Source organism: Salminus brasiliensis, chromosome 8 (genome assembly GCF_030463535.1).
Source record: "Salminus brasiliensis chromosome 8, fSalBra1.hap2, whole genome shotgun sequence".
In the NCBI taxonomy this organism is placed as follows: domain Eukaryota; kingdom Metazoa; phylum Chordata; class Actinopteri; order Characiformes; family Bryconidae; genus Salminus; species Salminus brasiliensis.
In genome coordinates, this window is record NC_132885.1 from 35,374,185 (window position 1) to 35,436,377 (window position 62,193).

Genomic DNA, 62,193 nt, shown 5'->3' on the forward strand with positions numbered 1-62,193 from the left:
CTGTTTACCCAAGAAAGACCTCAGCTAGAATAGACTAATAGTTCAAAGATACCTCTAAGCTTTAGACATTACTAAGCACAAGTAAATAAGGTGACCATAGTACTCTGCTATTCGCCCAAGTATTCTCGGAAGAGGTGGGTCTTCAGTCTGCGTCTGAAGACAGCGAGCGACTCTGCCGTTCGGACACCCAGGGGAAGCTCGTTCCACCACTTCGGTGCCAGGACAGAAAAAAGTCTGGACGCTTGTCTTCCGCGGATTTTGAGGGATGCCGGGTCGAGCCGAGCCGTACTTGAAGCTCGAAGGGCTCATTCCAATTCAAAAGCAGTATTTTCGGTCCCACTGATGAGCTTACATCAGTGCATCCCTATTCTAATTCACTCAGCGCTTGTTAACCATATTAACATCACTGGTTACAAACCTACTGGTTTGCTGCAGCAACTCTGCTTTGAGCAAGGGAGGATTCATTTTTCTGCTAAGTAGCAAATTTGGTCTCTCTCTTTTGATAACATGATCAACACTGTTAAAGTGACCTTATCTTTTACAGAAAATGCAGATGAGCTCTTTCTATCTGGTAGGAAAAAGGCTGATGTGAAATTCAGCTTCATAAGATTTGATGTCTTTGAAGCTGCTGGAGAGCTGCTGAGTTCTATGAAAAGCTGTGCCCTTGGAGTCGGATTAATAGTCAGTATTACATTCAAATTAGCTTAGCTCATGCTAAATATTTTGGACATTCAAAGGTTGGGTTTCAGAACTGAACAGGCCCAACAATTGTTATCCACAAGAGGCATAACATTTTTGGTAGTGGGGGTGGGGGGATTTCCAAATACTCATTGTTTGAGGCATAGAGGTTCAGTGTTTCTCAGTGTGATCTCGCTATTATTGTAAAAAAAAAAAAAAAGTGCTGCCACATATGCCTTGTTATGATTACAATTTAAAATAAGCACCATAGCATACAGTTTCTTCAAATTAAATTACATTCACATTTACTGTTTACAGACATTTGTGAACTAGAAGTCTTTAAGCGATCATGCTTTATAGATCTGGCATTTATTAATCTGCTTTTCATTTCAAACAACTAAAACTATTTCACTATTGACATAAAAACAAGACCTGTTTAATGTGCATGGGTTTTAATGGACCCTTAAATTTAACTTTAGGTGTCACTGAAGCTGTATTTACCTTGGCACAGTTGAATAAAGAGAGTTTAGCACATAGAATTGAGATTCAAATATAGATTTTGCATAAGAGGCCTGTAAAAATAAGTTTTTGTGACAGTTTTGACTTATTACTAATTATGCTTCCAATTTTTTGAGAATATATGATTGTTTAGACAATCTTTTATAGGATCTGCTTCAGTTATGCTGTTGAGAATGCATATCATCGACAGACTGTACTGGATATAAACAATAACATGTCCTCGAGATGCTTTGTGACTGCGGCTTTGTGTGATGGCACTAAATGGTCAGAAAGAGACATTGAAAGCAGTGCGCAAGGAAGTACAGAACAGGAAAATGTATTTAATGTGTGTATTATTAATTTTATTATTTATGTAATTATAGAACTACAAAGAGCTCCTGCATAGTATAATGATCTGATAAATGAAGTGAGTGTAGAGACAAGAAGTTGGTATTAATGTTATGGCTCATCGGTGTATGACTAGACATGTTGTTTCTGTGTGCAATCATGGAACTTCACTGTAAGCCAGCCAATCAGAGCAGAGCAGCATAGATGCATATCTTGTTTCATCCTAGGACCAAATGATTGGTTTCTAAATGGCCATGTACAATCACAGGATTTAATACAGCACCACACATTCAGCTGTTGGTCACTGATTGTGCTATTTTCATTTCACAGTTCATACTGTAAGTCGAAATATGCAAAACTCACAGATAACTGATCAATATAACAATTCATCTTGTTGCACAGGTGGCATCCTATCATGGTACCATGCTGCAATTCACTGAGCTCCTTAGTGTGAAACATTCTTTCACAAATGTTTGTAGTAGCAGTCTGCATGCCTAGGTGCTTGGTTTTATACACGATGGCCATGGAATTGATTGGAACACCTGAATTCAATTATTTGGATGGGTGAGTGAATATGTTTGGCAATATAGTGTATAATGGTTATTTTCAATATTGCTGTTACTTGCTTTAGCAAGCCATTGTTCTTAAATAGTGAGCATCAGGATATACACATTTTTAAATATTAATACAAGCTCACCGTGATCTCTACTGGATCTCTGTTTTAATAATGTAATACTATGGTAAAAATAATCAGATGAATATAGTCACTTTCTCAAAACCACTTCAGAGTTTAAATAGTTTCAAATGGAGACATTTACTTCAGATATAACTGAATGAATATCAGCACATTTCCTAGCCCGCTTATTATGTTATAATGGAAACAGAACATATTTGTTTACAGAGTTAAAACTAAATGAAATGGCAGAAATGCCATAATATAGAGTTGTACAACAAAACAAACACAATGATAAACATACAGCTGTAGAAAACACAAATGAACTTGAAGCCTTTAGGTTAAGACTTGAGGTTATTTCTCATTGTGGGTTCACAAACATTTTATTATGGAGCAATTCACATTTCCATCAAATTACAGAACCAGATCTCAGGTTTGTTGTCACGGAGACGAACCTTTGAGCTGCTGCTGTGAGTGAGTTGGCATTCACCAATTGTGGCAATTAAAAGAAGAAAAAGAATGTTTTAAACGGTATTTGGACTCTGCCAAGGTCAGAAAATAAATTTGGTAAGAGTGCTGGCTGAGAGTTGTGGGTTCAATACCCGGGCTCGGCAAGTTGCTGGGCCCTTGAGCAAGGCCCTTTACCCTCTCTGCTCCCCAGGAGCTGAAGTTGGCTGCCCACCGCTCTGGGTGTGTGTATGCTCACTGCCCCTAGTTCACTAGTGTGTGTGTGTGTGTGTGTGTGTGTGTGTGTGTGTGTGTGTGTGTTCACTACCACAGATGGGTCAAATGCGGAGGATACATTTGCTGTACATAGTACAGTGACAAATATGTGCACCTTTACCTTTAAGCCACCAACAAAACAACACGGCTCTAAAAAAAAAAAAGTTATAAGTAATCATATATAATAATAAAAATAGTAAAATGTTCTATTTAAAGCTGTCAATCACTTCATTCCTGAGTGTAACCATTCCTGAGTGCTATATCTTATGATATAGCAAAATTACATTGTAAAAACTTTCTGGGCCACAATTAAAATGACCCAATCCCTTTGAGGGGGTTAATTACCTCTGTAACTCAGCAACAAACAATTGCATTTAAAATAAAAGAAATTGATCAATAGAAAAGCCTGAAAAAAGCAGATCACATATTTGCTGTTAGTCACAATACAGCGTATAGCTGAGTGGGATACCGATATTTAATAACATATTAGAATAGAAATAGAGTAGGATGTAGGTTGAGGCCATGTTGTTTCTATTGAGTTTTAAAGTTTTTGAATAACATTCTGTTGAATAAAATGTTGGGGAAAACCCCACCCCTGCTCACATTCTCTGACACACCATGGAGGGGAATGACACACAACTCATAATTGAAGATAAGATGCATGTACAGAAGAATGAGGCTTTTATTGTCATTTCAACTCTGTACCAGTACACAGTGAAATTAAATTATGTTGTTGTTTTTTTCAGAACAAGGGTGCAACATGTAACAAAATGAGAACAAAAAGAATACAGTACAGGACAGGGCTGCAGAAAGTGCAATGTTTATTGTATATACAATACAATACAATAAATATGACTCAGTTCTGAGTAGAGGTATTGAGTGTTAGGTACATAGATATTTGTGATTGATTAAAATTCTTTACTCACTATATGAATTGACCCTTTGTATTATTTTGCATGAAAAGCACTGCCTAACATGTCCGCTCAGGTTAGACATACCCTTAACAACTGGCTCACTAAAGTATAACACTATGTTTACTGTAAGCCATATTTTAGTGCGACTGTTCAATTTAATTGAAGATTGGGAAGTGCGTGTCTGAAAACTCTCTACATTATATGTATTTGTGGACACCCCTTCCAATAAATGCATTCAGCTACTTTACATTGCACCCATTGCACACACTGATAGCTTGTCCTGTCCCTGTTGAGAAGTACTGGGATTACAATAGGACTCTCTGGAGCTAATAAACATTAACCTATTGGATGATGATGCTCCATCCAGTAGTTTTGTAAGGAAACTTGTAAAGTTGGGAATCCTGACCTCAGCAACAATCTTCACTCAACAACACACTCAACAATGCTCACAACAATGCTCCAATATCTAACAGAAAATCTTCTCTGAACAGTAGAGACTCTCCTAATTTCTCAAAATTGATCAAATGGAAATTAAATGTCCACGTTTTTAAATATGTTTTAAAAAGACAAAGGTTCTTGTTCCAACCATTCAGCCAAAATATAAACTGATATGATTTTTAGACAATATTGTCCAGCCCTAATACAGTGTAGATTAGACAGCTTATAATGCACATGAAACATGAAACACAGCATGACATGACTTGACTTACTACTGCAAAGCATCAGAAACAATCAAATGGAAAATGCTTTCATTGTCTTTTATGTTTCTTTAGATTCAGTTGAATTTAAAGAAATCAAAATGGTATGGAAATTATTCTAATTATTATAAGTTTTTGTGAGAAGACAGAAGCAAACATTTAAAAGCACACACCGGATTGATCTGCATTTCAGATCAATCACATTTCAGATCAATCACAGAGAACAGTGCTTACATTGATGCTACAACGGTTAGGTCCTACAGAAGACATGCTGTGCACAACACATACAGAGGAAATCTAGACTAAACTGTCTCCAGAACCAGAGAAACACAACAGAGACATAACAGTTTCACGGTATATCACAGCATTGTTTTCTGATCAGGTCCATCTGTGATCATACAAAAAAACAACTACAGTTGTGGCTTCAATTTGCTTGACTGTGGCTTTAATTTGCTTGACTGGAAAATATTTTTATGCCTGTTCCTCTGACTGTCCTATTTTAGAATGTAGAATGCAAAATAGAGTAAGAACCCCCAGGTCCCACTGATGCAATACACTGCATCTTTATCTGAAAACAGAATAGCCATGCCTGTGATGGAGGCTCCACAGATGAGTCATCAGAGATGAAAAATTGTATCAGTGGCGGAATTAAACACTAGCAGCCAATATTGTACAAGATCAGAAAAGATTTTAATGAAAATCCAGACCAGTTTCTTTATTATTTAGCAGAAACAGCAGAAACAGGAAATAACCACTTATGCCAAGACCACTATTTTTTAATATTTCCAAACCCACAGTGCTTCTGACTGCATTGGGTGCTTAGACCCAGTGCAGGTGGTGGGAGGCAGGAGGATGACAGCCAAGCTGTCCATGTTTCCAATGTACAGTTTATGATAATTGATGAAATCTCTATTGTGTCACCTTTATCTGCATATGTGAACTGGAGACTACAGCAGATGAAAGAGAATGATAAACCCTTTGGTAACATTTGTATGGCTGTTTGTGACCTAAACACATCTGTCCAACAGAAGTGGTGGAGGAGTTGCCACTTATGTGAGAAGTTATATTCAAGTATATCCTTTGCGGTCCACACAATGTAAATGATCTAGAGTTATTGGTGTTAAAAGTAGAGACCCCAAAACAAGCTCTAACTGCAGTTGAACTGAACTACATACTGACAGATTTTCTGCCAAATCTTGATGCACTTTTGACTTTACTGAAGGCCAGCTGACTGCCACAAATAAGCTGCCTGCCTTTTATATACTGTATATACTTCATAACTTTTTACCCAATTTTTCTCCCTAATGAGTGCACTCATTAGTACACTTACATGTAATGCTCCACACACTGGGAGGGTGTGGACTGACACATGTGCGACCAGATGAACTTTTTTTAACTGCCACTGATTGAGCATCACCGGGCAACAAATGCCCTCTTTGTCTGTTGTTTCTCTAATGTATTTTCTACACTCTCCTCCTTTTTTTTTTTTGATTAAAATCACAATACCACCCCATAAGACTAATAATCATACTCTAGTATAACATAATATAATAATAATAGTAGTAATGATAAGAATAATGAAAGTAATGATGGTTAATGGTGGTAATAATAATAATAATAATAATAATAATAATAATAATAATGGCAAATTAGAAGAGTCCACATTAGTCCACAGTCACAGGAGGATGGGCAGCTGGTCTGAGAAGTGGCAGGGAAGCCTGATGGTCAGTCTGGTGGGTAACAGCTGGTCTGACGTAGGTAATGGGGACCCCAGAGGTCAGTCTTCTAACAGGTCGGGCCGGATGAGTGGGCAGCCATTTGCTCTGAGAAGGTAAAGAGATTATAGCAAAATTAGTTCTGAATGGATTAATGGAGAACAGAGAATGTTTAGCAGTATTTGTTGAACTGAATACTGAAATTAGCATAAGGAGGATGTTGAGCAGGAGAGACAGTCACAAAGGCTACATTACACTCTTTTGTTATTTAATGAAAGAGTTTATGTTGAAATATATGGATATTACCGTTTGTACTTTATTGCCCTGGTAATGAAAGTAATATCAAGCATCAAAGAATTTCAGTAGTATTGGTACCGACTACTATGTTTCTGGTTTTGTGACGTCCCTAGTAAAAATCTATACATTTTGTTATTTGGTGAAGTTATCACACAACAAATCTGCCTGCTCATCATTAAGATTATGCCAGACCAGCAACACACCCTCCTACCACTGCTACCTACCTAATGACCATGTTAAAACCTAAATGGACTCTTAACTATCTGCCACTCTTAATATTACCACTATTACCCATCATTACTCTCATTACTCCTACTATCACTGCCATATATTAAGTTATACTACACCATGATTATTATATCATGATTATGAATATGTTGAACACCTAAGCAGTACAACAGTATAGATGGTTTGGTAACTTTTATCAATAATTTATAAATAGTTCTGACAAGAAGAGGATGGGTCTCCCTTGTGAGTCTTGGTTTCTCCCAAGGTTTCTTTTTCCAGCTCTGAGGGAGTTTTTCTTTGCCACTGTCGCCGTTGGCTTGATCACTGGGGGTCTTAGAATTTGTATGTCTTTTTATGTTATAGATTTTTTTTTCTGTCTTTTACTAATTACTGATTGTGGAAAGCTGCTTTGTAACAACAACAGTTTACATGACAGTTTACAAAGTTTACATTTACATTTAAATTTAAAGGAGACTTAAACGCTCTCTCCTACACAGGCTGCATACAGACGTATTTTCATGAACAGACTACACTGATAAGACATGCTCCTTCAACCCTGTCAGTGTCCTTCAGCTTCTTTTCTCGTCTGTAATTAGTAGCACATTATTGTTTATTTTTAAGGCTTACATGTGTCTCAGTACACCCATTTTAAATGCTAAATCTGTCTCGTGAAGCAGATCCGCAGTTAATTTCCAGTACATTCACTTTCTGCAAAAGACTTCAGGTTTAATGTCGAAACCATTCATGTTTTAGTAATAAAAAAATAACTCAATATTTCGCTGAAATGTTGGAAAATGCTCTGATTAGTAAATAAACATAACAAACTTTAAATGTTCATAATGTTAGTAATAGTTCATTTAAGCAGTTCCGAGTACTGGAGAAGGAGTACTATAACGCTAAGCAATCAGAGCGGAGTCAGGCTAATACAGACGGTTACCCTTACCATGTTTTAATTGGTCCTGAAGTCTGTCAGTCAGTAGTTTTCTTACCTCTTCTTGGTACATGTTTTATTTATTCAGTGGTTCTACAAATAGGATCTTAAAAGAAAAGTGTTCAAATATGACAACAATTATGTGTCCTCTACAACAACAACAGCAACAACAACAACAATAATAATAATAATAATTAATCTAAATAGGTATATTTTATTATTAATAGTGATTAAAACACTGATTTTGATTCAAGTTTTAGTAATGTATTTTTTATTATTATTTCAGGTTTTCCCTACTAATATCCTATGTCTCAAAGTAGAAAACAACGAATTGTCTCCATTTCTCTGTTATACTGACGTTTCGCCTACATATGTGTGCTGTCTGAGTAGACACGTCTTCTGACTATTATGCTATTTTGATGATGGTGAAATAGTGGCAAATCCCCCAAAAAAAAAAGAAATTCATGTCATTTTAGATCTATTACGCATTTTGCAACATCTAAATAGAAACTACATTGAGTTTAGTCAAGTTTACTTAACTGTACATTAATTGTCTTGCTAAATTACTTTTTCTCTAAATAGCGCACAAGTTTAAAACAAAAGTGTAAAACAAAAGTTTTTGAGCAGGACATTTATTAAAACAACAATTTAACTGTAATAGGCTGTTTATCAGTTGATTAAAAGTTTAAGCCCCCCTCAAAGAAATCAAAGTGTCAAAAAAGGACTCAGTAATATGTAGTTTTACCATTCATGTTCAAACAATCGTTTAGGCATGCTTGATGCAAATGTTTACAGAAGGCTAGAGGGAAAGTGTTGAAGATGGCTTGACATTTTCTGTCAAGTATTCACACTGTCCTGATGGCAAAAGCAAAAACGTTCACTGACTTTGAACGTGATTGGATTGTTGAGCTGCATAAGCAAGGCTTCTCACAGCATGCTATTGCTGCTGAGTTTGGACGCAGTAAGACAGCCATTTTGCATTTACTGAAAGATCCTTAGGGTTTTGGAACAAAAAAGTCAAGTGGTAGACCTAAAACAATTTCACCAGCGCTGAGCCGCAGGATCCGTTTGGCTGTTCATCAAGACACGGGACAATCCTCGACCCAAATTAAGGCCATTACTGGTGCTGACTGCAGCTCACTAACCATCAGACGGCATCTTCAGGGAAAGGGCTTCAGAAATAAAAAGTACCTTCAAAGGCCATGTCTCCTTCAACGCCACAAAACAGCCCATTTGAACTTTGCAAGGGAGCACCATTGCCAGAAGCATTGGACACTGAAAAGGTGGAAGAAAGTTTTAATCTCTGATTACCTTGACAGTGCTGATTTAACAACCATATTGACCATTTGTGACAGACACAGATGGAATTTGGCTTCCGCTTTCATCCCATCCGTGCAGTGAACACATACATACACACCAGCAAAACACATACAGTGGACAGTGAGCACACGTGCCCGGGGTGGTGGGCAGCCATTGCTGCGGCACCCGGGGAGCAGAGAGGGTGAAGGGCCTTGCTCAAGGGCCCAACTGTGGCAGCTTGCCGAGCCTCGAGTATCGAACCCACAACCCTGTCTTTAATAGCCCTGAGATGTTTTCTAGGTGTCACAGTGATGGGGTACCATCATGATTTGGGGTGCTTTTCCCTTCATTGGATCAATGGAGCTTCAGGTTGTGCAGGGGCGTCAAACAGCAGTTGGCTATGCAGAGATGTTGCAGTGGGCATCCCTCATGACCTAGGGCCCTGGTCTGTGTGGTATTGACTGGGTTTTTCAACAGAACATTGCTGCAGTTCACAATGTCCGCCTGACAAAGGACTTCTTCCTGGAGAATAACGTCCCTCTTTTGGACCATCCTTCTGATCCCCTGATCCAAATCTGACTGAACATTTGTGGGTGGATGGCAAAGGAAGTTTACAAAAATGGACATCAGTTTCAGACAGTGGATTCCCTTCGTGAAGCCATCTTCAAGTTCCCACTAGCCTTCTGGAAATGTTTAAAACAGTTGTTTGAAGTGATCATCATGAATTACTGAGTCCTTTTTTGACACTTAGATTTTTTTGGGGTTTTAGGGTTATTTTGAGATGTGGTCTTTAACTTTAGATCAGCTGATGAACAGCCACAATTTACAGGTAAATTGTTGTTTTCAATAAACTGCCTGCTCAAAATCTTTTGTCTCTTGCTCACATTTCTTTATTTGGCATTGTAAGGGTCTGCTTAGAACCTCCTTAAGATCCAATAGAGCAATTTTTAAGTAATAAAAAAAGGTTTTTTGATCTTAATATTTTGATCAGGAGTGTATGTACTACATATCAACTTTTAACTATTTGATAAACATCGTTCCTGTGTTGCGTTTACAGCCTCTTTACAGCCTCCTTTAACCAAATGCTCCATTAACGACTGACAGCCGCTCTTCTGTGTGAACGCTCCCCTGTTTCAGTGCCCGGAAATCATATAGCTATGTAAATTAAGTGCAGAGCTGCACAAACTCTAACTCCTCCTCGGATTGTGAGTCGACTGAAGCGTGTTCTCAAAGGTGAGCAAGGGATTCGCATGCTTTATGCCCTGACAGTTCTAATTTTTCAAACCTAAAATTTCCCTCTTGTCCAGTTCAATACATCATTTGCCTAGCTAGCTAGCTAAGACTCTTCTGGACTAACGTTACATTAGCTATAGCTAGCTAGCAAGCTAATCAGCCTCTGTCTGTCACTTTCGGTTTGACTGCAGTAATGTGTAAACCTGCTGTAGAGCTGTAGTGTTTCACTATATTCATCAGAAAGGCCAGAGTTTCCTGGCGTGTTCTGATTTCATTCTCAACTTCAGTAAGCTAGTATCAAGTTCAGCACTGGCATTTAACCCTAAGTGCAATCGAGTGATTGATTAGGTCAGTAGCAGCTTCCTTGTATAAAGACTGTGTTTTGACCGCTGTACCAGGTTACAAGTAGGAAAAACCAACATGGCACTTTTAGAAGGTAGTCACAGCACTAAAATTGCAATAAAAAATTTCTTCTCTCCTCACAAGTGCTGTCTGCTTTTTGACATTGCGATATTAATTCTGTGTAGATTCTTTAATTGGTCACTTTTGGGCTAAAATACCTTCTAGACAGGACGCCGTATCTCATGTATCTCTCAACGACTGAATACGGATGTAAATCCATGGCAATAAAAGTTAGTTTCTTTTTAGAGTAAGAGTGTAAAAAATTTTTTTGACATTTGTGCATCGATTCAGAATTATCAACAACAGCATCGAGGTGTATCTAAGATTCTAAATTTCCCCTTACCCCTCATCTTTCAGATTCAAAATATTTGAATCGTTCAGATAATGTATGACTTTCTATGAGACAACAAAAAGTACGTTTGGGCCAATATGGCCAGTACTTTAGTCTTCATAGTACACATAGTCATACCTGGTACAGTTAAATCTGAAATGCCTTGACAGCTGTGCGGTCATGTGATATAAAATATGTATATAAATATCGTTGCTGTCACACAAAAAGATTCCAATTCCAAGTTCGGAGCAATAGTCCATGCGTAATGGTTTCTGAAAAAATCATGTCCAAAAACAGTATAGAATCACTGCAATGGCTGTTTTCACATTTAGGGGATAGTGAGTAGGGCACAGCTTATGTGATTATAAGCACCTAAAAACACATTATATACATACATATTTACATTACTTTGTTTAAAGTGATTAAGCTAAAAGAGTTGTTGGATGTTTTCTCAAAGTGGAAGAGTGGACAGAAGCGCCTGTGGATTTAAACTATTTTAGATCTCGAGTGAGTGTAGTTTTTGTGTTCCCCCATCTCCCCAAAAGCCAATTTTTTATCACTTATTTTCATTTCCTTTCTCCCTACTTTTGAAATCTCTTCAGAAATGGCTCCTGAAAAATGAAGAATGTAAACATACACACGCACATACATATATACAGTCAGGTACATAAGTATCCTGATGGTGACAATTTTTGTAGTCATTTTTGTGCACAAGTTTTTAGTGCATGTGGAAAAAATGGATATTGAAATAACATTGAAATGTTACGATTGTCCTCTTGCTTAGTATTTAAAACAGATGGTATTTAAAACAGACGACACTGTGTCATGAAACTCTCTCAACTCGTTCAAGTTATGGCACAGTATGTCAACAGTGGCACACAGCCTGGGCATTAAAACAAACAGGTAAGCTAGTATCAAGTTCCAAGTCCTGCACTGGAATTTAACCTTGAAATGCAAACGAGTGATTGATTAGGTCAGTAGCAGCTTCCTTGTATAAAGACTGTGTTTTGACCGCTAAACCAGGTTACAAGTAGGAAAAACCAACATGGCACTTTTAGTAGGTACAGCACTAAAATGAAGGTTTGATGCTTCTAGGTATAAGTAGCTCAGACCAGCAGAATACTTGTAGTGTTAAGAAAACTACAGAGGTTGCTGTCTTTGAGGTGCTTAGATGTTTCAGATATGTTTATCATTCTGAATGCTCTGTGACACCACATGCATACTGATCATCCAACTCCCTGGTGTCCCTTCCTGCCTACAAATATACTTCCCCCCCCCCCTGCACATTCATGATTAGAATCTGCAGGTGTTCTGTTGGATTAGTAGTTGGTGACTGTGGAAGGCCCTTGAAGAACACTGAACTCATCGTATGTAATAAATGTTAATGTTAATAAAACCAGGCAACATTTGTATTGTGACATGATGTATTATATGGTGGAAGTGGCCATTAGAAGATACAAAAAGGAAAATAGCAGTGAAAGGAGTGCACAATCCTTAAATAGTCTGTGGCATTTCAGTGATGATTTATTGGTGTTAACAGGCCCAGTGTGTTAGTAAAACCAGTCCAGTCATATAAGGCAGGTTGGGTCCATTGATTTATGTTGCTGACACCCAAATTCTGACCCTACCATTGTGTGTCTCAGCAGAAATTTAAATTCATTAGACCAAGCCATGTTTTTCCAGTCATAAGCTGATACAGCTTTTTGCTTTTGTAGACCATCAAGCTTTGAAGTGTGAATTCTGAAATGCTTTTCTGCTCACCACAATTGTTATGCAGTTATCTGGTCTAGTCATTTTCTGTTAACCTCTCTCATCGAGGCATTTATGTCCACATGTGAATAGTTATATGCACACACTTTTATTGTAGTACTGTGTATTGTTGCAGACTCCAAAGTTTAATTTTATTTAATTTTATTAATATTCTGCTGTCATTGGTTACATTTATATTTAAGGCATTTAGCAGACGCTCTTATCCAGAGCGACTTACAAAAGTGCTTTGCTATTTATCCAAGAAAGACCTTAGCTAGTTAGAATAGACTAATAGTTCAAAGATACCTTTAAGCTTTAGACATTACTAAGCACAAGTCAATAAGGTGAGTATAGTACTCTGCTATTCGTCATTACAAATTCAGGCTTTGGGAAATGTATTGCATTTTATTTAGAGATGTAGTGCTCCATCTTTTTCTGTTCTGATTCCAATACATAAACCTTGTGTATTGGCTGATACTGATCCAATACAGTTGTTGAATTAATATGCCATAATAACCTCACCCTGGGAGAAACTTAAAGCCTCAGGATTGACTTAAACATTACTTCAGTGACTGTAAAACAAAATATGACAAATTAACAGAGATATAAATGAACCAAAATTTACTTTTCACTAAAATTAATAATTGTGCTGGACCTTGTCACAGTGGCACAGTTCATTTTGAAATTAAAATAAAATGTACATACGATGTATGTATCATGTCTGTATGTTACTCTGATCCTTATTTATGAAGCTTATGAAGCTTAGAATACCAGCGGTGGTGGTTAAATGGATCCTTTGGATCGGCCTAATTATCTGATACCCAATCCAGCTAATGTTGTTAGTATAAAGACCAATATCCGATCCTAGTATTGAATCGGTGTGTCCCTAATTTTATACTGCCTTGGCTGGACTAAACAGGTATTTATCAAACTTTTAATTATTGGACTTTTTCATTTCCAGTTGAACAGAACAATTTCCGCTTTAGAGACAATTGAGACTGCGAGACAGCAACTAACATTAGCTCTTTTGTTACAGATTGATTTGGAGCACATAGCTGCTGATTGATCTCTTCACTCAGAAAAGTCCTGCATCCAGTCCAGCATCTGCTAATGAGTTAAACACACAGAGAACCACATCAATGGCTGGGTTTTTGGATAACTTCCGCTGGCCAGAGTGCGAGTGTATTGACTGGGGAGAGAGGAGAAATGCAGTGGCCTCCATTGTGTCTGGCATACTGGTATGTGTATGTGAGTGTCTGTATATTTGATTTCAGCTACAGTACATTCTTAAAAATGATCTGGTTGCTGTTAAATCTATTCTCAGTAAAGATTGTAAACTTTAGCCTTTAATGTTCATTGCAGTTATTGAAACCTGACAAATAAAAGGTGTCCATTTGTATTAAAAACATTTTAAGAAGGTTGAAGACCCCAGACTAGCATACCACACTAGCCTTGGGCGAACATACCACACTAGTCTTGGGCTTGCATAACACATAGTCCTGGGATAGCACACCCTCTAGTCTTGGGCTAGAGCATCAAGTGAATTCTGGGCTAATACACCATGCTAGTTCCTGGATAACCCACCACACAAGTTATTGGCTAGCCCACCACTACCATAATGCTGTGAAAATGTGTTGTTATCTATCATAATAGATTTATTTATTTATTAACATTAATATATTTTTGCTTTCTTTGACTCTCTCAGTTCTTTACAGGCTGGTGGATTATAATAGATGCTGCTGTGTGCTATCCAGATCAGAAAGAGCTGAACCATGCATTTCATACATGTGGTGTCTTCTCTACACTGGCTTTTTTCATGTATGTATTCTCTAAGCATGCTGTTTTCATATTTAGGCCAAAAATATGCACATGCTAAACCCTTTTACACAGATGGGATACAACCATGAATTCTGTTGTGTAATCACTTTTTCATATCCTCCTCAGGCCTTGAGCAAAGGTTGGCCAAAGTTCTGAAAGGGAGTGTGTTCTAAATAATTGAAGGATCTGCAAAACATTATTAACAGATATCCAGTTAGCCTTAGATGAAGAAAAAAAGCAAAAAGTAAAGTATGCCTGAAAACTTACTTTAGAAGTTAAACATCTAGAAGCACATTTGAAAATGGGAAATTGGTTGTTTTCATGTTGGGTGAGTGATTAAGACTACCTCTTTAGATGTGACGTAAAATTTGCTTGCTGGTTCAACAAGGGTTGCTAAGACGTAAGATGTAGGAGCATTGAAAAGTATAATTTCATTTGTATTTCATATACATTGCCATATGTCTCTGTGGACCATGTCAACATCAGAGTATTTGGAAATTCCTAATTCCGTATTGTGAATAGTTTTACCTCCTTAACCTGTTTTGTAACTTACTTGCCCACTCGCATTTTAGTAGAATGATAATTCTCTACAAATAGACGTTATTAGTACTTTTGGTGCTTTAAATCAATGACCTGGTCCAATAAATCCCTTACCAACTTATGAAATACTTATTGTCCCTATTGTCCCTGAATCATTAAAGACTGTGCAATTTGAAGTTTGTTGAACAGCCAACAAAAACAATAGCACAATAGCAAGTTTGTTATTCCTTGGTAAATTTGAAGAAAACCCTTTATCACAAAATAAATCCAAGGAAAGGTTTTTCACCCTCAGTAGATCTTCAGCATAGTATAAACTTGGCTAGGTTTGGGTACTGTCACATATTTCTAAATTTAGTTTGGCACTTAGACTTGCCTCTGCTCTTTTAATTAGTGTTCATGTGGAGAGAGGTTACTTCTCTTGATTATGAAGCATTGCACAAGTCATTGGTTTCACATATGCTATGCTCAATTAAATATCTACAGAAATAGCCCTGATATTATTATTTTTCATTTTTTTTTATCTTTGAACACAATAGCTGTGGGGTTTTTTTCTATCATCTTACAACATGCCTAAGTTTGACACAGGTTTATGTATTCTTATTCATTCATACATTTCCAACTCTTATGTATAAATCACAGAAGATTTACAGAAATGTTCTGCTTTTTGATATACACTTAATTCATGCTTTAGCAGCTTAATTTTCAATTTCAATTCAATTCAGTATGAGATCCAGATTTTTATACATGCATTAAACCGTTGATGCCCCTGATGATGCACCCAATGATGCTCCCACTTCTAAAGGTGGCTTGTTTTTGTGTGCTTGTTTCAGGATTAATGCAGTGTCAAATGCTCACATCCATGGAGATACCTATGGTGAAGGCTGCCTTGGCAGGACAGGTATGAAAACAATACAAGCAGTTATTCATGGAAAGCTTATAAGCGGTACTGTGATACTTGAAAAAAGGTGCCTTAAAACATTTTGCTATGTTTTTATAAAGAATATGAGAAATTGCAAAGGTTTATGAGACTTGCATTTATAAATGCTTAAGAGTTGTAATGTTTAGTCTTTAAAAACACCTTTTTTGGTAACATTTCAGTATAGGTTACAAAGCTAGTAGTTTGGTAAAACCCTGGCTATTACTATTTTATTAATCAAGAACTTTAGAAGCATTTTTCATTTGAGTATTAGTCATTGTATCCATTTTATTCATTTTATTGAAATGAAGGCTATACAGCTAATACTATACCTGACTGATTGGATACAGTGCTTATTGAGCAGCCAGTTAATTAGGCGTTTAATGGTGCTTGATGGTAAACCATCTTGATATAAACATTTAAGATTACTTGTAAGAACAAATTTAAAAAATCTTCAGCTACCCACCAGTGAGGATTATTTTGCTATTAACAAGGTAACTTAAATCATAATAATAAAATGAATAATACATAACATACATAACACTTCAAGAACCCAAAGACACTGACTGATATAATGTAACAGAAAACGAGATAATAGAACATGCAACAACAAAGACAGAAACACAGGGACAGGCAACAGCGGAGGAGACAGAGAAAATATGGGTTTTAAGGTTAGTTTTAAATGCAAAGAGAGAATTAGACTGGTGTACGTATGGGGGGGGGGGTTCCATAGACGAGGAGGAAGTCTAGAAAAGGCTTGATCACCAATGCTTGGACAGAGGATTAACAGATCAGCAGAAAAGAAGAGAATGGGTGGTTTTGTCAGGAAGGTGCATAACCAAAAGATAGGGAGGACAGAAGTTGAGAGGTTTGTAAGTGAGAAGCAATTTGTGATCATGAAGCATGAAGACTACTAGACAGGATTTTAGTGGAGATGATGAACAGGAATAATGTGGTTGTGGCAGCGAGTGTGAATGAGAAGGTAGGCGGTAGAGTTCTGGGCCATGTGAAGCTTGTAAGGAGCTGAGACCAGCAAGCAGAGAATTACAGTAGTCCAAGCAAAAAAGATTTGAGCATGAATGGGAGATTTTGCTGCAGGCGAAGAGCAAATGGTTAAATTTTGGCTGTGTTGCAGAGATGAAAAACGTTTTGACCATGGAACTGGCATTGGGCATTACTACTACATCATAGAGTAAGAAAGACAGAGGCAGTTTTATTGAATGGTGATTTAGAGCTGATAAGCAGGAGTTCAGTCTTGCCACTATTTAATATGAGACAGTTGTGGTTCATCTAGAGTCTAATAGATAAAAATATTCTAATTGTGTGCAGGATACAGTGACAAGCATTGTGAGATAGGGACAAATAATCGGAAGACACCCTTTAATTAAGGGTGGTTGGCAGGGGGTCGAGTGAGCAAGTGGAAGCTGCAGAGACTGCAATTAAATTGGCAAAGAGAATCAATGGGGCTTAAAGCAGAAAGACAGGCAGTGTACAAGGTGAAAGAGAAAGAGAGAAGTACATTAGTTGGGCAGGCCTTTAAAGGGCTATTGATTCTAGCAATTTTTGTTTCAAAGAATGATTGCATAGATCATGGGAGGCAGCTTAATTATTATTTGTGGGTCTGAACAGCTTGGTGACTGTTTTAAAGAGAAGGGTTGAAAGATTGAATCTTTCAGAAGATAACAGGTCTACTATATGTATGAGGTACAGACAGCGGGGCTGAAAACAAAATGAGCCCACAATGCCTATAAAATAAAACTATATATAAAGTGCCATTTACAAATAAAATTTTATATATGTCAACACAATGCTGTTTGTTTTACAAGAATTTACAAAAGAACCCTTTATGTTAAAGAAAAACAAAGTAATGTCAATGAAATAAAAATATATAGTGTAAAATATATGATTTCATACATTTTACCCCCTTTTAAGCGATTTATCTAAATGTGGTATCATGAAACCTGCCTGGAAGGCTCAGTCACTGGTTAATCAGTATTCCTGGCTACAAATACATCATAAAAAAAGGAATAAGGCATATATATATATATATATATATATATCAAAATTACCCAATACCCTCAGGTCTTGTGTAAGAATGCCATTGCTCCATTAGTTACTTTTTAACCAAATGTCAGTCTGAAGAGTGTGTTTGTGTAACAGTGTCCCTTATTCTTCTATATAGGAGCCCGTTTATGGCTCTTTATTGGCTTCATGGTGATGTTTGGGTCTCTCATTGCTGCTATCTGGATCCTTTTTGGGGCATATGTTGTACCAGGTGAGTGTTCTTTTCTGCTTTCTGTTTCCAAAAAGCAACAATAAAGATACAAGTGCTCTCGGGCACTGTTTATTCTAACAGACTGGTGTTAGCTTTGTGTAATGACTAGAGGTGTAGCGGTGCTCAAACCTTGGACCTCATGGCTCGGTATAAGAACTGTACAACGGGGGGGTTAAATTAAAATGTAAATATTAGCATGTTTGATTTGTTTCCACGCGTACCTTCTAACTATACAACAGCGCTGAATCATTTTCACATCGAAAGCTACAAATGTTGCAAACTTGCTGCTTGCGAGTGCGGAACATGCTAGCTGAGGCAAGAAGAAATTTGGGCTGGAGTTCTGGGGGGCTTCGAGCGGATGGAACTCGAAGCCAGACCCCCCTTTGCCAGGTAGTGGTTGAGTAAAATTGAATCATCAGGAGGAGCAGGGGTGATGGTGGGATGCAAGTTTTCGTCACGAGAAGGGAGAGGAGCGGTTTTATAGCGCGTAGTAATGGAGGGGAGGAGTTTGGGCGTGGTCCTTCTCCCAAACTTTCAGTTATTACATAACACCATTTTGCGAGTGCGGACCACGCTAGCTGAGGCAAGGAGGGAGAACTTGAGAAATTTGGGCTGGAGTTCTGGGGGGCTTTGAGCGGATGGAACTCGAAGCCAGACTCCAGAGCGGAGTGTCAGGGTATTGTTGAGGTGGAAGACGTTCTGACTTTGAATTCTTTGAGAAGCAAACCTGGTGGTTGGAGGGAGAATGAAGTAAGCTGGTCATGGATTTTTGAAACTGATGGCATAAGTACTCTTTCAAGGTGGGAATGGGATGAAATGCTATGGGCTGGATGATGTGATATAGGCTGTTTGTTATGGAGAGGTTTGTTTGAGGGGACAGCAGTGTTGCTGTCCTCTCATTTGGAGGTTCCATCTGTGGATTAGGTGGAGTATGGTGCTGGAAAATGGAGACACTGGCATGGGTCAATGTTCTGCGTGAGGCCCTAAGGATCTGGATCTCTGATTATTAAAATGAAAGTGAATCAGTAATAGCATCATTAGCCTGAGACATAAACGGCTCTAAGAACATATGGTGTAGTACTGAATGACCATTGAGAACAGATGAGGGGTGTGAGCAATAGTGTTCTAGATTGGCCTTTATTGATTATATGAATGGCAGCAGAGTTATCTAGGGGGATTAGCATTGCTTTCGGGTCTACTCATGCCCCCAAGAAAGAGTGGTGACGACAGGATAGGGCTCCCAGAGGGCTAAATAAGTGTCAGGAGAGGTGAACAACTGTGCAGGCCGGGGATAGGCGAACCAGCAGCCACCATAGTAACCGTCAAAGCCGTAGAAGGGGCAGCGTGAGCCAAGAGCTGATGACAGTCATAGGAAAAGGCTATCCTAGTTCGGTGGCGAAGCAAGGCAAGCCAAATTGAGCACAAGAGGCAGGGAGCCAGGGCGAAGGAGAGCAAAACACTTTTCGCGTAGTAATGGAGGGGAGGAGTTTGGGCGTGGTCCTTCTCCCAAACTTTCAGTTATTACATAACTCCATTTATCACAGCATGCCATTCAGTATCCAATTTTAGTACTAGGAATGGATCTTGGTACCTGGGCACCCCTCAACTTGTTAGAATTTCAAGCCAACTCAGAAGCCTACAGCATAAGAAGACAGTTTCACCCTCATGGTGTTGGGCACTTCTACTATAACTGAAGTGTTTGTTTGATTTGTTTTGTTTGTTTGATTAGTCTTGAAAAGTGTGGATAAACGGCAGCATTTTCATTTCCGCACTCTTTCTGAGAAAACTGTTTCTAATAGTTTCTATTACTAGTTCTAAGCCTCAGTGAAACGCAGATGACAGCTGACCAGATATTAGTTTTAGAAATGTCTACCAAAGTAATTTTCCTCCATTTGCATTAATTTATGTTTTTGTTTTCAATAAATGTGTTTAAAAATATTTTAATGTCCAGCATATTAGAAATCTATGCTGAGGTGCCTCATTTCCCATTTTTCTTTCTGTCTGTCAGGGAATCCAGTGTATCCTGGATTGTCTGTATTCTTCCAGAATGTTCTTATATTTTTCAGGTAAAAAAAAAAACCATCTCCCCTTCTCTCTCTTACACACACACACACACACACACACACACACACACACACACACACACACTCACACACACATACACAGACTGTGTGTCAGATAATTTGGTTATGTATTGAATTTGGTGAGATCATAAAACATTCTGTAACCTGATTTACTACATTCTTGGAATATTATCACAGTTTTCATTGTATTTTTCTTTTCAGCTTTTTAAGGTACTTTGCCTTTAAGACTGATTTAAATGACCAAGCTGATGATTGTCTGACCTCTATTGTGTCTGGTTCAAAAACCAGTCTGGATTAAACAGAATTTGTTTGCTGTAGTCCGAATAGGCGAGTGTATATAAATGTATTGGTTTTTGTGACCTCAGAAATTTAAAATGGGCTACCTTTGCACCTTTTTTTTTCTATATATGAACTGTATAGACTGGAGTCAACAGCATGTTATGAAATGTTTAGTCTTTTAAAATTGCTTTCCACAACATGTAAACAGTTTTCCCTCAGTTGCTATAACAACAACACCAAATTCCCATTATGTTTTGATCTGTAATTAAACCAGTGGATTACATGTGAATGCAGTGCTATTGTAGGCACTAATGCTTCCTCTCTTTCTCTATGCTACAGCACGCTGATATACAAGTTTGGACGAACTGAAGAATTATGGGGCTAAGCGGGGTTCTCCTGACACTTCCTATAGAAATCTGCACCCCAAATCTTGCACTCTGGATCGGCGGCCATGCCCCCTGTACATCTTCCTTCTTAGAGAACTTCAGACAAACTCATTCCAGACAAAGTGTAAATGCCTTCAAAGGGTTTAAAGTAGGGTTGGAGCACAACTCCTCAGGAAGATAAGTTTCAATGGACAAGGTTAGTAAACACTGCTTTGCACCCTAAGAACACTTGCAGAACACATGCATTTTTGTCCTTATTTTTGACCTCAGGTATCAGTAAACATTGAGCTGGTTTGCCACCCAGTAGAAACTAGGGCCTGACTGATATTGTTTAATCAGTGTTGATTTCAGATGCAGTAATCAGTATTAGAAAAAATATTTATAAAACTACTGTAAAAATATTTTTACAATAGTTTAATTTAATTCTTCTTTTATATATTTTGATGATCCAATTAGTGTAACCATTTGTTGGTGCTATATAGAACTATATTTTTCAGAAACATTCTTCAAAGAAAGATGTAAAGAGAGAGCAGGTAAAAAGTATTTAAATCGAGTAATATATTTGACTGCAAATTTCACATCACTACGAATAAAGACATGAATTTTAGTTTCAGCACCAACCATTTATGAATAGTTTACAAAGGTATGTGCAAATATTACAACCTACCCCAGTGGCTACTTGTAACAGTTGCTATAAATCTGGTAGTGTTGCAAATGCAATTAATTCCAACTTAAATACATAAAAATATCTGATTCAAAATAAATTATATTTATATTTTTTTAATAATGTTAAATATCATATACAAAATGTTGAGAGGATATAAACTCTCAAATTTAGTTTTAACACTTTATTAAATGCTAGCCCCACAGTGAGGCTTTATTGTTAGCCTGACTGGCTCTCACTGATTGTCATTTACAGCTACAAAATAATACTGTTACACACACTAATGGTATATTAGGCTAATATAGATGTAAATTTTTATACTCACAATTAAAAATACATATTTTTCAGGAATATCTGTCCACTTACTGTCAGAATTCTCAGATCACCCTGCCCTAGGAATAGGAGAAAGGAGTTAAAAGCATGTTAAACTTAAAGCGGTTTAACTACATAATGTCTGTTACGTTTTATCCTGTGCTAGTTTGTGCCCCACACTCCCCATTTGATCAGGCAGCTGTGTGTGTTTACGGTTATGGTTTACCATTGCCTTTAAAAACCATTAGTGTGAGGGCAAAATTATATAACAAAAAAACAATGAGAAAGACCAAACAAAATTAGGAACTACTTTAGAAACCAACAAAATTCCTGATAATTCAGGGAAGCTCCGCCTGCAGTGCTAGAATATTATTGTTTAATACTTTGTTCTGCTCATTAAGATTGGTTGGACAGTTTGGTACTAACATTTATTGCTAACACAATTTACTGATAATAGGTGCCCTGTTTTACCCAAAATTTTTAAATGTGTTTATCATAAAGGCTGCCGTTTTGTTATTTTGTGTTTATGTTTGTCATATCGGTCAGACCCTAGTGAAATCAATGCTGAAGTTTTAAGCTCTCAGAATCAAAGGTTAAATTGTTTATTATAGTGTGTCAATAATGTACACATGTGGACAAAATTGTTGGTACTCCTTAGTTAATGAAAGAAAAACCCACAGTGGTCACAGAAATAACTTTTGAGTTTGACAAAAATAATAAAGAAAAATTCTATGAAAATGAACAAATGAAAATCTGACATTGATTTTGAATCATGCTTCAACAGAATTATTTTAAAAAGTAAACTCATTTAACAGGCATGGACAAAAATTATGGTACCCCTGAAAATAATGCGACCAAAGGGACATGTTAAATCAAGGTTTGTCCACTAATTAGCATCACAAGTGTCTACAATCTTGTAATCGGTCAGTGGGCCTATATATAAGGCTACAGGTAGTCACTGTGCTGTTTGGTGACATGGTGTGTTCCACACTCAACATGGACCAGAGGAAGCGAAGGAAAGAGTTGTCTAAGGAGAAAATTATAGACAAGCATGTTAAAGGTAAAGGTTATAAGACCATCTCCAAGCAGCTTGATGTTCCTGTGACTACAGTTGCACATATTATTCAGAAAGTTAAGATTCATGGGACTGTAGCCAACCTCCCTGGATGTGGCCGCAGGAGGAAAATTTATGACAAATCAAAGAGAAGGATAATACGAATGGTAACAAAAGAGCCCAGAAAAACTTCTAAAGAGATTAAAGGTGAACTTCTCAAGCTCGAGGAACATCAGTGTCAGATCCGTCGTTGTTTGAGCCAAAGTGGACTTCATGGGAGACGACCAAGGAGGACACCACTGTTGAAAACAAATCATAAAAAAGCCAGACTGGAATTTGCCAAACTACATGTTGACAAGTCCCCAAGGCTTCTTGGAGAATGTCCTATAGACAGATGAAACAAAAATTGAACTTTTTGCCAAGGCACATCAGCTCTATGTTCACAGATGGAAAAATTAAGCACATCAAGAAAAGAACACTGTCCCTACTGTGCAACACGGAGGAGGCTCTGTTATGTTCTGGGGCTGCTTTGCTGCATCTGGCACAGGGTGTCTTGAATGTGCAGGGTACAATGAAATCTCAAGACTATCAAGGGATTCTAGAGAGAAATGTGCTGCCCAGTGTCAGAAAGCTTGGTCTCAGTCGCAGGTCATGGGTCTTGCAACAGGATAATGACCCAAAACACACAGCTAAAAACACCCAAGAATGGCTAAGAGGGAAACATTGGACTATTCTGAAGTGGCCTTCTATGAGCCCTGACCTAAATCCTATTGAGCATCTTTGGAAGGAGCTGAAGCATGGTTGAAAAGCAATGTCTGCCTTTCATTGGTTAATTTTCATAGCATTTTTATTTATTATTACTTTTGTCAGATTCAAGTTATTTCTGTGACCCTTGTGGGTTTTTTTTTCATTAACTGAGGGGTACCAACAATTTTGTCCATGTGTGTATAGAGATATGTTGACAGAAATGTGAACATATTCTGTTGTGCTATTGCGTATGTAAGCCATTGCAACAAATCTTGTTCTGCTGTAATAGAAGTGTATGAAAGCCATAGTCTCAATAGGGATTCTGCTGTCTAGAATGTTAGTTTGTTTAAGCTGTTTTGCTCAACTATAGTGAATTGTTGAAAATGATTTAAAATTATTTATATATTAGAAATCTTTTAGTCTTAATGAGTATTACTTAACACATAATGGACACGCAGTACAAGCACCTAAGCAAATCTCAGTAGTGTTTTATTTCTGCCTGTAAAAATGGCAAATATATTAGAATAAACACAAATGCAGTATTAAATGTCTTGTTTTTAAAAAGAATTGATCTATTGAGCTTTTTAGAAGCACCAGCATCGCAACTTTAATGAAGCACTGATTAGGTCGATCATATACTGAAGAACAACAAATAATACTGCACTTCCTAAAGAGAGGTTTAAAACAAAAATCACTACCTAAAGGTCCTACTTTTTTTTTTAAACTGTGTTTTAGCAGAGTGCCTCCTGGCCTCCTTGCAATAAATCAATCAAACAAGAACAATTTAAACAGCTCAACTAAAATGTACTCTAATAAGTAGTATAGATGCTTGTCTTGAGGGGGTTGAATAATTCTTTGCAGTGGTCATTTAAAGTGGCATTTTGTGTTGAGTGTTGAGAAAGCGCCCATGTTGAGCTATTTAAATGGTTCTTGTTTGATTGGTTTATTAAAAACAGCTACACATTTGTCAATTTTGCTAATAAACCTAATTTGCAATGGGTGGGAACCCTTTTGATTTCTTTTCATTTTCTTCTGATCAGTTGTTGGAAATTAATCATACTAAGCAGTCACTATAGTTTAAATTCAAGATAGCACCTGTGTCAGTTGATATTATGCAAATAGGGATTTCGGGAGGTTTTTCAAGGAGAAAACCTTTTTCTTTGTGCTTCCAAAGATGAGATATAGATGGGACATATGGGACTGACTTGAAGTATCTTCTAATGTTTTAATTTATAATTGTTTTATTCATCTGTGTGTTCATTTCTCACTGTCAATCTGGCTGTGAGTTCTTCTGTGAATCAGCTGTAGTCCCATTTTATAGAGAATTTTGTTACACATCTGAATTTATTTGTTCTCTTTAACCTTTGGGTTATTTTTTATTGTGTATGAAATAAGGAAGAGTGATAGAATGAGAGAAATGCAGATGGCTGACTAACTGACTGATTGTTCATGTGTTTTAAACATGGTCCAGATTTTTGCTCAAATTCAATACATCAATAGAGCAAAACTGTGAACCATGTAGGGACCAGTTTAAAAACCACTGATCTAAGCAAAGAGTCAGTATGTATTTTACTGAGTCCAGCCTAAAGCCTGTTTTTTCTGGTATAACATTTTTTTGTTTGTTTTAAACTACGATAAAATGTTATAGTCACATAGTTTGTGTTTGTATGAATTGTGAAACAATTTGTTACATGCTTCCATGCTGTATTTGATCTGCCTAAATAAAACTTGAATTTGTCAAATTTCTAGATTAATCTTTTACACCATTCTAGTCTTTTTAGGTGAAAGAAATGCATTTTGTAGTGCTGTTTTATTTATTACAGAAACATGTTCATAAGCGTTTAAATTCATGAAATTATACAATATAATTCACAATCTTATTTAGTTGATAATTCGCCTGTTTTGAGACTGGGAGAACATAAAATGTGTTTAGACGTTTAGGGATCCTGTTAACCATTTCACACCATTTCATTCATAAAAAGATAATTACCAAAGGTTTTGCCACTTTAATGAAATTTGGTATGTTCTGTTATCAATTCATAAACCATAGAAAAAACAGCATCCAAAAAAAAAAACATCTGGATGAGCATACTGCAAATGACATGGCAATTAGCTGAAATTGGTTTAAATGTGTTTTTTTTGTTGTTGTTGTTGTTGTTTTTTGCTGTCACTGGACACAGTTACACACTACACACACTGATTAACCCATATATTTAGAAGCTCATTCTGATCTGTTTGGATGAAGCATCATGACCAACATCACACCTGCAGTTTAGACAAACTTGACAAAATGACCTGTTTAACAGCTGTTTTCATCTTGAAACTGTCCATACTTCTATAAAAGATGTACATCACCCCAAATCCTTACCAGCATACATAGATTGTCCCTTAGGACAATGGGAGTATACAGTGTGTTAAGACTACAGATGGGTTAAACATGCCTTATAATGGAAAACATAGAATAATGAGAATAATGTGAGTTCAGTATGTCATAGACTGTGAACCTCAAACACGTTTTCTTCTCATCATTCAAATGCAAATCCTGCATAATCGAAAGAACACTGTAAAATGGGCCAATTCATAAACCCCAAAACTGTTTTGTACCAGTCTTGACTCTTGTTTTGACAGATATTTTGTTATGCCCCCAGAATTTAAGTAGACCAGTGTTCTTGCCTAGTCCATGACCAGGGTACAGTAATCCATAGCAACCACTGGAAATTCCTGCAAATAAGTTTTTATTACTTGTGTAGTTTTCTGACAAATTTATTCTCATAATTGTGCACCAGCAACACAAGACTCGCTAGATATTGGAAAATATGTGACCTACAAGAAAAAAGGCCTTGTGACTCAGCTTTGCAGGATGCTAGTAAGCTGAAAAAGGCAGTTCATAGTGATGCATGATGAAGTAAAAGCACAGTGGGTGTAAGGGTGCCTGTGCTAGGCTTAAAGCTAACCCTAGAATAGCAGCATTCCAGATTAAGATAGCCCTGCTAACTACACACGACAGCAAACAGGACAGCAGCACTATCTAGTGCGACTCATATTGGCAAGTATAAAACAAAAATGTTTTTGTTATAATGCTTATCCTAATGATTCTGGGTTTGTTACTATTTACTCTTTATATGGTGTCATTGGGCAATATAATCCGTAAGCATGGTATTGACTTTCATTGCTATGCTGATGACACACATTTAGGTTTACTTATCAGCTAACCAGACTGTCTTAAACAGGATCTCAAATTTCTTTTGCTCAGTCAGATAAAACAGCGGTCTTACTTTTTGTTTCCAATGTTCATAAATGCAAAAATGCTAATATTGCTATAAATCTAGATGGTTTCTCAGTCATACCCAGCACCACTGTTAAAAACCTAGTGGTTGTTTGTGTCCTCTCGTTTGATGCACACATCTGCTACATAGTTAAAAATGCGTAATGAATGATGCTGAGAAGTTGCATGCATTTATAGCATCAATATTTGATTACTGCAATGCCCTTCTGGTTGGAAGTCCATGCAAATCATTTAAAAAGCTCCAACTATGTGCAATATACAGCTCCTAGAGTGCTCGATAGAGCTTAGAAATGTTACCATATAGTCCTATTCTCCCATCCCTGCACTGGTTACCAGTTATTGATTATAACATTAATTATAAAATACTCCTTCTGACTTATAACTCACTCAATAGTTTGGCCCCACAATATCTTGGGAAACTTCTTAAACCTTACAACCCATCCTGTACACTTTGCTCAAGCTTTTGGATAATCTATCAGTGTACTGTATCGTTTTCTGTGATGATTTAGCCTTTTTTCATACTAACACTGTTCGGTACTGCTTTGATTGCAGGCTCCTGATCAGTACTGCAGTCTCTCCAATCTACTTCCTTTACAGGCCGTACATCAGTCTATTCAAACTACAAAACACTTCATTTTCTTCTTTCTTTTCTCTCCCCCATGTGCTGAGCTGCCACCTGCTGTCTGTTTGCTGCTCAAGTACACAAATGGACATGGTTGGGTGTTGGTGCCTACCCTTTTTTTTGCTGCTTTCTGCCTAACCCCTTGTGTTTTTCCCTCTTTTCTATTTTCCATCTCTTTCCCATGTATTGAGATGTCCAGTTCCAACTGTTATATCCCGGTACTGCCAGATCTGTCTCTCCACTACCCTGCTGCCCGCTGTCCAGCTCTGGGTCCTCACACTGATTCATTCTCACCTCACTGCATGACTGTCACTGTTTACTGTTTCAGACTTTCACATTTCCCTCACGTTTTCATCTTTTATGGCTTGATGACACATTTGACATTTTTCTCTTGATTCAGTTTTGTTTTATTGCCACTGTTGCCACTGGCTTGCACAAAAGAGGCTTGGACCCGGATCTCTGTAAAGCTGCTCTGTGACAACATTTGTTGTGAAAAATGCTATAGAAATACATTTGAATTGAATTCTGTTTTGTCTGTGCGGTTGCAGCCTCTCCTCTTAAATCAGAGCAGAGCTTATCAAATTATTTATGAGTCCACCAATAAAGGAAAAAAAACAGTTCCATTCTAGGAAATGAGAGTATAGCATTAGAGTTGGGTTTTTTTTGTTTGTTTTTTTTATTAGTTGGTTGTTTTTGAAATCATTCAACTGCAAAACCACCACCAATGAATGGCAGAAGACTAAAACAAAGAATTTTACATTATTCATATTCACAGTTTCCATTTCATTTACAGCAATCTTTATTTAGTGTCTTCATAAAAACTTCTTAAAAAACCATGTACAAGATAATCATATTAAAACCAATCACAATAAATTAATAATAAAATAATTACAAATGAGTAGTTAATGAAAACATCAGTGAACAAAAACAAACTAGTACTGCACGAGAAGAAATAAAAAATGACCTCCATTATCACCCATACCTACCCTCGAGTATGTTGTATGTACCAAATATGTCTTATGGACAACAGTTTTGGAGTTTGAGTTTCATTAAATGCTCAAACAGAGTGTAGCATGTCTCATGGCTCCTGAAAATGCTGTGATTGAATGTTTTGTTCTGTTGGACACTATTTTTTGCTGCATTGATAAGCGCTTAACCATAACAGTATACATGATTTCTACACCTTATTGATTGCCGGTGTTTGTAAAAGAAAGTGTTTTTGAATAAATGTGATAATCATACCATGAAATAAAATCAGAATGAAATAACAGACCTGCTGATGCTGTAATTGCTAAATGTCACGAGACTATCCTATCTGGCCAGTGCAGTTTACCAGCTAGCTAATAAATTGCAAATGCAGCCAAACGTAAATGTTTTAGGCTAAAAACTCTCATATAGCAATGTCTCAGGTAATGTTTGTCGTCATTAAGTGTAGTAATTTGTAGTCATTAAGGGCAGTGGTGGCTCAGCGGTTAGAGCGCAGGGATATCGATAACAGGTTGTGGGTTCGATTCCCCGGCTCGGCAAGCTGCCACTGTTGGGCCATTGAGCAAGGCCCTTTACCCTCTCTGCTCCCCGGGCGCTGGAGTTGGCTGCCCACCGCTCTGGGTGTGTGTGTGTACTCAATGCCCCTAACACATGTGCGTGTGTGAGTGTGTGTTCACTACCAGATGGGTTAAATGCGGAGGACACATTTCGCTGTACAGTGTACACTGTACAGTGACAAATATGTGCACCTTTACCTTAATAGATTTCTATGATTTTACTTTTAAATGCATTAAACTCTATAGACATCTGGATTATCACAATGTTTTACACACAACCACTCTGAAAGCCTATTACATTTTAACTGTTGAATAACAGCACACGTTTTTCCTCTTTGTACTGTAGGTGAAGGCAGTAGTCATTATTATTATTAGTGGAATGTATTTTCCTTCTAATCACATATGTAGTTGGTCAGCCAATGCCCAGGAAAATTTGACTAGTGTAATTACTCAGATAAAGTGAACAGGTACAGTGAACTTCTCAAGCAGGCTTGGGCATGAAATTCAAACATTATGTCAGTGATTCTGCCAGTGATGACTGGATAATTAACGCCTAGTTACCCTATTCCCTTCTTCTCAATACACCATTACTGCACCCCACCTGCAGCTATTGATGCTAATGAGCTAACAGAGGTAGTGACTGAAACTCATGGGGATTCAGCACTATCATTCTCTTCCAACACAGGATTTTGATGCCCACTCTAACCACACATCTTTTCTCTACCAAGAAGTATGTGTAGACTCTTTGTTTATGTGTGTTTTGGCATTTGCACTTGACATCAAACTTTGTACTGTTAGCATCTGTTGATGGACTGGCATGATCATGCAAAAGCATTTTAGGGCAGTTTCTGTGTGGACAGTATGATTTTCAACAACCCACCTTTTTAATCTTGAACTGTGCAGTGCAGTGTAATGCATGTTTTGGCAGATCGATTGCATTTGGAGTAAAGAGAAAATCAGCTCAATGAGTCTTTTTGGTGACTATCATTTTAACTGGTCAGTTGGTTTCAAATGCACTGAATGAGAACAGAGATGGGTATGTTAGTACAGTTTTGCTGTCAAGGCCTTGATGCCTTGTAATATAATATAAACAGTCCAGGAAAAAAAAGTGTGTCTTAACTAGCCATTTTAGCTTGACTAGTACAGTAATGTGACTATGGAATCATTGCTGTGAGGGAATTAACATCCCTCCATCTTCTTCAGCAGCAGTGCTTAAAGAATCATCTAGTTATGGTATCCTGAAAAACAAAACAGTGGCACAGATTTAAATAACCCACTTCTGCTTGAAGGAATTACCTATTTAAATATTGGGAATAGGTGCAATTTATGGAGGTAAAGAAACACTTTTTTGGGTTAATATAATGTTATAACAGAAGAACCACTTGCCTGGACACACAGTAACATTTCTGTAGATATTTACTACTTAGTTACATTTTTCCTGTGATTTATTTGCTACTCTGCTACTATCTGCTACTCATTCAAGTTAAGGTGCTGGTCGTGTTATATTCAGTTAAATCAGATACAAATAGTTTCTATTAACTAACATTTTTGATCAGTACTAATAATGATTTTACTAGGTGATATTATAGAAGTTTATCAGTTGGGCTCTACTACCACACTCTAAGTCTACCACACCATTATTTATATGTGTATATGTGTTACCATTCTCATTGGAAACTGGCTCCATTGTCTCCCAGTTCATGGCTTTCTGGACAGCTTTCTTCCATCTTGTGTAGCGGAATTCACTTTCTGTTGAAATCAATTATAGACACCTGTGATCATCTATAGTGCTATAGAGAAGGAATCATCACTTCTGTAGTTCTTAAAGAATTTCCAATTCTATAATTGGAATCCAGTCATAACTGGTTGCCATTTTTCTGCAGTTTAGTAAAACTCAGATTGCACCATACATCATATGATTCACAACTGGTCTAAATATTAAACAGTTGAACTGTTACTATGAGAAAGTGTAAAAAAAAATATACCCAACTACCCTATCAAGGTATCTTAGAATCCTGGAATCCTTTTATAATTTTATTTTATAGTAAAAAGTGTGTTTCTAGTGTCTTATCATTATGATGGTTAACTTTCGTCCTCTGGAGGAATGACAGAGTAAGCAAGGCTATACTGTAAATGTGAAAAGAAGAAAGAAGCCATCATGTTCATGCACAATTAGCCAAGGCTGTTGTATTCTGACTCAACAGCCTTAGGGTGTTCTTAACATGCCAAGAAAATGAGAGGGTGCCCCATTAAAAACTTCACATACTGTCACTTCAAGAACATCTGCTTGTAATTTGCTGCTGTCTGGAGAGCTTTGTTGTGTTTTTTTCCTGACCTCTAAGCCATTGTGATAATTTAGTCGTATACAACCCTTCCCCTCTCCTGAAAAGCTGTCATGATGGGGATTTTTCTCAAGACAGCTGTGAATAAAAGGGTAGATAAATCTTGTTAACAGTGAGTGGCCAGTATTATGTAAACCATGTTAGTACATATGGTGCAAACCTATCATTACCAAAACTCTTAGTAGTGAAAATATTAACATGAAGGCATTCCATTCTTTGTTATGAAAATCTTAATACTTCTAAAATACAATTGCTCTAAGAAGTATTTGGACCATTGGAACTCTTTCCAATTCATTTCTGTTTTTTTTGCAAACTTTCTAAATAGCAATATTTTTTGTGCAGCAGTGCACCCTCTGGTTTAACTCTGCTATAGGCACCTTTTGACCTCAGTTCCACAGTATGAAGGCACATCACTAGTGGAGAAACTCCACTTTGTAATCTGCAAAAACATGTCAAAAGATAACCTGATCATTTTCACTCAACAAGGTAACAGTAATATATTAGCTGTGTGAGCAACTGCCAATCATCTGTGTAATGTACATTTCTGCCTCCAGTAATGCTAGCTGGTCTGTAATGGTGTAAATGTTTGTTAGCATGTAAGGTGAATAAGCACACACATCATTCTGAGACATAAGATACCTTGGGATATCTGTATGCTCAGACAATCACGCCTACTCCATTTATCCCTGTCTGTTTTAATATTGGTTATTTTCTGCTAAAAAAAAGCACAAGGGCTGAGACCATAGGAAAGATGTCTTATGAAGGCATATATTTCATCAGCAATATTGTTACTGTGTAAACAGGCCACCACTTTTTCCAGCTAAATAGTCAAAAGCATAGCCACAATCTCCCTTCCATTTTTGTGCTATTTTGAAGCTGAGTTGCTGCTGGGTCTTGTTAGTCTAAATGAAATGGTAAAATGATATTTGCATGTTTTTTTTTTTTTTAGATACAACACTTTTAACACAGTCTTTGAGACTTTGAGTGGAGAAAGCCTGGAAAAAGACTACACCAAAACGCAGGGTACTACAGCAGTGTGAACACTGTTCATCTTACAAAAACACAAAGGTGTCAGTAAAACTCATGAACTCTGAAGTGTACTAAGGCCTTTTGGATGCAAACCTGCAGACGTTTGCAAAGACATTGCTTAACTGATAGCAATGTAAAACTATTCTTTGCCAAAAATAAACTTTAAAACTTGGATTGATATTTTGCTTCTTAACACAATGGAGTTACTAGATTTAATGCACATATGTCCACAACTTAACACAAACACACATTCAATACTTTTGGGGGCCACTGTACACTAAAATATGTTTGTTTATTGAGTGACAGAACATTACTGTCTCCTTTCCCAAAATGTTTATTATAAAACTACTTCACTATTTTCTATACCCATAGGTAGTCATATAAGAATTATATAATCTAAATACGAAAGATAACGCATATAGTTGTATTCTTAACATGTAGTCAACACATGCTTCAAGTGTGCAGCTTGTTAAAAGAAGTTATGTCTGTGTGTTATTGGCAGGTAGACTGTAGAAGCTTTTGTAGAAAATCAAGATTGTGTCACTTCATTAAACTAGAGATGTGAGTCTTGACAGGTCTAATCACCACTTCCTATCCTTTCACACTCTCGCTTCCTGCTTTTCCTGCTTACACCACCTCCACGTTCTACTCCTCACCGCATTCTTTGTGCTTTCCTCAACTGCTATAACAACACTTTCACACCTTAAAGCCTTCTCCTCCTTCCCACTGGAAACCACTACAACTTTCCTTTCATCTACTTTTGCTTCAGTTGACCTTCTTTGTCCTCTCTCTATAAAGTCAGCAAGATCTTCTTCACCTACCCCATGGCTACCCCATTCAGTGTAACAACCCAAGAGACTGTTTGAAGGAAAGTGGAGGAAATTGCAACAAGGCCTCTGCTGTCTTTCCTTTCTAGGCTTTCAATGGAAATAACAGCTGCTAAAAACATCCTTCTACAAAGAGAAAGTGGAAGCATCAGCATCAAATCCAGATCTTCATAATGTTCTCACACTTTCATCTCTCTTCAACTCCTCTATTCCTCTGCCACTTTCTACCCTTTATCTGGAAGATTTTGTCATCTTCTTTGAAGAGAAGGTTGACCAGGTCTGCCGATCCTTTCTCCCTGCCTCTAGCCCTTTAGACACACTATCTCTTTCATCATAAAAAGCTCAAGACTGCCAAAGTGGTCCCTATCTTGAAGAAGCCACCTCTAGACAGCTTGGACATCAGCAACTACAGATCAGTATCTTTTCTTTCTTTCCTCTCACTGGCTCTGCATGGCACAGGTTTCCATCTTACCAGGGACATTTGCTCTGTGCAGACTTTGGTGTCACTGGTGTCCCACAAGGCTGAGTGCTTGGCCTTTTCTACCTCTACACTTACTCTCTTGGTAAAATAACATCCTCTTACCACTATATTGATGAAACTTAACTCATCCTTACTTAACTTTCTGACACCAGGGAACTTGCCTATCAGCATGTCTCACTGATATCTGTCATGGATGGAAGCCCATCATCTGAAACTCACCCCCAGCAAAACTGTGCTGCTGTACATCCCTGAAACTACAGGACCTCACCATGATCTAGCCATCTCCTTCCAGAACTCACTGATTACTCCATCTGCAGAAGCATATGGCCCTGGTGTAGTTGCAGATGATCAGTTATTGTTCTAAACTTATGTTGCAAACCTGACTCAGCTGATTTTTCTGTGACAACAACCAGAGAATTCTCTGTCTCTTCAAGGCTTCAAGTCGTTTCAAGGCTTGCCCACTGCAACTCCCTTCTTGCTGTTCTTCACGTTCTATGCGTACCATCAGGTCCTCCAACTAATCCAGAACGCAGTTGCACAGCTTGTCTTCAGTGTTTGTGAAGACATTTACTCCTCTGCTGTTTTCTCTTCACTGGCTAACTATAGGTTCCTGTATCAGTTTCAAAACCCTGACGGTAGCCTACAAAGCCAAGGATGGATCAGTTTCTCTGTACTTGATGTCAATGGTCAGAACTCGATCCGTACCTAGAGCACTTTAAGTACGGCCTGGTTTGACCCATGATCCTTAAAGATGCATGGAGGACTAGCATTAAGATTTTTTATTTTCCTGGCATAAGTGGTGGAACAACGTTCTCTGGGTGTGCTAATGGCAGAGGTGCTCGCTGTCTTCAAACGCAGACTGACGATCAATCTCTATCAAGAGTACTTAATTCAGCACTTATCTACCACTTAAGACTTACAGTTGTACTCATGTGATTTGTTTGACATTCAGAAAAAGTGAAGTAGGTTGAGTATTGTTTATTTAGATATCCCTACTGACTTTTGTATTTGCATGTTGCTAGTTTGCAGTATCTTTTGGTTCTTAGCCTACACAAACTAGCTAAGATATTTTCTGAGTAAACAGTAAATAATTTGCTAATAATAACTGATTTGAAAAAAGAATGTACTCTTTTTGAGCTCTCACCATCTGGGTTGATCTGAGGTTGGTATTTCTCAGCGGTCACAAAGGTCATACCATCTGGGTTTATGGTCCACACACTGACCCCTTCAGCTGCTCCTGCAGCCATGGCTGCACCCAAAGCTGTAGTTTCAGACATAGTGGGTCTCACTGCACAACAGAAAAGCAAGAAAACAACAATCACCATTGGAATAGAATTTGACCTACACCTTTAACCCATGCATGCAGTGAACACACACATACACACTATTGAGCACACACCAGGTATCCCGTTTAAAGGCCTGAAAATAACTTCTAAAAGAGTACCTCTACAGATTTCTGCAGAAGAACTAAAAGTGAGTCTCCTGAAGAGAATGCACACACTGAACACACACTGTGTAATTTACAGTTAAATATATGTTTTCTACTTTCTGTTGTATGTAACGGCTGTGAGGACTGAATGTTAAATGAAGAGAGGTATCTGCTCATAATAGATGTGTCTCAGGGCCACTCCAACAGCCTTACTGAATTTATAAATGTCTTGGTAACAAAATGGTGATTTGATTCATTCATGTTCAGCATTTAGTAAGCAGTTAAATTCAACATTTCTGAAGCACTTAAGAGCATGATCTAGGCAAATGTTCCTCAGTTCCTCATTATAAATGTGCGTGACAGAAGTTACTATACAAAAGTGTTCATGAAAATGATGTTACCTTCCAGGCCCTATGACTTAGTATGGAATAACTCATTGGTTATCACATAAAACATGCAGTGCTTTGGCCTTCCACACCTACAGTCTGATTTACCTGACTTAGAATAGGTTTGCACATACAAACATATGCCTACCCACAGGAATGCAGAGAATATCAGCCTGCAGTTGCATTAGTAATTTGTTAGCAGTCATCCCTCCATCCACATGTAACTGAGTAAGTGGAACACCACTGTCCCGATTAATTGCATCCAGAACCTGAAATGTAGAACAACAGTAGTTAGTTAGGACTGTATAAATGGGGTACATTTTTATTTTTACATGAACTAAAGAATTACAACATTAACAATTGGTTAATTAACAGAGGCTTACTGTTTTAAGTATAACGAGATAAACATTTTGAACACCCTGAACAAGGAATGGAGAGCATTTCTTTAAAATAAACTTTGGTTTAACTTGCATAACTAACAGCAAAACTTTTACTAGTTAAACAGCAGCAACACAGGTTCTGAACAGTAAATTCAAAATACAAAATATCCACCATGCTTTGCTTCACCACACACTAAAGAAAGCACAAATAAAACAGATGACTGCTTTCACACCAAATGCAATCTCTTACAATATTATTCTCTGACATTTTTTTTATTTGCCCCTGATCAATTTTTGTTGGGACATTTAACAAGTGGCACCAATCATAGTTGTCATTGGCATGTCTGCTAAGGAGCTAAGTCTATGTCCCAGTAACTATGGTTTGGACAGAATTTCTCTAATCAGCGAGCTACATGAAATAAGTTTTGGTGTGGAACTAAACCAGATTTCAGGGAGAAAGGCAGGGCTACACATTTCATTTTACATTTATTATTGCTAAATTATGCATTTATTATTAATTATGCTGAATTATTCCTATGCTCTTAAAACAAATGTTTCCTTAAGGGTTCTCCAATAAAGGAAATGGTTCTATGTATAGAACTCAATTTTGCCTGGTTAGGTTTTTTTCTATCTAGTCTAAAGGACCAAAATGGTTGTGTGTGTGGTGATATCCTTGAGTCTAGTCCCACCTTAGATGTATGATATGTATTTTGTTTAGCAATGTAATGGACTATTATTCTGTAAACTAAATTAAATGACATAAATTGATGTATTAATATTATTGATAATTTATCATTTTACACTGGGGCAGTGGTGGCTCAGCGGTTAGAGCTCCGGGCTGTCGATAACAGGGTTGTGGGTTCGATTCCCGGGCTCGGCAAGCTGCCACTGTTGGGCCCTTGAGCAAGGCCCTTTACCCTCTCTGCTCCCCGGGCGCTGGAGTTGGCTGCCCACCGCTCTGGGTGTGTGTGTGTGTGTACTCACTGCCCCTAACACGTGTGTGTGTGTGTGTTCACTACCAGATGGGTTAAATGCGGAGGACACATTTCGCTGTACACTGTACAGTGACAAATACGTGCACCTTTTTTTTTATTGTGTATGTCCTCCTCTAGATCCTTTAAGCACATTAAAAAAAACTGCTAAACATTAGTGAATGACTTGCATACATCTGAGCAATTCATTTTACTGATGTGCAACACTACAACAAGAGGTAAGCTATATGTGAGAATAAACTTGCATTACCTCTCGTGTTTGAAAGCACACAGCCTCTAGTGCAGCAAATGCTAAGTGGCTCCTGTTTGTAAATTGCGTCAAGCCACAGATAATCCTAAGAGAGACAGAGAAAAGAAAAAGTAGACGCTTGTAGAAATATCTGACCCAGTCACTTAGCCATCACAATTTGGCTCATGTCATAGTGGTTCAGATTATTATGCTTCTGCTTCAACACACAACATGTTCATGGACTGACTGTTCACTTGCATAACCAACCATTGACAGATGGTCACTGTCGATGATCATAAATGTTTTCATGACTTCACTTGCCAGTATTTAATGTTATGGCTGATCAGTATAGTTTTTTATTTTGATTTCTTCGTAGTATTTTAGTCTTAAATGCCATAGCCATAAAGTGTCCAGAAAGCTGTAGCTTGTAACTTTAAAATATTTGTGTATCCCTTCCTTCAAAGTCTGTTTTGAAAAAAAAAGTGCTACATAATGGGCCATTTCCATTGGAATAGTTTCAATTACAGATATACAACTTCCAGCACTAGACAACTAGACAATAGACAGTGGGGATAATAGTAAATGGTGTATTGGTGCCATCTACAGGACAACGTGGGTTATGCAAATATGTTTTTCCTTTATCTTAATATCCTAAACTAATCTGAAAAAAAAAATACATATTATTTTCCCCCTCATGTCCTTTCAAGTATAGACACGCAGAGACTTTGCAACTACAGACAGAAACCTTGCTGTTTATAAGCGAGTCCTAATGTGTGCTCAGATAAGCTGCAGGTGTGTGGAATGGTGTGATAAGGTGGCGCATGGAAGGATCCTGCCAAAACACAGAACTAGAAAGCAAGAGCAATTATATGACAGTAGCTGCATTCCAAAGCCTAGGCTGTAACTTCGGTAGGACAATCTTATAAAAACTCCTTAGTAGCCTATTGATAACACACATGGAACAGTTTAACCAGGCTGTGTGAAGATGTCACCAGAAGGGTCCTGCCACTTGCAACTGCAGAGTGAAACTTGTGTGCTTTTTCACTTCTTCAAGGATTTCATTATAAAAACACTTCACTTATAAACACTTATAAAAACGGAAGCTCTGAACCTGGGCAGAATTTTGGACTGTATTCAAAGGTCCTTCATTTTGGAACAGCCGTCTTTTATGTAGTGTCATTTGCAATCCAGATTAATCTGATGACTTTCAGAGGTGCTTCTATACTTTTACAAGCTAATGTGTGTGTAATTCATCTATATGGGACAAATCACAATAGAATAATTTTTGTGGCCTGAGTGTATGACTGTAATATCCTATCTGTTGATTTCCACCTGTTTTACTTACCCTCGAGCACTAGGCTCCCAGTACGGGGCGTACAGCCCAGAAAACGCTGGAACAAAATAACAGCCATAAGACGTTCCAGCTGCAGCAGCCAGCTTTTCTACAAAAGAACAGTGAAGTTCATGATGTCAAAAATGTCATGATGATCTTACAGAAATATCAGTAATTTTAAATGACATGTGTAATGATAATGCTGTGCAGAATATGAAGAAAAAAGAATCAATCACCTATATCTGAAGATGATTTGATTATTCCCAGATTGTCCTTCAACCACCTCACTACTGCTCCTGCTATGGCAACAGAACCCTGATGCACAGTTACCAATAGGCAAAGGAAACAAAACAGAAGGTTTTTTTGTAGTTAGTAATCAACTATGTAATTATGTAATAAACCAAAATCTAATCCAATCCAGTTTGACACTCCTGTCCACGTCTTCGTCATGCTAACTTGCTGGCTTGAGTCTGCACACTTTTTCTATTCATTTACTTCTAACTGAATTCTGTTTATTTGTTAGTTTATTTAATCATACTCCTTTAAATGTCTAAAAAACAAGTTAAATATTGTAATCCATTATTTCAGTACAATACATTTTCATTTTTATCTCATACTTTTATGTATTCATATCACACAATCACACAATTCAGTGCAAGTGGCACAATTAAATACAGCGCAACCTTAGATTTTTTACTAAACTATCACTTTCAAATAACATATGACGTGATGCAAATATCTGTATCCATAGAAAACAGAACCTATTAGAAACCCACTTGTCCTGTTGTGATTTTATTAATGTCATCCAGATGCAGAAGATCACTGAAGAGAAGTGTAAAGAAATTGTTTCAGGTGTCCACTAGAAAACTAAACAAATCTGAATAAGTCAGATTTAGAATGCAATCTAGCGTTTTTGTGTTTTTTGCAGTTGAATGATAACAGTTTCTGAAAAAAACATGTTGGGCTATAAGCAATATCTTACCTCAAGTGCATAGTAAGCTGGTTGGTCCCTTCCTAGTTTGTATGCAACTGTTGTAAGGAGACCATGGTCTGACATCACAGGCTGTGAAGTAGATTATTTAAAAAGTGAATCATTTTTAATGAGTATATCAGTGCATATGAAAAATTGCCACTAAAAGTTACTTACCTTTACACCAGTATTTTTAAGCATGAAGCAACCAGTTCCATATCTATAATAGGACAGAGTGATGAGGAGGTTAACACAGTAGTTGGTGATGCCCCTAATGTCTGAATCACAGCTCAGTATGCATGTACAATACACACCAATAATACTATACATATATGAGATATATACTATATATATCTCATTCTTCCATCCTCTCCAAAACAAGCTGTGTGGAATCTATTTAGAGCTCTGAAAAAAGTCACTAACTCCATGCAGTAAATAAACATTTAACCCTCCAAAATGATAAATTGTACTGTTGCACTTGAAATGCTTCAACCTCTATTGCAATTTATGTTTATAAGCAAATGTAACAAAATGGTGGACTTTGAGGAATGCTTGAGATAATTGTCCTGTTGGAAGGTCTAGTGACATTTAAGTTTCAGCTTCCTTACAGAAGGCATGATGTTTTCTTTTAAGATTTCCTGATACATGTTTGAATCCATCTTGCTCTGCACACGCTCCAGGTTTCCAACACGCTTTACTGTAGACAGGGTGTTCTTTTTAGTGTGTGCTATGTTCTTTCTCATCCACTGCTAATCCAGGCCAAAAATTCTGTTTAATCACTCCAAAGAACAGAATCCCAAAACATATGTGGCTTTTTTCTGTGGCAATATGTTGAATTTAGAGAAACCACTTGTTATATTAATTATGTTGTTTAATTGCAGCTAAATGTTCATAAATTTTGCTAATAAACCTCATTTACAATAGGGGTTAAACAATTTTGAGTTTAACTGTATTTTCTCTTGTTGTGATATATAAAACTAGTACCTTGAAATGTGCATAATTATATAATATGCACATTTATATATAAGTGAAATATGTTTAAAACACTCATTGCTGCAAAGTATTAATATTGCCCTTACGTGTTTTTGGCTTGACCATCCTTAAAACACATCTGTCCCACAAGAGCAGCTGACTGGTCTCCCAAACACTGAGGAATGTGCAAATGCAATTTATTTACAGAAAAAGCCAGGCTCTAACACTGGGACATACAGTTCTGCATTAAGAAACAAATCACAATAATGTCTAAACTAGCTGACAAGTAATGTGATTTGATTTGCCTACAAACTTACTCCAGAGATGGGAACTCCTGCCAGTGAACCAGAACCCTATAAAACAAAAGCAGAATATGAAACATTTATAATCATATATTTACAGTTTAATGCAGAATTTTAATACTAGAACTGGAGCTTCCCATATCTGAATTGTTATGCTGAAGCATGGTGCAAAAAAAATGCACTTCTCAAGGAATGCTGCAATGTTTTCCAACCTATCAACCTGTTCCAATGTTTTTCAACCTGGTTCACTACTTTGTTTTCATGTAACTAGAAAGGAACAGAAAACCTGTTGATGAGAAACTTTCTAACCCAATTCACTGGACAGTTGCTGAATTCTGTTAGTTCATTCTACAGTGAATGTTTTTAAATTAAGCTTTAAATTTGTATTTGTTTTTTCAGAGATTGGACTTGTTTTCCACAGGTAATTTGTTTTAATACATACACTACTAGCACAGATGTGTGATATGACTGGGAAGACCAGTACCCAAGGGTTTAAATGGTGTGATCTGGGAGTGCCTGATGAGAAGCTGAGTATGCTATGGCAATTCTAAAGGAGTAAGCTGAAATTGCTCGGGAAGACGACTGCTTAGTGAAAGAATATGATGTAAGTGGAAATGAAGTGTTGAGTGATTACTGAACTGGTTTCGGTGATCAAAAGGTCAATATGTCATTTTAAATGCAATTTTGGGATTACTGGATGCAGAACGCATGTGGTTCATGTGGACAAAAAAAAAGTGGAAAGGAAGAAGATAAAGAAGATAAGTGTGTCTGCATCAAACACAGTGCTGGCTTAACATAAGTTGAAATGTTGTCATATGTACAGTAAACGGGCAATTACACTGTATACTGTAATTCTTATTTTGTGAATCCTCTGTACACTTAGAATGTGTAATAATGACCATTTACTATTAGGGTTTGCTTTGCGTTCATACTGACATGTTTGCAATCAAACCAAAAGGAAAAAAGGAGACGCATGGATGACAGAAAGCTGTAAGTCTGCATAAGGATACTGTATCCATGTGTCCTGAGTGATCCACTCAGAAACTAGCTGGGCAAAAATACTGCTGTATCTTTTTTTATCATGTTGTCTTGATTAAACCACAATTTTGATCATGTACACGTCATAATTTGTTCACTGAACGGCATTAATGTTAAAGTTGCATCTCAACTAACATGTCTTTACTTTGCTAAAACAACTACACTAATAATTGCAATTCTAATGGTGGCTAAACATTGTGTAGTGTGGTAGTGTGTGGTTTGGGACATAGCTTCGCTAAACTTAAGCGTCAGACAGAAGTGGGCAGGTCTGCACGGAGACTCACCTGTGATAAAGCGCACAGATGCAGACAGCATGACGTTGGTGTAGTGAGTGGATAGGGATATTAGATTTTGCGGGCAGGTGTGAACCTGTGTCCATGCACAACTCTTTGTTTTGTTCCTTTAGATTCAAGACTCACCTGCGGCCTCTGCTCACGTCAGGCGGTCTCGGCTTGTGTGGTGCGCGAGTTCACTAACTTTGTTACTCTAATGAACCACACTAACAGAGCAATCACACCAGGGTTCCTTTTCACCAAACCAAACACTTAGAGTAACACAATTTTTGTTCAAATTTTCAATGTATGAATCATTGTATGAAACATTACTTTGAACTTTGAACTACACTGACACAAAAGCACCATAAAAATGGTTGTTACATCATACTGTTTTTACAATGTGCTGCTTGCTGTGTTGAGCAAATTCAGTTAAATGGATTTATGATTCTGCACATTACATTTCTTGGCATCATAAATGGAATTGATTTTGGTTGATTTAGGTCAAGGCTTTAAAGGACTACAAAATAAGATAGACACACACACACATATATTACATACCATGTAGCCATATATCTCTGATGAGCTCCTGACATCAGGGAGAATTTCAATAGGAACATCAAAATATCTAAAATTACAAATGTATTTTTTAGAATGAAGATGAAATTTTAAAATGCCCACAGAACACAAATCCACACAAAAAACTATGGCACGAACAAAATCGTCTTTACTTTGTAAAATATGTTTTCGATGTTCAATTTGTTTCTTAAATAATCTTTTTATTTACAGTGGTTAAGGTTTGGTTTAGGTTTGCAACCTTATTATTACATATACCTGCTTGCACATATGTGATACATACACTATATGGACAAAAGCATTGGGACACATGCTCATTTATTGCTTTTTCTAAAATCAAGAATAGTAAAAAAGAGTTTATCCAGTTTATGGAGTAAGTGTCTCTACTGTCCAGGGAAGGCTTTCTATTAGATTTTGGAGCATTGCTCCAATGTTCTTCCATTCAGTGTCAAGAACGTCAGGTCAGGATGTTTATTACAACCCAACCTCTACCTCTACAATCCCTAAGTCCCCAACTTAACCCTAAAGTATTGGATGGAGCACCAACATTCTAGAGAACACAGTTCCAATGCTCCACAGTGCTGGGGACGTTATACCCCTCTAGCCCACGCCTGGCATTAGGCATGGTGCAAACAGGTTCATGTTTATCTGCTCCAGGGAGTCAATTCTATTGACAATACTTTCTTCTCTACAGCGACTAGACAAACTGTATGTGTGCACATCTGTGTCAGCCATGAAAGCAACTTAAAAAGTCGCTGAATTCATTTGTTAAAAGAACTGTTTACACACAGAGAAGTGTAATACACATAGAGACAGAGTGTTTAGGCTGAACCTGATTTGAAGACAGTATAGAAACAACAAGGTACACAACCTGCACCCATTAATTGAGGAAGAAATAATCCTAAGTGTGCAGATACCTACCAACCTACCTACCTATTAAGTGTACTACTGTAATGCTCCAATCAGTCATGAAAATGACAATAATGGTAATAGTAGTGCTTGTAATACTAGGTCTACAGTAAGACTTTAGCATTTGATCTTACATGACAATATGGGAAGTTCAAGAATGCAATCCCAACAATTATTGCACACCCAACAAGTATTACTGCTTAAAATAGCTAAAACTATAATAAATTATACATCAGCGGTAGATGATTAGAATATTGTTAGAGAGAATTTTGAAGGACCTTTCTTATTAAAACTTTCAGATTAGTGTCCTCTTGATTGTTGAACTGAGTGGCGTCACCATGACAAGATCCAAAGAGCTCTCTAAGGCATTTGCAAAGAAGGATTTCAAGGGATGTCCAATTTTTTGACTGTAGCTACTTACATACATGGGGCAAAAAAGTATTGTGCAAGTTCTTCTACTTAGAAAGATTAGAGTGGTCTGTAATTGTCATCATAGAGACACTTTAACTATGAATGACAAAATGAAAGAGAGAAAAAAAATCCAGGAAATCACATTGTAGAATTTTTTAAGAATTTATTTGTAAATGATGGTGGTAAAAAAGTATTTCGTCACCCACACACAAGCAAGATTTCTGGCAAAAATCCCAGAACTACACAGAGACCTGATGAATGACCTGCAGAGAGCTGGGACCAAAGTAAAAAAGGCTACCATCAGTAACACACTATGCCGAGAGGGATTCAAATCCTACAGTGCCAGGCGTGTCCCCCTGCTTGAGCCAGTATATGTCCAGGCCCATCTGAAGTTTGCCAGAGAGCATATGGATGATCCAGAAGAAGATTGGGAGAATATCATGTGGTCAGATGAAACCAAAATAGAACTTTGTGGTAAAAACTGCATGACAATGATCCCAAATATACTGCTCGGGCACCAAAGGAGTGGCTCTGTAAAAAGCATTTCAAGGTCCTGGAGTGGCCTAGCCAGTCTCGACACCTCAACCCCATAGAAAATTTGTGGAGGGAGTTTAAAGTCTGTGGAGTTTTTTTTTTTCATTTTGTCTCTCATAGTAGAACTTGCACAGTGGCATCAGTGGCTGACTAAATACTTTTTTGCCCCACTGTATATGTCTAAGACCAAATGAACAGATTGTTATTAAATATAAATACTTGTGTAATATCTGTAATACATATTTGTCAACAAAGTATGAAAAATAAGACATGCAAACTTACTTGCAGAGCTCCAGGTCCCACTTCATTGTGTGTATGTTGAACAACATGGTGCGGCTGGCATTGGTGACGTCTGTACAGTGAACCCCACCATTCTTTCCCCCAGTCAAAGACTGAGGCAAAAACAAAACAATAAAATAACACACTTACATTACATCTAGGCTTACATTATATCTAACAGTCATATCTAACAGTCAGTATTCAGTTATTATTTCAGCCATCATCAGTATCATTACATGTATAATTATTATCTTTTTAAAGATAACTACACTATAAATGTCAACACATGTATACAGTTTACATTGACTTTGTATATGGATTTATTTGAAGAAGTCAAATTGTGATTTAGCAGTTAATTTATAGTCAATTAGTCTTACTTGGTCAAATAATAATTTACAGTGTATTTCTATAGACATGAATATCTATAGACATTAATTCAATCTGGCACACACAGCATGATTATGTTTCTATGATTAAACATGTAATGGACTAGAGATCTAAATTGAATTAATCTTTACATTGTTACAGTTTTAGCCTTACACAGAATTCAACATTGGTTAAAGTATGTTTCTTTTTAAATGCTCCACACATTCATTTCAGTATGACCTTTAACCAATACTGCATCATACTGCAATATTTAAAATATTTGCAAGTTTGGACTTTCAATATGGTGCAATCATTTTGTCTGTGTGAATTTGCTTACCCAAATGAGCCAAGAGTCCACCGTCCCAAAAACAGCTCGTCGAGTGTGCACCGCCTCTGCCACTTCCTTCACATTATCCATCAACCAGCGCAGCTTTAGTGCACTGAAATATGTACTGATGGGTAGACCAGTTTTATTCTGAAAAAGACAGTAAAATAAATCATTTCAAACACAGAATTGTGAACAAGTCATTGGTTTCAAAATGCGTTTAGAGTAATGTGTGCATATGCCTTAACGTTACCTTTAGGTGGTTTTTGTTCTTGTCAGGAGTTTTCTCAATCAGCCTCTCCACAGTGGATTGTGTTCGTAGATCCAACCACACTGGAAAGATTTTAAATGTTATTAGCTTGAGGTGTGGTCATACTTTGATGTGAGGATAGAATTTAGTGACCTCTCCCTCAGACAGTGGTGCTTACTAACACCAAATAAGCTTAACTTAAACTTAATCACACACCAGTGATTTTTGTAAATATCCCTCAAAAGGGAGAAATTGAGATTCATCAGACCAGGCTACGCTTTTCAGTCTTCAACTATACAGGTTTGGTGAGCCTGTGTTCACTGCAGCCTCAGATCTTCCTGGCTGACAGAAGTGAAACCTGATGTGGTCTCTCTAACTGTTATATCTGCCTCAAGTTTGGACGTGTTGTGCATTCTGAGATGCTTTTCTGCTCACAATGCTTTTGTGTACACAACTGTGAGTTGTTATCTGAGTCACTGTAGCCTTTTCTGACATTAATATTATATTAAAAAATCAATATTAATAAATGGATAAAATAATGATCCTTCATTATTTTATCCTCTGAATTGTTCAGCATAATCTTCAATTATTAGCTAGACTGTTGAAACCTGAACACAACTTGGTGTTCAAAAACCCCAAACACAAACCAGAGGTTGTTTTCTGAAGCGGGTTAACAATAACTATTGGTAAGAGCTAGAACAGTTTGCTTATTTCAGTTAGTTGCCCTGCAGGTGATGTGTGCAGTAGTGACTCACCGATAGCGTTGTAGAGAGGTTCTCCAGTTTCTTTGTCCCAAACAACAGTGGTCTCTCTTTGATTGGTCACTCCGAGTGCTACAGAAACACAGAAAAACAAACCTCTGTTTTATGATGTTGCTCTGTTGGCCCTCAACCAAAAACACAAATACATGTCTACAGACATACAGACACCAGGATTCTAACAGTGTGATACACCATATTGTGTTGATATATCACTACTAGCATGCTAGCTTGTATGTAATGTGTTTGCTTGTGGCTAGAGGGTTAAGTGGGAACAATGTTAAATGCTGTCATACACTGAACATGAAAAAATTAACAATTCCATCCTGCATTGAAAAATGTATTGAATTGAATGTATTGAAACCTGAATTGAATTTGAGTTGAATTCTGAATTTTCATACACATATCAATTTGCAATCACTACATAACATTTTTTTTTTTAATTTATGGCATTTGACACACTTATCCAGAGGCACTTACACGTGAATCATGTCACACAGGTAGGAGAATGTAGTGTTAAGATTTTTTGTGTTTGCCCGGGCCAGAGAAACTGTTGTTACCCACTATGCTATGCCAATGCTTTGTTTCATACTGTGTTGTAGAATGATAACCAACAGGTTAGCCTTGCTTGGGGTTTACATAGCTTGATGCTAGAGGTCCTGCCCAGCACATTTTAAGGGATTCCCTGCTTTAACACACCCCCTACAACTCTGAAAGTGTTTGCTAATGAGCTGTATATATCAAATCAAGAACTTAGTTCATTACATTATATTCTCAATTCTGTCAATGGTTATTGACATGTAAATGTAAATGTAAAAAGGCACCCACACACACCTTTAATGTTGGAGATGTCAATGTTGAGCTGAGCAAGTTTCTCACTGGTCCTTTCCATGCATTCATACACAGATTGCAAAATCTCCTTTGGGTCTTCTTCCACCCATCTCACAGAAATAAGAATGGACAACACAGAAAATAAATATCCGCACAAAAAAGTGTCAAATCAAGAACATGAAAAGCCTGGGCAGCTGGTGGGGGCAAATATTATCATAAATCTAAAATTTACAGTAATTACAGTTAGTCATAAAAAGCTGCTTAATTTACTGCATTAATGTTTACATTATGACAGTAGACAGACAGCAGCAAACAGGATATTGTTTTCCAGTGGAATTGCAAAGGAAAAAACAGCCACCACCAGTGGCAATGGCAGCAAACCGCGGTGGTGAGTGGAAAGTTCTGCTGAAAGTTTTGTTTTTGCTGTCAACCTCAGAGGTGTATTTAGTTATATTCAATTAGTTCCTACTAGCTAGGGCTCCCCTATCACACAATGCTACCAGCAATATATTACTCTGCTGTCTCCTAGCCACGGATTGCTACTTTGTTCTCTGTGGCATCATTGAGGTCAAAGTAACAATCTCCAGATGATAAAATGTTTAGACGATTGTAGCAAGTAATGAGACTATATGACTTACTGTCCATTGTAAATGAGTCAAATACCACATGTGAATATAACCTGATTACTACTTTATTCCCACACTCTCTCAGGATATTATCTCTTTCAGGCTGTTCTCTCTTTCAGGTTATTATCTGTTTCAAATGGTTTGAAACAATAGCATTAAAAAAAAGCATTTTAAACAGTAGCAACCAACGACCCAATCCAAAGTATCCATATGACAGAAACCCCACTGAGGGTCAAGCAGCTTCCCAGGGTAGAGCAGGAATCTAGCAGCAAAAAGATTAATAGACTGTACTGCATCAGACTGTAAAACATAGAAGTGACCGAAAAAAAATCAACAGTAATAAAGTATGGCAATTTATGAAGCTAAAAGGACCACTAAACCCCACCACTGCACAACTGTCAAATAAAAAAGGTGACTTAATGTTTATGTTCACTTGATGAATAACAAAATCAAGTGAGCTTATCTACGGACAATCTTATCAACCACTCTCACTATCACCTCCTATCTCTATAAAGCTGATTTATCATCCAACTGATAAAGTTTATATTACAACCCTTTTAACTACATGAAGCTTTGACATAAAGGACAATGCACATTGTATATCATGTGTGCATTTAATACTGGCCTGCAAACCAACCAGGTAACTATCCAGTTAGAGAGTAATGCAGTCAGGAAATTTCATTTAAACATTTTCACTGCCTGTGTACCTTACACACGTGGACAAAATTGTTGGTACCCCTCGGTTAATGAAAGAAAAACCCACACAGAAATAACTTGAATCTGACAAAAGCAATAATAAATAAAAATGCTATGAAAATAAACAAAGTCAGACATTGCTTTTCAACCATGCTTCAACAGAATTATTTAAAAAAATAAACTCATGAAACAGGCCTGGACAGAAATGATAGTACCATTAACTTAATATTTTGTTGCACTACCTTTTGAGGCAATCACTGCAATCAAACGATTCCTTCAACTGTCAATGAGACTTCTGCACCTTTGGCCTACTCCTCACGAGCAAACTGCTCCGGCTGTCTCAGGTTTAAAGGGTACCTTTTCCAGACGGTATGTTTCAGCTCTATCCAAAGATGCTCAATAGGATTTAGATCAGGGCTCATAGAAGGCCACTTCAGAATAGTCTAATGTTTTCCTCTTAGCCATTCTTGGGTGTTTTTAGCTGTGTGTTTTGGGTCATTATCCTGTTGCAAGACCCATGACCTGCGACTGAGACCAAGCTTTCTGACACTGGTCAGCATATTTCTGTCTAAAATCCCTTGATAGTCTTGAGATTTTATTGTACCCTGCACAGATTCAAGACACCCTGTGCCAGATGCAGCAAAGCAACCCTAGAACATAACAGAGCCTCCTCCATGTTTCACAGAAGGGACAGTGTTCTTTTCTTGATATGCTTCATTTTTCCATATGTCAACATAGAGCTGATGTGCCTTGGCAAAAAGTTACATTTTTGTCTCATCTGTCCATAGGACACTCTCCCAGAAGCCTTGGGGCTTCAACATGTCAACATGTAGTTTGGCAAATTCCAGTGTGGCCTTTTTATGATTTGTTTTCAACAATGGTGTCCTCCTTGGTTGTCTCCCATGAGGTCCACTTTGGCTCAAACAACGACGGATGGTGCAATCTGACACTGATGTTCCTTGATTACCAGATTGTACACACCTGTGATGCTAATTAGTGGACACACCTTAATTTAACATGTCCCTTTGGTCACATTATTTTCATTATTTTTCAGGCATTTTTGTTCAGGCCTGTTTAATGGGTTTACCTTTTTACATAATTCTGTTGAAGCATGGTTCAAAATACATGTTGGGTTTTTATTTGTTCATTTTCATGGAATTTATATTTATTATTACTTTTGTCAGTTTCAAGTTATTTCTGTGACCATTGTGTGTTTTTCTTTCTTAAACCGAGGGGTACCAACAATTTTGTCCACGTGTGTTTTCTTTACAAAGGTCAGTAAAAGGAAATAAAACTTAACTCCTGTTAATGTTCAACATCTGTATAACAATGACTACAGCAGCTGCATTTATGTATGCATTCAAGTATGCAGTGATTTTTAATCTTGCGTTCTAAAATCTTTAAAAATCCCCTGAAGACAACAGCATAGAGAAATTGACAGGGTGTTAATGACAGTAACCTGGATTCCCTGGTTCGAAAAATGATATTGCCAGAAAATGTCTCACATTTATTGTCAAACACATATCTTTACCATTACCATTTGTCATGTACACATCAAATTTGCCAGTGTTAAATGAACACTTATACAGGTGCTGGTTATAAAATTAGAATATCATGAAAAAGTTGATTTATTTCAGCAATTCCATTCAAAAAGTGAAAATACACACAGACTGGTATATTTCATGTGTTTATTTCTTTTAATTTTTATGGTTATAACTGACAACTAATGAAACCCTAAATTCATATTACTTAAGACCAATACAAAAAAATGATTTTTAGAAATTTTGCCCAAATGAAAAGTATGAACATGAAAAGTATGAGCATGTACAGCACTCAATACTTAGTTGGGGCACCTTTAGCCTTGATTACTGCAGCAATGCGGCATGGCATGGAGTCGTTCAGTCTGTGGCACTGGTTGCTCTGATAGTGGCCCTCAACTCTTCTGCATTGTTGGGTCTGGCGTATCGCATCTTCCTCCTCACAATACCCCATAAATTTTCTATGGGGTTAAGGTCAGGCGAGTTTGCTGGCCAATTAAGAATAGGGATATCATAGTCCTTAAACCAGGTACTGGTAGCTTTGGCTGAATTCTGTTATCGACTTGATATTGAAGTATTAATGATTGTGACATCCCTAATTAAAATAACGGGGCTTTGTCCAGTATAGTTTATTTCTTAAGCAATTAGGCTGCTGAATGAACAATAGCTTGTTGACTATGGACCTCATCTGTATCATCACACCAATACAAATACACTCTGCACCCTGCACTTACGACTGGAAATCCTATGCTCAGTCACACTGCACCCACAAAGACTTCTCCTCACTCACACTACACATGAATTCACACCCATCCAATGCCTTTTGTAAAGAATGTAAACATTCATATTTTTTTGCAAAGTGGTAGATAATTGGTTAATCTCTGTTTTTTTAACAGTAACCAGGCAAAAACTGCTAACAGGCTCATATCTTTTCTTGTTATGTTTCTGTGGTCAGCCACTGACAATCAAACAGTGATAAACTGTAGTTACTGGATGGGTGGCGTTAAATTAAAAAGCTTGTGGAAAAGAATACATTTGTGGCCAAATGTACCAAACTCAGAAAAACAGACTAGGGTCAGGAAAAACTCAAGTGGGAACACACCCTTACAAGCCATGTGATATACTGTCAAAACCATGTCATAAATATGTCATGAAAAATTTCATAGGCTCTCATGTGTTGTCATGACAGATTAGATTATCTTATTAGCAGTCATATCAGAAGTCACAACAGATGTCATAACATTTGATGTCATGACTTTAAATTAGCATGTGACATAAGCTGCCAAGCTGACATAAGCTGTCGACATTGTAGTATCTATCATAACAGTTACCAGTAGCAATAACATGACACTGTCATATTAATGGATTTGTCAATACAATGACAACACATGACAGCACATGACTACCCGTGTTAAATAGCAGCTTTCGAATACAGCTAAGTTAGGTTGAATTTGCCATAATGTCAATGACTTATCAGTAGAGGTGTGTTATCTAGAGTGTGCTGTACTCACCCTTCCCTGGGGAAACTCTGCTTTATTTCAACCTGATGTTGGCTCATTAGCTCAGCAGTTTTAGCATTAAACACCTGTAAAACAAACAAAAAAAGATCATAAATATAGCCAACTCCAAAGCTGACACTTTCTTCTTGCTACTATGGGCATGTTCACATATCAGTGAGAATAAAGGTGAGAACAGTGAGAAATGAGGACTAAAGAGAGCTAAAAAGGTGTGTCTGAGTCTTTCTCCATCTACACTTGGCAGCAAGAGAAAGAGAAGGAGGAGGAGATACACTAAGATACTGTGATGACTTGTAACTACTGGTTGAGAGTGTTGTGACAACAGGAAATTCTAAAGAATCATGAAGGACAGTACAGTATTACATAAGAAAGAAAGCTCAGTATGATATGGAAGGTAAATGCTCACCACCACTGTCTATTAGGATTTGACCCAATGCTCCACATTCAGGGAAGAGATTATGGGTAGAGGAATGCATAGGTGGTATTAATGAAAAAAAAATGATTTGATACTGTATATTACAGTATTTTCACTTCACCACAGGACAGAGTATTTGACTGGACAGATCTCAGTAACTCCATGGATTAAATCACTGCATGTTTAGTGCAGTGCAAGCCTGCATTGCCCTGGCAATTGGTAAACTTGTGTTGTACAGAAGTTGAAGTGTAAACCAGTGAATCTGTACTTCGACCCATCAGTTGTGTGTACAAGTCTACTAGTCTGCTGACATCCAAGTCAGATGAAAGGTCAACAGCATTCTCAGTACTACACGGCTTAAATAGTTGGGAAAATTGGCCTGTGTTGTCACAGGCACTAAGCAAGAACAGGAAGTTCTCTTATTCTGAACAGTGATGACTACGTTAATACAATTCTTTTAGTAGTGTTATTTAGAAATGGTAACAATCAATCATTTACCATGTTCCACAAGGAAGAACACATTAGGGATAACACTGTCTGACATTGGTACTGTCAAATACAAAAAGAAGTCTTTTCCCTCATTATCTCCCATATTTCATATTGGTACCACAAGCATTGTGACTAGACCCATTAGGGACTGATCCCATAACCCATTTAGTATGATTTCCCATGGACACAATTCCAGTCTTAATAATAATTAGTAAAACCATACAAAAGTTTGGACATCTACAGTCAAATGTATTGCTACTATGAATAGTTAAGTGAGAATAAGATTAAAGTATCTCCAAAGGGCATTAAATTAAAGATGAAACAATCTTTTCAAGCATTTTTGTAATTAATGTATTATTTCTGTTTTGTACAATTTTTGAATGGATGTCCTGTAGGACTCTTTATAAACATTCTGACTTCTTAAACCTTGACCCAACAATCAGAAACCATGTGCTCCTTTGAAGAATATATTAACCCTCAATATCAGTGGGTCTCCCACCCTATCAGCATGTTTGCAAAATCCATAATGAGCATATAAAGGTAGGGCTTAGTGAGAGATGAGTAGAGTAGAAAGCAGCCAATCAGAAGTGTTTCTGATTCCTTCACTGGCAACCAGTGAAAGGGTTAATATTCAGAAGGTCTCTGCCCACTACTACATAATAGTGGGAATAAATTCTCTTCAATTCATTATCAATACACAGTTACAGATGCAGCAGAACTATTTTTCTCTAAACAAGCACAATTCATTTTGGAAACAAGTTCTGTAGACTAATGAAGTTAAAGTAGAACTCTTTGGCTGTAATGAGCAAAGGTGTGTTCAGAGAAAAAAGTTGTGACTTTTAAAAAAAGAACACCACTCATGTGGTGCCCATGTTTTGGGCTTGTACTGCAGCCAGTGTCACTGGGAACCTTTAATCGGCAGAGGGAATAATGGATTCAATCAAAGTCAATTAAATACCAGCAAATTCTGAGAAAGAAATGTTTTCAACAAATAGTATCAGTCTGCTTAATTGTTGAAATGAAAATATGGTAAAACTAACCAAAAATGAATCTGTAAGTTAGAGAACAGAGAATTATATGACCTTTCCTATGTGTTTACATGCAGCAGTACCTGCTTACAGATTAAAATGAACTAAACACGTTAAGCAGTTTTTGTGCCTAAATGGTCTCAAAATCAATATACACATGAGTGCTATACCATGACCTATAGCCTACAAAATATATGTCATTTACAAAAAGGCTAAATGTATTGATACATGACAGTCTAGCTGTGTTTCTTGCTGTAAAAGAAACCTATTTGTCATTTTTTTAAAACGTGACATTTGGAGAAATCTTTAATACAATGGAATGCTAGTTGGTCATGTCATAAACTTTGTGTTTATTAGGGATGTCCCGAATTTTTCCAGAAAACTTAATTTAGAAAACATTTATTGAATTACATTTTACTTATATTATTTAAAAGAATATTTTTTATTTACTTATAATTTAATCTAATTATTTTCTTTAGTTTTATTTGTTTTATGACCTCCAACTTTCAATTTAAACTTGACCTTGGTCAGACTAGGAAGACGTGATGTAGCAGTATGGTTCATGTTTTTCAGGGGAGAACCAGAGCTGCCATCAAGGCTGCAGTAGGAGATACTAAAGGTGTCAGATACAGTCTGGAGCTGTCTGCTGCAGTGCGCTAGTTTTGAATGTACCAAAAATAAATAAAACATATTCTTGTGATTAGTTGAGTGAAAAAAGTCTGAAGAACATTCAAACATGTAGCACTCGATCCACAAAATTTTCTGTCTGTTTTGATTTTTGGAATCAACCCAGTGGCCATTACAAATCTGACCACAACTCATCCATTATTCTGGTCTTCCTTTCCCCCTTTGTTAAAATGTAGTTCTCATTTTGTCACTTTGCTAGCTTCAAGTTTCATTAGAGACATGCTGAACTAGAATGAAGCTTTTTAGAAACCTTGGTGCACATAATGCTTTTGCCATGTATACGTTAGGTGATGAATCCTTTCTAAATACATTAGTACTACTGTTAATCATTGACTTACTGTGGAATATTCTTTGTCATATAGACTGAAACTTTATCAAACCACTTTATACCTTTAGATTATTTGTAATGTGTATAGCATTTTTTAGTAAATACTATTAATTCTACATGGTAGTATATGATGGTATTATCTATTTTATTACTTTGTACTATTAGAGCAATGCATACAATTCTGCCATGTTCCAACCAATAATAATTTGCCTGTGCAAAACGAACACAGATCTGGATGTGTTTCGCAAAGTTCAACATTTGTTAGCAGTGTTAGCCTAGCATCTGCTGATATACATTAAACAAGCAAAGACTAGGTTCCCAGAAATGTCTAGACTGATTGAGTGGGGTAATAGTGTTAACATTTGTAATATTTTAATAACAAGTAAAACATCCAAAATCAAAGCTGTAGTGTTCTATAGTGTTCCGATCTAACACTCAAGCCACAAACTAATTTGGCAGCCCCAAGCTAACACCAGTCACAAGCTATCATTCAAGTCACATTGTAGGTACAATACAAAATGCATGTGTAGTTACAGTGCCTATAAAAAGGTATTCACTCCCTTTCATGTTTTCCCTTTTATTGCTTTTATTAATGAAATCACTGTTTTTTAATGTTTTTTAAAATTTAATGTAGATTTCTTTACAAGAATTTACAAAAAAAATCTAAGTGAAAGCATAGGTCCAGGCAATTGGTGCTAGTAGTCTCACAAAGAGTAAAGAAAGAGTGAAAGAGTGCAGTGAATGTATCTCAAGTGATTCTAAAATAAAGATACCTCTCTAGATTGTCCAGTAACTGGTTAATCAGTATTACTGGTTACACAGTAAAACTGTCTTTTGTCTTTTTAAAGACAAAAGAACACTCCACACAACTCAAAAAAGGTTATTAAAGAGTATAAGTCAGGTGATTGATACAAAAATGTTTTACATTATTTACCTTATTTTACATAATTTTGTATTTAATTGACATAACTTTGTAGAAATCAGTTTTTACTTTGAGTTTTTTGTATATTATTATCAAAGTTATATTGAGCATGATTCCATTAATAAAAGCAATAAAAGGGCAAAACATCCAAAGCTGAATACTTTTTATAGGTACTGTAAGAGAGTAAGTGACCGAGTCTAAAGGCTTAATGCTAAACAACCCAAAACATGATCAGACAGCAACTAATCTACACCAAAGCACAATGGCAGGCCAGTACAACAAACTGTAGACCCCTTTAAAAATAGAAGGCCTAGATAGTTCCACTGAAAGACAGGACACAATGCAAAACCAGAGCCAAATGATTCAGATTTCCGTAGTCTCTCACAGTCCCTTTTAATGATCTAACTGATGCTGCAATAGTCTGGCGTGTCCAATCTTATCTGCAAAGGGCCGGTGTGGCTGTGGGTTTTCATTCCAGTCAAGCAGAAGCACATGTGATCAGTTGTTTGAAAACTCACCAGTTGATTAAACAAGTGGTATCAGGTGTGCTGTTGCTTGTTTAGTGTGAAAACCTGCAGCAACCTCGACCCTTTGCGGATAAGATTGGACAGCCCTGGTCTATATAATGTCATACGATCAAGGCCTTTTTATTCAATACACACTGAAAGGACATACTAAAGAGTAAAGAGATTCAGTTATCAAAAACAACACATACACAAAGGGTATATAAAATAGAATATATATAGAATATATATAGAATATACCCCTGCATGTTAACCTGAATTTGTTCCAGTTTTGTACTTGTAGACTTGTAAAAGGGAGAAAGGCATCATTATCATTGTGAGTACATTGTGAGTATGTTTCGGAACGCTGCGAGCAAGCATGAGACCACATGCGAGAACTGTGTAATGCTGTCCCAAGTCATATTGGTGGGAAATACTGTAATATTACTTCATACTTCCTTAGTCCACTTACATCTTTCACTTTAGATGCTGGTTCTGCATCTCTCAGCAGAAATGCATGTGTCTTGAAAACAGTCAGGGACAGGTTCATAAGCCAGTTTGCTTGTTAACTGTTCTTTAATTTGTTTATTTATGATTCTTTATCATAAACTGGGTTCATTAAGGTATGAATGTAAAATTTACTATATTTATTGTAAATTATTTATTTTGAATCTAAATCATGTCTTGGCCTTGTCTCACCCACTCTTGAGTTTATATGCAAAATATAGCATTATATATATATAATATAAGATAAGATAATCCTTTATTAGTCCCACAGTGGGGAAATTCTCAAAATTCTCATTCTATATATTTATATAGCATCACCATTATGATGTGCACATGCGGTATACACACACTGCAGGACATGCAGTGTCTTATGCAATGTCCAATTATATTTTTAAAACGTTTTTGCTTCTAGATTCAAAAGAAAAATTCACACTGTTCTTATTGTCCATGACATAGGCAGATTGTACTTACTTATTGTACTCACTTAGGTGAAATCTGGTGGAAATCCTGCATCTCAACATATATTGCAGAACAACAAAACATCACACTGTCAGCTTTTTTCCAATACCGTGCAGCCCTACTTCAAGTGTTCTTCACTAAAGACAATAGTTCTGTTTGGAGCCATGGCAACCCATCTGGACGCTTAAATGCTTCTTTGGCTAGTTAAAGGGTTCTTTGCATTGGCAAACTTTTTGTAGACCTTTCAAAAGACTGTCCTACATACAAAACAAATTTGCCAGTGTTAGATCAACACTAAGTGTTATACTGGCAAATTATGTTTTAAACATCATTTAATGACCCCTTTGCAATATTATATAGAACATTTTGTTTAGAGTGTACAATACTCAAGAGTCTACACACTACATGTTTCAATTGTCAATTGTTATTAATTGATGTAATAGGTCATATTAGTAGGTACATGGGACACCACCACAACATTATACAACATTTTTATGAAAGTTAATGTTAATAAAGTAAATAAAGCAGCCAATTACAACATGGTTCTAATGCATTCTTATTGTCAATAGTTCTGGGGGATGAATAGTTCAGCATGTTTTTTTATACAATTATAGTACATTGAGGTAGGAATGTTTTTTTCTTATTAAAGAAGCTTTAAACATTACATTCTGATGGGTTGGGTAGTGTCTTCCCCCTAATTTATGACCATGGCTCAATTTGAGGGAGGATGCAAAGAGGGTAAGAACCACCTTTTAAAGAAAACAAAGACAAAACCCCTCTTGTAAAACGATCCTGCCCATTAGCAGAGTTACCTCTTTTAAATGTTTTTAGTGCTTCAGTTCAAGTCTTCTCAGGTATTGCAAAGGTATTTTTTGGATCATTGTCCTGTTGTAGAATCCAACATCTTTTCAGCTTCAGCTTTGTAACAGATGCTTTGACATTTGCATCCAGGATTTGCTGGCATTTTTGTGGAATCCATTCTTGCCACTGGTGGCAGCACAACCACAAAGCATGATAAAGCCACCTATATAATTCATAGTCAACAAGGTGTTCTTTTCATGAAATGCAGTTTCTTTTTTTTACACCATAAAACATTGCTGATTGTGGGTGAAAAGTTTCTATTTTGACTTTATCAGTTAACACCACTTATTTTCAACATTCATCTGGCTTGTCTAGATGTTCTGTAAATGTTCCAGGCAAGTTTTTCTTATTTTTACTCTTGCAAGCAATGCTGCACAGTCAAACAGTGCACCACCACTCCTGACACAGCTAAACTGTCATGCAGGTTCTATATGCAGTCATATAGGGGGGTTGATTAGCAAAAGAGCTGGTAAGAAACCTCTCTGAGAGGTTTCCTGGTATTTTAGATCTCAACTTGACCTTCTCAGTTCCCCTGAATAGCCATTTCTTAACATTCCACACTGCAGAATCTACAATGAACGTTTGGCTATATTCGTATGTTCTTCCCCTGCTTTGTGAGCTTTGATGACTCTAAACAGTTGATCAGTGAAGCTTGTGGTTGCTGAGTGTCAGCAAAAGCTTTTTATAAAGCTTGGGAACATTGATTTAGCTGATAGATCTCCATTTCTATTAGTGATATGCCTCCGATTTGTTCATTTGCTAATCAATGTTAATGTTAAATACATCTGAGCACTATGTAATGGGTGGGTTGTCCAAACTTTTGCACAATCCACCTTGATTATTTTTGTGATTATTATTTTATTATGAAACATGTCATTACCTCCCCACCTTACCTTTTTTTTTTTTTTTTTTTTTTACAATTCAACCACTGCCTACGCCTGATTTGGTCTATAAGTAGCAGCACTTTTATCACAAGTAGTATTTATTGTACTATTTTTGAACCCTCTGCCCACCTCTGAATCTCTCCTTAGGTTAGTTATTTTGCAGAGGCCACCTCGATATTTTTGCCTCGTTGCCTGTATGAACATTACCAATGGAATACAAATCATTCTCGCAGAATAGTATAACGTTCTTAGTAATTAAAAGTAAGAGTGTAAGAGTCTACATACTGGTTTCATTTAATGCTTAAATCTAACGTTTCCCAATCTAATTACACATTAACGTTATAGCAAAAAGGAAGACATTTTTACGACTTGACAACCAGATTAACACAGAGTACTGCCAAGCCCAATTTGGCAAAGAAGCAAAAGAGCTTCAAAGGAGCTCTTGTTCCAGCGGTCATTAGTTTGCAAATTCTGTGGAAACTTCATTAACCAAGTGAGCCGTTCAGCTATTTAACCCCTATTTAACACATGCGCGTCTTATTAGAATGTCCTGTTCCACATTAAATGGTGCGTTCTTGTGTCATTTAGCCAACATCTGTATTCTCACCAAAAATCTTGTCGAACTCGTTCCCTGGTCAATAGCCCCAACCAGCGGGTCTGTCGTAATCGTGTTGGTCGTTGACATCGTGTCGTTCAGATGTTCAGGCCTTCAGGTTTGTTTTGCGGGAGCCGGCCGGCTGCGCTGTTTATATCGCCAGCGACTGAAGCGCGTGTGGAAAAGACATCACGCCTGCCACTGCCACGCGTGACGCGCTGCTGACGTAGGCGTGAAGCCGCCCCCCCGCACATACAGAAACACACCAAACACTTTCCAGTCATGAGGAGGACATCGGACTCGCCTGCCAGCAAACTGGGAGCATGGCCAAAAAACGCTACTCTGTTGGGGGTGGGAGTCTTCAGCAAACGACCCTCAGCGAGTAAAGTCCGTATTTGTGGTGTGCTCCAGTTAAATAACAAGCAAGTCTGCCAGCAGAACATTTTCTGACAGCAGAAATATAGTTAGCAGTTATTCTGCAAACTAAACCGACGTTTGGCAATTACATAAATAAGAATTCAAATTTTTCAAAGTTTCTACATAATTGAATGATGTAAAACTAAACGTGGCAATGCTTTAGTGGTTTTAGTGCGCAATGCTTCTTTCTGGAGAAACTTGCAGAGTTACGGCGGTGTTGAATGGAATCAGATGTCCTTCCTGAGGTGTTAAATGCTGTAAAGGCTACCTCGCAGAAAGTTAGGACACAAAATGGATATCAATGTGTTGTCTGATGTCTAAGATATTGTTTACTTTCCAAAACAAAAATAAAATAAATACAGGACAGAGAATGAATGCAGGATGCAACCTGGTATACTAGCTACAGTTACGGTTAGAAAAAATTCAGATAAGACACCAAGAATAGTGTTCAGCTGTGGTATTGAGTTGTAAATAAAAACCACTAAAGAAATTTGACTGATTTTACTGATTCATATCACCATTGTAAAGAAATTAGAGACCTCCCTTTTAGCTAAGAAAGGATCATGACTGAGTGAAAGGGAGGAGACAGGGTGCTAAAGGTTTGTCATGGGACACAGAAAGCCCACAGAAAATAATGGCTATGAAATATTTGTAATAAACAGTAACATTTATAAACCCTATCTTTGTTGTATTTGTAGGCTAAAGGCCAAGTGGAAACTCTCTCTTTAATATCCACTTTCACCTTGAAGTGGTGTAAGAGTTCCTATTTCTACTTCAACACAGCTGAACTCAAGATGACCTAAAAACCTTCTACGACATGTGGTCACACCCTCCAGCGGATGTTTTATGGGTCAATGACCTCAAGCAGATCATCATTAGTGGGCGAAAAACAGACGTGTATGAGGAATGATATTATTCAAATTATTAAAGAGGCATTGCAAATCACTGCTGAGTTTGTGGTGTGGAAATATAGAATTTTATCAAGGGCGAACAAATAAACAGGACGTTTGTTTGCAGCTGTTCAGCTGAGTTTACTTATTGTCCTTTTTTTGGACTAAACGTGTGTGAGATTCTGTTGATTCTCGATTCTGTGGCCGTATGAGGTCATCATAACTCATTTGATTGGTCAGCTGCTCTTGTAAAATACACGCCTTCTCGTTTTGACCAGTGCGAGCGTGAGTTCTATCTGTGGAAGGCAAAGAACAGCTGTAGAGTTGGAAGCAGACGGGGTGGACAATTTGAGTACTGAAAGGCCAATGCACAACATAGTTGGATGCTTTCCCCTCTCCAGCACAGCTGATTCAACCCATCAGGTGTTTAGTAATTAGCTGGTGGTTTGGCCTGAGGCATGGAAAGAATACTGTGCCTGGTGAAAATAAGAATTCAGAAAATAAGAATCAGAAATTTGCTTGTATGTAAAACAACATTTTAAAACAATAATTAGCTTGGATAACCAAAAATAACAATTAAGTATATTAAATGACTTGTATACTTTCTTAAACTGTTAAATTGGAAGAACAACATAAAATTACATGGTTTAGTGTTCACCACCAATCAGCCAATATTAACTCTCCCCCCACCGCTCTGATCTGTCAGGGCATGGACTCTCCAAGATGTTCTGTAGCTCCTCTGAGGGGATTAACCTGTGGCTAGCCTTTGCTCCCCATGCACAGTGAACGTTGAACACCCACTACTTTTGGTAAGGACTAAGCACTGCATACTGGGAACACTCCATAAGCCCTGTCTGATGTTTTGGAGATCCAGACCCAATCATCTAGCCCTCATAAAAGTCGTCTGGTTTTTGTCATAGTCTCACAGTTTCTTTTCCATGTTTCCTGCTTCCAACACATTACACATTACTGGTCACTTGCTGCCTAATATATACAGGTGCCACTGTAATGACACAATCAATGTTATTCATGTCACACTGGTGATCTTAATATTATGTATTGTCGGTGTAAAAGGAAATCCTCTACAGTTTACAGAATAATTAATTAATTAATGTCCAATATAAAGTTATTAAATCGAGACCTCCATCAATGTATGACTGAATGATTCCTTTATATTCTAATGGTGTTCTGACAAATGACAATAATAATAGTAGTGCTTTCTCTTAGTTTCTCCCAGTTTTTTAGTTTAGACTCCTCTTATTACACAGTCCTACCAGTGCTCATATTTTATATTGGTCAGATTTTGAAACAACAACCTGCTGAGCGACAGTGGATGAAGTTAGCCAGCAGATGGTGCAGGTAAGTA

The 62,193-nt window shown here is 37.2% G+C and overlaps 2 protein-coding genes across 3 annotated transcripts; one reads left to right on the forward strand and one right to left on the reverse strand.

Moving 5' to 3' along the window:
• The first annotated feature begins 10,154 nt into the window (after positions 1-10,154).
• On the forward strand, positions 10,155-25,528 carry LOC140561324 (transmembrane protein 50B). 2 transcript variants are annotated; one of them, XM_072686458.1, is made up of 7 exons: positions 10,155-10,235; positions 13,754-13,965; positions 14,423-14,535; positions 15,906-15,973; positions 18,174-18,266; positions 20,275-20,332; positions 20,969-25,528. In XM_072686458.1, the coding sequence occupies exons 2-7, from the start codon at positions 13,924-13,926 to the stop codon at positions 21,012-21,014; spliced, it is 420 nt and encodes a 139-aa protein (XP_072542559.1). In that variant the 5' UTR covers positions 10,155-10,235; positions 13,754-13,923; the 3' UTR covers positions 21,015-25,528. The 2 variants fall into 2 exon arrangements, with proteins under 2 accessions (XP_072542559.1, XP_072542558.1); XM_072686457.1 differs by having other exon boundaries at positions 13,754-13,955.
• Positions 25,529-28,409: 2,881 nt separating this feature from the next.
• On the reverse strand, positions 28,410-59,777 carry LOC140560726 (glycerol kinase-like). Its single transcript, XM_072685242.1, has 19 exons — positions 59,533-59,777; positions 51,837-51,910; positions 47,469-47,575; positions 46,632-46,709; positions 45,880-45,959; positions 45,639-45,776; positions 44,939-45,048; positions 42,788-42,854; positions 40,932-40,967; positions 40,722-40,789; positions 39,820-39,862; positions 39,655-39,735; positions 38,909-38,987; positions 38,685-38,781; positions 37,361-37,445; positions 35,887-36,007; positions 35,068-35,211; positions 30,907-30,993; positions 28,410-30,482 (listed from the first exon to the last, which is right to left on the reverse strand). Exons 1-19 carry the CDS (start codon positions 59,608-59,610, stop codon positions 30,469-30,471), a joined length of 1,587 nt encoding a protein of 528 aa, XP_072541343.1. The 5' UTR covers positions 59,611-59,777; the 3' UTR covers positions 28,410-30,468.
• Positions 59,778-62,193: the final 2,416 nt, after the last annotated feature.

Coding starts and splice junctions, on each gene's coding strand:
- LOC140561324 (XM_072686457.1), top strand. CDS start 13,857: ATGGCTGGGTTTTTGGATAACTTCCGCTGGCCAGAGTGCGAGTGTATT. Junction 13,956..14,422: donor CCATTGTGTCTGGCATACTG/GTATGTGTATGT, acceptor TGACTCTCTCAG/TTCTTTACAGGCTGGTGGAT. Junction 15,974..18,173: donor AGGCTGCCTTGGCAGGACAG/GTATGAAAACAA, acceptor TCTTCTATATAG/GAGCCCGTTTATGGCTCTTT.
- LOC140560726 (XM_072685242.1), bottom strand. CDS start 59,610: ATGTCAACGACCAACACGATTACGACAGACCCGCTGGTTGGGGCTATT. Junction 45,777..45,879: donor AGAACAAAAACCACCTAAAG/GTAACGTTAAGG, acceptor TGTCTTTTTCAG/AATAAAACTGGTCTACCCAT. Junction 39,736..39,819: donor TTAAAAATACTGGTGTAAAG/GTAAGTAACTTT, acceptor TCTACTTCACAG/CCTGTGATGTCAGACCATGG.